The sequence below is a fragment of the Hemibagrus wyckioides genome, unplaced genomic scaffold (assembly GCF_019097595.1).
Source record: "Hemibagrus wyckioides isolate EC202008001 unplaced genomic scaffold, SWU_Hwy_1.0 Contig18, whole genome shotgun sequence".
Lineage (NCBI taxonomy): Eukaryota > Metazoa > Chordata > Actinopteri > Siluriformes > Bagridae > Hemibagrus > Hemibagrus wyckioides.
This window is the reverse complement of record NW_026690778.1, coordinates 269,234-341,322: the sequence shown is the minus strand read 5'-3', so window position 1 is coordinate 341,322 and position 72,089 is coordinate 269,234. Positions and strand designations below refer to the sequence as shown.

The 72,089-nt window shown below is 39.9% G+C and overlaps 1 protein-coding gene, 1 non-coding gene and 1 pseudogene across 2 annotated transcripts; all 3 read right to left on the bottom strand.

The window, feature by feature from the left end:
• Positions 1-32,599: 32,599 nt before the first annotated feature.
• On the bottom strand, positions 32,600-33,498 carry LOC131349946 (polyadenylate-binding protein 1A-like). The gene is made up of 3 exons (XM_058385357.1): positions 33,219-33,498; positions 32,805-32,998; positions 32,600-32,695 (listed from the first exon to the last, which is right to left on the bottom strand). Exons 1-3 carry the CDS (start codon positions 33,382-33,384, stop codon positions 32,600-32,602), a joined length of 456 nt encoding a protein of 151 aa, XP_058241340.1. The 5' UTR covers positions 33,385-33,498.
• Positions 33,499-36,989: 3,491 nt separating this feature from the next.
• On the bottom strand, positions 36,990-40,451 carry LOC131349956 (origin recognition complex subunit 4-like; annotated as a pseudogene).
• Positions 40,452-43,630: 3,179 nt separating this feature from the next.
• On the bottom strand, positions 43,631-43,703 carry trnaf-gaa (transfer RNA phenylalanine (anticodon GAA)). The gene has a single exon. It is a non-coding gene; the product is annotated as a tRNA-Phe (tRNA).
• Positions 43,704-72,089: the final 28,386 nt, after the last annotated feature.

The window sequence follows — 72,089 nt, the reverse complement described above, 5'->3', positions numbered from 1 at the left end:
TTTATAATATATATAATAATTATAATAATATTAATCCTCAATATTCTTGAATGGAGGCTTGTGCTCTAGTCATCTCTTAATTTTGCAAATTTCTCAAAATTTGCATTAGTCCACCCTCACAGGTTTTTTTTTAACATTTCACATGCTGAAAGTCTGAATTTGTCAAATGTCAGATTCATTCAATCACCGCAAAACAAAAGACTTGAAGAAACCAACTCGGGTAAAACAACAAATTCTGTGACCACATTAATAATCTGGGATTTTTCTTCAACTGCATTTTTTCCTATTTAAAATATAGAAAGTAAACAGTAGTTAATTTAAGATTCTGTACTCTTTCTAGGTGTCTATTTAAAGGTCAGATTTTCCTCATGTCTGATCTTTTTTACTGAAGCATGTGTTCAAGTGACACACTGATGCATTTGATCTAAAATGACTTGTAAGGTTTTGCATAAACTTGTGGTGTCCATGCAGCTCACATGCACACACTCATTTAAAGCAAAAAAGGCAACATGCTAAATGCTAGAAACTCAGAAAGCATAAATTTCAAAGATTTGACTTCAAGTTGTTGTCAAATAATATAATCTGTAAAACAAATTAATGTATTAAATAAAAAAAATGGCATTTGGACCCCACTATATATATTATGGCCTTAGCAAGGCTATAAAGTGTCCACCTTTTATATATTTCTTTTCTGTTTTGTACATCCCTTATTTTGAAGGCTAGTGTATTAATTTAAGTGTGTTCATTTTTGACAGAAATGGCCTCAATGTGTCTTGCTTCTTGTCATAGATAAATGTGAACTGTCTGAAAATGGAAAAATCGTGTTGGCAGTAGGACTAAAAGGCAACTGTAAGCAAACATTTTGATCAGTGGAGTTGAAATAAAGCTTATCTAACAGTTAGAACAGCTGTCCTGTGTTGTAATTATTTTATTGTTCATATTCTTATTATTAACATGAGTTAATCATAGTGGACTTTATACTGGACAATGGCAGCACACAGAGCGCTTACTCTAAATAAATTATGTTTATTATTATTTTTGTATGATATGGTGATGGAGTTCTAATTGAAACACTACAAATTAAAATATTTATGCTGTATTATTGGAGTACATGCCCACAAAATAAACAGCACACAGGTGATATTTCAGGAGTTTGGTGTCTGTAAACAGCTGTCTGTAGTTTTAACTCAGATCAGATCAAATCACTTTATTGTCACATCACCATCCACACATGTAGAAGTGAGTGAAATTCTTGAGTACAGCTCCAGACATTGCAGTAGAATATGTAATGTACAAATTTAAATACTTCTATATATAGTCTGTAATCAGCCTGTACAGTCTAAATTGCAATCTAAACATATACTTGGATAAACAGTATGGTAATGACATATGATACATTATTATAGAGTATACACAGTAGACATGGCACAGTATATTACAGTGTGATCATGTATAACAGTGCAGTGTGTGTTACAGTGTGATCATGTATAACAGTGCAGTGTGTGTTACAGTGTGATCATGTATAACAGTGCAGTGTGTGTTACAGTGTGATCATGTATAACAGTGCAGTGTGTGTCACAGTGTGATCATGTATAACAGTGCAGTGTGTGTTACAGTGTGATCATGTATAACAGTGCAGTGTGTGTTACAGTGTGATCATGTATAACAGTGCAGTGTGTTACAGTGTGATCATGTATAACAGTGCAGTGTGTTACAGTGTGATCATGTATAACAGTGCAGTGTGTGTTACAGTGTGATCATGTATAACAGTGCAGTGTGTTACAGTGTGATCATGTATAACAGTGCAGTGTGTGTTACAGTGTGATCATGTATAACAGTGCAGTGTGTTACAGTGTGATCATGTATAACAGTGCAGTGTGTGTTACAGTGTGATCATGTATAACAGTGCAGTGTGTGTTACAGTGTGATCATGTATAACAGTGCAGTGTGTGTTACAGTGTGATCATGTATAACAGTGCAGTGTGTGTTACAGTGTGATCATGTATAACAGTGCAGTGTGTTACAGTGTGATCATGTATAACAGTGCAGTGTGTTACAGTGTGATCATGTATAACAGTGCAGTGTGTGTTACAGTGTGATCATGTATAACAGTGCAGTGTGTGTTACAGTGTGATCATGTATAACAGTGCAGTGTGTGTTACAGTGTGATCATGTATAACAGTGCAGTGTGTGTTACAGTGTGATCATGTATAACAGTGCAGTGTGTGTTACAGTGTGATCATGTATAACAGTGCAGTGTGTGTTACAGTGTGATCATGTATAACAGTGCAGTGTGTTACAGTGTGATCATGTATAACAGTGCAGTGTGTTACAGTGTGATCATGTATAACAGTGCAGTGTGTGTTACAGTGTGATCATGTATAACAGTGCAGTGTGTGTTACAGTGTGATCATGTATAACAGTGCAGTGTGTGTTACAGTGTGATCATGTATAACAGTGCAGTGTGTGTTACAGTGTGATCATGTATAACAGTGCAGTGTGTTACAGTGTGATCATGTATAACAGTGCAGTGTGTGTTACAGTGTGATCATGTATAACAGTGCAGTGTGTGTTACAGTGTGATCATGTATAACAGTGCAGTGTGTGTTACAGTGTGATCATGTATAACAGTGCAGTGTGTGTTACAGTGTGATCATGTATAACAGTGCAGTGTGTGTCACAGTGTGATCATGTATAACAGTGCAGTGTGTGTTACAGTGTGATCATGTATAACAGTGCAGTGTGTGTTACAGTGTGATCATGTATAACAGTGCAGTGTGTTACAGTGTGATCATGTATAACAGTGCAGTGTGTTACAGTGTGATCATGTATAACAGTGCAGTGTGTGTTACAGTGTGATCATGTATAACAGTGCAGTGTGTTACAGTGTGATCATGTATAACAGTGCAGTGTGTGTTACAGTGTGATCATGTATAACAGTGCAGTGTGTTACAGTGTGATCATGTATAACAGTGCAGTGTGTGTTACAGTGTGATCATGTATAACAGTGCAGTGTGTGTTACAGTGTGATCATGTATAACAGTGCAGTGTGTGTTACAGTGTGATCATGTATAACAGTGCAGTGTGTGTTACAGTGTGATCATGTATAACAGTGCAGTGTGTTACAGTGTGATCATGTATAACAGTGCAGTGTGTTACAGTGTGATCATGTATAACAGTGCAGTGTGTGTTACAGTGTGATCATGTATAACAGTGCAGTGTGTGTTACAGTGTGATCATGTATAACAGTGCAGTGTGTGTTACAGTGTGATCATGTATAACAGTGCAGTGTGTGTTACAGTGTGATCATGTATAACAGTGCAGTGTGTGTTACAGTGTGATCATGTATAACAGTGCAGTGTGTGTTACAGTGTGATCATGTATAACAGTGCAGTGTGTTACAGTGTGATCATGTATAACAGTGCAGTGTGTTACAGTGTGATCATGTATAACAGTGCAGTGTGTGTTACAGTGTGATCATGTATAACAGTGCAGTGTGTGTTACAGTGTGATCATGTATAACAGTGCAGTGTGTGTTACAGTGTGATCATGTATAACAGTGCAGTGTGTGTTACAGTGTGATCATGTATAACAGTGCAGTGTGTTACAGTGTGATCATGTATAACAGTGCAGTGTGTGTTACAGTGTGATCATGTATAACAGTGCAGTGTGTGTTACAGTGTGATCATGTATAACAGTGCAGTGTGTTACAGTGTGATCATGTATAACAGTGCAGTGTGTGTTACAGTGTGATCATGTATAACAGTGCAGTGTGTGTTAGTGTGATCATGTATAACAGTGCAGTGTGTGTTACAGTGTGATCATGTATAACAGTGCAGTGTGTGTTAGTGTGATCATGTATAACAGTGCAGTGTGTGTTACAGTGTGATCATGTATAACAGTGCAGTGTGTGTTACAGTGTGATCATGTATAACAGTGCAGTGTGTGTTACAGTGTGATCATGTATAACAGTGCAGTGTGTGTTAGTGTGATCATGTATAACCGTGCAGCGTGTGTTACAGTGTGATCATGTATAACAGTGCAGTGTGTGTTAGTGTGATCATGTATAACAGTGCAGTGTGTGTTAGTGTGATCATGTATAACAGTGCAGTGTGTGTTAGTGTGATCATGTATAACAGTGCAGTGTGTGTTAGTGTGATCATGTATAACAGTGCAGTGTGTTACAGTGTGATCATGTATAACAGTGCAGTGTGTGTTAGTGTGATCATGTATAACAGTGCAGCGTGTGTTACAGTGTGATCATGTATAACAGTGCAGCGTGTGTTACAGTGTGATCATGTATAACAGTGCAGTGTGTGTTACAGTGTGATCATGTATAACAGTGCAGCGTGTGTTACAGTGTGATCATGTATAACAGTGCAGTGTGTGTTACAGTGTGATCATGTATAACAGTGCAGTGTGTGTTAGTGTGATCATGTATAACAGTGCAGTGTGTGTTACAGTGTGATCATGTATAACAGTGCAGTGTGTGTTACAGTGTGATCATGTATAACAGTGCAGTGTGTTAGTGTGATCATGTATAACAGTGCAGTGTGTGTCACAGTGTGATCATGTATAACAGTGCAGTGTGTGTTACAGTGTGATCATGTATAACAGTGCAGTGTGTGTTACAGTGTGATCATGTATAACAGTGCAGTGTGTGTTACAGTGTGATCATGTATAACAGTGCAGTGTGTGTTACAGTGTGATCATGTATAACAGTGCAGTGTGTGTTACAGTGTGATCATGTATAACAGTGCAGTGTGTGTTACAGTGTGATCATGTATAACAGTGCAGTGTGTGTTACAGTGTGATCATGTATAACAGTGCAGTGTGTGTTACAGTGTGATCATGTATAACAGTGCAGTGTGTGTTACAGTGTGATCATGTATAACAGTGCAGTGTGTTAGTGTGATCATGTATAACAGTGCAGTGTGTGTCACAGTGTGATCATGTATAACAGTGCAGTGTGTGTTACAGTGTGATCATGTATAACAGTGCAGTGTGTGTTAGTGTGATCATGTATAACAGTGCAGTGTGTGTTACAGTGTGATCATGTATAACAGTGCAGTGTGTGTTACAGTGTGATCATGTATAACAGTGCAGTGTGTGTTACAGTGTGATCATGTATAACAGTGCAGTGTGTGTTACAGTGTGATCATGTATAACAGTGCAGTGTGTGTCACAGTGTGATCATGTATAACAGTGCAGTGTGTGTTACAGTGTGATCATGTATAACAGTGCAGTGTGTGTTACAGTGTGATCATGTATAACAGTGCAGTGTGTGTTACAGTGTGATCATGTATAACAGTGCAGTGTGTGTCACAGTGTGATCATGTATAACAGTGCAGTGTGTGTTACAGTGTGATCATGTATAACAGTGCAGTGTGTGTTACAGTGTGATCATGTATAACAGTGCAGTGTGTTACAGTGTGATCATGTATAACAGTGCAGTGTGTGTTACAGTGTGATCATGTATAACAGTGCAGTGTGTGTTACAGTGTGATCATGTATAACAGTGCAGTGTGTGTTACAGTGTGATCATGTATAACAGTGCAGTGTGTGTTACAGTGTGATCATGTATAACAGTGCAGTGTGTTACAGTGTGATCATGTATAACAGTGCAGTGTGTTACAGTGTGATCATGTATAACAGTGCAGTGTGTGTTACAGTGTGATCATGTATAACAGTGCAGTGTGTGTTAGTGTGATCATGTATAACAGTGCAGTGTGTGTTACAGTGTGATCATGTATAACAGTGCAGTGTGTGTTACAGTGTGATCATGTATAACAGTGCAGTGTGTGTTACAGTGTGATCATGTATAACAGTGCAGTGTGTGTTACAGTGTGATCATGTATAACAGTGCAGTGTGTGTTACAGTGTGATCATGTATAACAGTGCAGTGTGTGTTACAGTGTGATCATGTATAACAGTGCAGTGTGTGTTACAGTGTGATCATGTATAACAGTGCAGTGTGTTACAGTGTGATCATGTATAACAGTGCAGTGTGTTACAGTGTGATCATGTATAACAGTGCAGTGTGTGTTACAGTGTGATCATGTATAACAGTGCAGTGTGTGTTACAGTGTGATCATGTATAACAGTGCAGTGTGTTAGTGTGATCATGTATAACAGTGCAGTGTGTTACAGTGTGATCATGTATAACAGTGCAGTGTGTTAGTGTGATCATGTATAACAGTGCAGTGTGTTACAGTGTGATCATGTATAACAGTGCAGTGTGTGTTACAGTGTGATCATGTATAACAGTGCAGTGTGTTACAGTGTGATCATGTATAACAGTGCAGTGTGTGTTAGTGTGATCATGTATAACAGTGCAGTGTGTGTTACAGTGTGATCATGTATAACAGTGCAGTGTGTGTTACAGTGTGATCATGTATAACAGTGCAGTGTGTGTTACAGTGTGATCATGTATAACAGTGCAGTGTGTGTTACAGTGTGATCATGTATAACAGTGCAGTGTGTGTTACAGTGTGATCATGTATAACAGTGCAGTGTGTGTTACAGTGTGATCATGTATAACAGTGCAGTGTGTTACAGTGTGATCATGTATAACAGTGCAGTGTGTGTTAGTGTGATCATGTATAACAGTGCAGTGTGTGTTAGTGTGATCATGTATAACAGTGCAGTGTGTTACAGTGTGATCATGTATAACAGTGCAGTGTGTGTTACAGTGTGATCATGTATAACAGTGCAGTGTGTGTTAGTGTGATCATGTATAACAGTGCAGTGTGTGTTACAGTGTGATCATGTATAACAGTGCAGTGTGTGTTACAGTGTGATCATGTATAACAGTGCAGTGTGTGTTACAGTGTGATCATGTATAACAGTGCAGTGTGTGTTAGTGTGATCATGTATAACAGTGCAGTGTGTGTTACAGTGTGATCATGTATAACAGTGCAGTGTGTGTTACAGTGTGATCATGTATAACAGTGCAGTGTGTGTTACAGTGTGATCATGTATAACAGTGCAGTGTGTGTTAGTGTGATCATGTATAACAGTGCAGTGTGTGTTAGTGTGATCATGTATAACAGTGCAGTGTGTGTTACAGTGTGATCATGTATAACAGTGCAGTGTGTGTTAGTGTGATCATGTATAACAGTGCAGTGTGTGTTACAGTGTGATCATGTATAACAGTGCAGTGTGTGTTACAGTGTGATCATGTATAACAGTGCAGTGTGTGTTACAGTGTGATCATGTATAACAGTGCAGTGTGTGTTACAGTGTGATCATGTATAACAGTGCAGTGTGTGTCACAGTGTGATCATGTATAACAGTGCAGTGTGTGTTACAGTGTGATCATGTATAACAGTGCAGTGTGTGTTACAGTGTGATCATGTATAACAGTGCAGTGTGTGTTACAGTGTGATCATGTATAACAGTGCAGTGTGTGTTAGTGTGATCATGTATAACAGTGCAGTGTGTGTTACAGTGTGATCATGTATAACAGTGCAGTGTGTGTTACAGTGTGATCATGTATAACAGTGCAGTGTGTGTTACAGTGTGATCATGTATAACAGTGCAGTGTGTGTTACAGTGTGATCATGTATAACAGTGCAGTGTGTTACAGTGTGATCATGTATAACAGTGCAGTGTGTGTTACAGTGTGATCATGTATAACAGTGCAGTGTGTTACAGTGTGATCATGTATAACAGTGCAGTGTGTGTTAGTGTGATCATGTATAACAGTGCAGTGTGTGTTACAGTGTGATCATGTATAACAGTGCAGTGTGTGTTAGTGTGATCATGTATAACAGTGCAGTGTGTGTTAGTGTGATCATGTATAACAGTGCAGTGTGTGTTACAGTGTGATCATGTATAACAGTGCAGTGTGTGTTAGTGTGATCATGTATAACAGTGCAGTGTGTTTTACAGTGTGATCATGTATAACAGTGCAGTGTGTTAGTGTGATCATGTATAACAGTGCAGTGTGTGTTACAGTGTGATCATGTATAACAGTGCAGTGTGTGTTACAGTGTGATCATGTATAACAGTGCAGTGTGTGTTACAGTGTGATCATGTATAACAGTGCAGTGTGTTACAGTGTGATCATGTATAACAGTGCAGTGTGTTACAGTGTGATCATGTATAACAGTGCAGTGTGTTACAGTGTGATCATGTATAACAGTGCAGTGTGTGTTACAGTGTGATCATGTATAACAGTGCAGTGTGTGTTACAGTGTGATCATGTATAACAGTGCAGTGTGTGTTACAGTGTGATCATGTATAACAGTGCAGTGTGTTACAGTGTGATCATGTATAACAGTGCAGTGTGTGTTACAGTGTGATCATGTATAACAGTGCAGTGTGTTACAGTGTGATCATGTATAACAGTGCAGTGTGTGTTACAGTGTGATCATGTATAACAGTGCAGTGTGTGTTACAGTGTGATCATGTATAACAGTGCAGTGTGTGTTAGTGTGATCATGTATAACAGTGCAGTGTGTTACAGTGTGATCATGTATAACAGTGCAGTGTGTGTTACAATGTGATCATGTATAACAGTGCAGTGCGTGTTACAGTGTGATCATGTATAACAGTGCAGTGTGTGTTACAGTGTGATCATGTATAACAGTGCAGTGTGTGTTAGTGTGATCATGTATAACAGTGCAGTGTGTGTTACAGTGTGATCATGTATAACAGTGCAGTGTGTGTTAGTGTGATCATGTATAACAGTGCAGTGTGTGTTACAGTGTGATCATGTATAACAGTGCAGTGTGTGTTACAGTGTGATCATGTATAACAGTGCAGTGTGTGTTAGTGTGATCATGTATAACAGTGCAGTGTGTGTTACAGTGTGATCATGTATAACAGTGCAGTGTGTGTTACAGTGTGATCATGTATAACAGTGCAGTGTGTTACAGTGTGATCATGTATAACAGTGCAGTGTGTGTTACAGTGTGATCATGTATAACAGTGCAGTGTGTTACAGTGTGATCATGTATAACAGTGCAGTGTGTGTTACAGTGTGATCATGTATAACAGTGCAGTGTGTGTTACAGTGTGATCATGTATAACAGTGCAGTGTGTGTTACAGTGTGATCATGTATAACAGTGCAGTGTGTGTTACAGTGTGATCATGTATAACAGTGCAGTGTGTGTTACAGTGTGATCATGTATAACAGTGCAGTGTGTGTTAGTGTGATCATGTATAACAGTGCAGTGTGTGTTACAGTGTGATCATGTATAACAGTGCAGTGTGTGTTACAGTGTGATCATGTATAACAGTGCAGTGTGTGTCACAGTGTGATCATGTATAACAGTGCAGTGTGTGTTACAGTGTGATCATGTATAACAGTGCAGTGTGTTACAGTGTGATCATGTATAACAGTGCAGTGTGTGTTACAGTGTGATCATGTATAACAGTGCAGTGTGTGTTACAGTGTGATCATGTATAACAGTGCAGTGTGTGTCACAATGTGATCATGTATAACAGTGCAGTGTGTTACAGTGTGATCATGTATAACGGTGCAGTGTGTGTTACAGTGTGATCATGTATAACAGTGCACAGGTATAAATGTGATTCACAGGATGAATGTCATGCCATATGCACAGACAGTGTACAATGCACAGTGTGTTACAGTGTGATCATGTATAACAGTGCAGTGTGTGTTAGTGTGATCATGTATAACAGTGCAGTGTGTTACAGTGTGATCATGTATAACAGTGCAGTGTGTGTTAGTGTGATCATGTATAACAGTGCAGTGTGTTACAGTGTGATCATGTATAACAGTGCAGTGTGTGTTACAGTGTGATCATGTATAACAGTGCAGTGTGTGTTACAGTGTGATCATGTATAACAGTGCATTGTGTTACAGTGTGATCATGTATAACAGTGCAGTGTGTGTTACAGTGTGATCATGTATAACAGTGCAGTGTGTGTTACAGTGTGATCATGTATAACAGTGCAGTGTGTGTTAGTGTGATCATGTATAACAGTGCAGTGTGTGTTAGTGTGATCATGTATAACAGTGCAGTGTGTTACAGTGTGATCATGTATAACAGTGCAGTGTGTGTTACAGTGTGATCATGTATAACAGTGCAGTGTGTGTTAGTGTGATCATGTATAACAGTGCAGTGTGTGTTACAGTGTGATCATGTATAACAGTGCAGTGTGTGTTACAGTGTGATCATGTATAACAGTGCAGTGTGTGTTAGTGTGATCATGTATAACAGTGCAGTGTGTGTTAGTGTGATCATGTATAACAGTGCAGTGTGTTACAGTGTGATCATGTATAACAGTGCAGTGTGTGTTACAGTGTGATCATGTATAACAGTGCAGTGTGTGTTAGTGTGATCATGTATAACAGTGCAGTGTGTGTTACAGTGTGATCATGTATAACAGTGCAGTGTGTGTTAGTGTGATCATGTATAACAGTGCAGTGTGTGTTACAGTGTGATCATGTATAACAGTGCAGTGTGTGTTACAGTGTGATCATGTATAACAGTGCAGTGTGTGTTACAGTGTGATCATGTATAACAGTGCAGTGTGTGTTAGTGTGATCATGTATAACAGTGCAGTGTGTGTTACAGTGTGATCATGTATAACAGTGCAGTGTGTGTTACAGTGTGATCATGTATAACAGTGCAGTGTGTGTTACAGTGTGATCATGTATAACAGTGCAGTGTGTGTCACAGTGTGATCATGTATAACAGTGCAGTGTGTGTTAGTGTGATCATGTATAACAGTGCAGTGTGTTACAGTGTGATCATGTATAACAGTGCAGTGTGTGTTAGTGTGATCATGTATAACAGTGCAGTGTGTGTTACAGTGTGATCATGTATAACAGTGCAGTGTGTGTTACAGTGTGATCATGTATAACAGTGCAGTGTGTGTTACAGTGTGATCATGTATAACAGTGCAGTGTGTTACAGTGTGATCATGTATAACAGTGCAGTGTGTGTTAGTGTGATCATGTATAACAGTGCAGTGTGTGTCACAGTGTGATCATGTATAACAGTGCAGTGTGTTACAGTGTGATCATGTATAACAGTGCAGTGTGTGTTACAGTGTGATCATGTATAACAGTGCAGTGTGTGTTACAGTGTGATCATGTATAACAGTGCAGTGTGTGTTAGTGTGATCATGTATAACAGTGCAGTGTGTGTTACAGTGTGATCATGTATAACAGTGCAGTGTGTGTTACAGTGTGATCATGTATAACAGTGCAGTGTGTGTTACAGTGTGATCATGTATAACAGTGCAGTGTGTGTTACAGTGTGATCATGTATAACAGTGCAGTGTGTTACAGTGTGATCATGTATAACAGTGCAGTGTGTGTTACAGTGTGATCATGTATAACAGTGCAGTGTGTGTTACAGTGTGATCATGTATAACAGTGCAGTGTGTGTTACAGTGTGATCATGTATAACAGTGCAGTGTGTGTTACAGTGTGATCATGTATAACAGTGCAGTGTGTGTTACAGTGTGATCATGTATAACAGTGCAGTGTGTGTTACAGTGTGATCATGTATAACAGTGCAGTGTGTTACAGTGTGATCATGTATAACAGTGCAGTGTGTTACAGTGTGATCATGTATAACAGTGCAGTGTGTGTTACAGTGTGATCATGTATAACAGTGCAGTGTGTGTTACAGTGTGATCATGTATAACAGTGCAGTGTGTTACAGTGTGATCATGTATAACAGTGCAGTGTGTGTTAGTGTGATCATGTATAACAGTGCAGTGTGTGTTACAGTGTGATCATGTATAACAGTGCAGTGTGTTACAGTGTGATCATGTATAACAGTGCAGTGTGTGTTACAGTGTGATCATGTATAACAGTGCAGTGTGTGTTACAGTGTGATCATGTATAACAGTGCAGTGTGTGTTACAGTGTGATCATGTATAACAGTGCAGTGTGTGTTACAGTGTGATCATGTATAACAGTGCAGTGTGTTACAGTGTGATCATGTATAACAGTGCAGTGTGTGTTACAGTGTGATCATGTATAACAGTGCAGTGTGTTACAGTGTGATCATGTATAACAGTGCAGTGTGTGTTACAGTGTGATCATGTATAACAGTGCAGTGTGTGTTACAGTGTGATCATGTATAACAGTGCAGTGTGTGTTACAGTGTGATCATGTATAACAGTGCAGTGTGTGTTAGTGTGATCATGTATAACAGTGCAGTGTGTGTTACAGTGTGATCATGTATAACAGTGCAGTGTGTGTTACAGTGTGATCATGTATAACAGTGCAGTGTGTGTTACAGTGTGATCATGTATAACAGTGCAGTGTGTTACAGTGTGATCATGTATAACAGTGCAGTGTGTGTTAGTGTGATCATGTATAACAGTGCAGTGTGTTACAGTGTGATCATGTATAACAGTGCAGTGTGTGTTAGTGTGATCATGTATAACAGTGCAGTGTGTGTTACAGTGTGATCATGTATAACAGTGCAGTGTGTGTTAGTGTGATCATGTATAACAGTGCAGTGTGTGTTACAGTGTGATCATGTATAACAGTGCAGTGTGTTACAGTGTGATCATGTATAACAGTGCAGTGTGTGTTACAGTGTGATCATGTATAACAGTGCAGTGTGTGTTACAGTGTGATCATGTATAACAGTGCAGTGTGTGTTACAGTGTGATCATGTATAACAGTGCAGTGTGTGTTACAGTGTGATCATGTATAACAGTGCAGTGTGTTACAGTGTGATCATGTATAACAGTGCAGTGTGTGTTACAGTGTGATCATGTATAACAGTGCAGTGTGTTACAGTGTGATCATGTATAACAGTGCAGTGTGTTACAGTGTGATCATGTATAACAGTGCAGTGTGTTACAGTGTGATCATGTATAACAGTGCAGTGTGTTACAGTGTGATCATGTATAACAGTGCAGTGTGTGTTACAGTGTGATCATGTATAACAGTGCACAGGTATAAATGTGATTCACAGGATGAATGTCATGTCATATGCACAGACAGTGTACAATGCACAGTGTGTTCACAGCCTGTGCATATGATTGCAACAGAGCATAGAAATAGAAATCACATTCATTTAACTAAGTTTGTGTGTAATAATCGGGAGACTTCACTGGAAGCGGGGACCAAACCCAGATCTCTGTGATAGTCGCGAACTCCTGCACACAGTGTAACAGACCCACATGCTGAACAATTAAAGCGTTGCTTTATTAACATGAATCAAACGAAACCAACACAAGACACGGGACAAATAGAACATGATTAACAAAATACAAGGAGAACATGGAAACCTAGTTTTAGAATTTTTGTGTTCACTCTGAGAAAATTCCTGAGTCGCGCTAAATTCAGGGAAGAGATGCTAAAGAACTATGCAGAAACAGTGATTAAATAGCAGAACTCTTCGAAATTTAATGAGATGAACAGGGAGTATTTATACAGAAGAAAGGTATAATCTTCATTATTATCTATAGGTAAACAAAAGACGTCAGCAGAATCAGACGTGGTGGTTGACGTGTTCACTGGCAATTTTGCGAGTTTACTACGACAAGGCCTATCTAAGATACAGAAGACTGTCACTGAGTGTCTGTGTTCAGCACATGTTGTCCAAACAGAACAGAAAGAACTTCTAGGACAAAACAAAGAATATCACGGTAATAAGATGAGGTCATGAACAAATGGTGACACACCCTCAGCCAAGGGCCGCAGTCAGCCCAAGACAGAGCGTGCCGAGATACAGAATATATCAATGCCCTCTTAGGTCCAAACAGGACCTGTGCACGTTCCTAGGGAGCATCAAAACAGTCTTACTGCCAACTGGGCCATCCCACAGCCCCAACCTCACACTAATTACCCTTTAAGGCCACGCATGACAGAGGTTAGAGTGTGGTCCTGTCCAGCAGAAAGCAAGATGTACTTCATTGTACTGATTGGAACTGCTACATAAGTATCGTGTTAACTAGGGCATCTACAGATTTATTTGACTGCAAACAAACAGTAGCATTTACATTTACAAGATTTATCAGATGCTTTTATCCAGAGCAACTCACATTTACACAGCTGAGCAGTTAAGGGGTAAAGGGCTTTCAAGTGAGCAAAAGGGTGAAGCAAGTGAGCACAAGGCTGAAGGCAGGAAGTGATGAAGGAGTCTTCTTATAGGTTGCATGGAGTCAGCTGACCAGGCAGGGCGTGGCACCAAGTAGACTGGGGGAACCAATTAGGCTTCTTCCTAGACAGAAGACACAAACATCTCCACAAACAAAAGAAAACACAGACGTAATACCAAGAGTAGGGAGGAAACCAGAGTAAACCCACACTAGCACAGGGAGAACATGCAAACTCCACACAGAATGACCCCTGCCTGTTTAAACCCAGGATGTGAATCCAGGATCTTCTTGTTGTGAGGTAACAGTGCTAACCACTAGGCCACCGTACTGCCCCCAGCTTTCACCTTTGCTTTTTGCATTGGTAATTGAACCCTTAGCAATTGCCATTCATACTGAACAATTGGGAGAGCTGGTACAGTTCACAAAATCTCAGAATGATTTTGCTCGCTGGTCAGCTCTCCCCATTTCTCTGGCTGGTTGTTTAAACTCAGTAAAGATGAACATTTTGCCTAGATTTCTGTATTTATTTCAGTGTGTTCCAATTTTTATATCTAAAACTTTCTTTAAGACTTCAAACCAACACATCTCATCTTTTATTTGGAACAAATGACCAGCCAGAATCCCCAGGGAAATACTTTAAAAACCAAACTGCCCTTCAAAATTTCTTATTTTACAACTGGGCGACAAATATACAATCTACACTGTTCTGGTTTCAGAGTCATTTCGGACTCTGTGATTGGGTCCCAGATTGAGTCAGTATTGAAGAGGGTTCTTGCTCCCCAGTCTCACCATCCTGACCAGCTGCACTACTGTGTGGTCCTCTTACTGCCATCTCACGTTTTCCTAACAGTAATTCCATTGTCCAGCAATTATTTCTACAGTCGTCAATGATATCTACATTGATAATATTTTTCCTAGCTTTTCTAACACAAAAATTCCCCCTTCCATTCATGTTTTTAGATATTTTCAGTTCCAAAACTTTGTTAAAAACTCATTTCCCAACTTTTCGGATCTTCCACAAAAATCCCATCTAGATCAAATTCTTGAAGTACTTTCAGATAAAGGTTGTTTCCAACACATTAACATATATTTTGCACTTTTTTTTTTTAATATTTGGTATTATAAATCTCATTTATATAAAATTATACCTCATTTTTGAGTACTTTTTACAGCGGGTCAAATTGACCCAAAGATAACAGGAGGGTTAAATGATTGGAGTTTGCCATATACTTTGATTTAACTGTTTTTAGAGAAACAATAATCAGAAAGAAGACATTCTTAAAAAAGAGAGATTTGATTTGAAACCTGAACTGTTATCAGGACCATGCTGAACACCTTCTGACCAATCCAAATCAAGTATAAATTTTAATGTCAATACTGCACATAATTATCAAATAAAAGTCTATCCAGCTGTTATGCAAAAGTCTGTAATAATGTTTCTCTTAAGCGTTTTAATTAAAATCCATATTGTGGTGTAATTTATACACATTGATTTGTCCATCATGACTTTTGGACGCTTTATTATGTCCATTTTATGATGAAAAAGGAATATAAACTGATATCTACTGGTTTCCTGTCAGGGTTGTGGACTGTTTTCTGGCCACTAGAGGCCCCCACTGCCTTTTTGTTGGTGTCCAGTCTCTGTCATTATGTCTAATAGGTGTCCCCTGTGCTTTGTTTAGGTTTGTGTATTTAAGTCACAGGGACCTTCAAAGATGATGAAAATACTCAGATCTGTGCCTCAGCAGAATCTTGCCTCTTAGGTCTACAAGCTATGACGTGTTTTTGCTATGACTGTTAATGATGTTTTAGAAAAATCTCAAGTGTGATCAGTGGAAATCACATGTACCTAAGCTATATTTTTAGCACCACATGTTTAGCTTGGTTTATCACCAGTCTTCTATCATGTCTTCTTTTACATTTAGTTCAATCTACAAGCAACAACAACAACACTTTATTCACTTTCAGAATTTAAGATACTGGGAACAGGAAAGTCACTCACACAACACATCATATCACACCTCATATCAACCATATAGCTTGTAGGCAACCAGTTTAAAAAAATAGTAAACATTTTGCATTTAGTTCTATAAAAATTAAAATGGATCAGTTGGTCATAACCCTATTTGTCTTTATATACAATTGTCCTGATGTGAAGGAAAACTCACACGAACCAGTGAGTTAAATGCTTAGCTAGCCAGGCTGCAAATATAAACATGCAAAATAATAAGACACAGACTGCACAACATTTCAGTCACAACCTTACAAGGAGCATATTCTCAGCAGCTACTAATGAACTAATAGAGGTGTAGATGACATTTATAGGTACTGATATTCATACCTCTGGAGGAAACAAGGCACTGCTCATCATCTGGCCGGTTGTAACCCCTAATAACACAGTGGGATGTTTGTACATAGCAGGGACTGGGAGGAGGAATGAAGAGAAACGTGAAACAGTTACAAAACATATACTTATAAGTTACACTCATACAGTATGTGAAAAACTATACTTTTTGTTATGGTGTTTTTTGGAGAATTTATTTAATTTCAGAATAAGGGAGTAACCTATTAAAAAACAAGGAAACGAACGGTTTTGAATACTTTCTACAATATATCAATGTCCCATTTTATATACATATTACAGATGCAGCTCCACAATACATGTTTTTTCCCATTCAAGATTGGATGCTTCCCAGATGGGGAGAGTAAGCATGAGATTTGTGCGGAGTTCTTTTCACATTTCTCCTTTCTCTCTTCTGTCTTCACAGTAACCTTTGTACTCATTCACTCTAACACTAATTTAGGGACACAAATAGCAGAGACCATGGATATGACTAAGCAAGCCTATTATGTCAAACCATAATAAAACAACTCACCTTGAAGAAGCCTGTTTGAAGTTACATTACCCTCCATTAGAATTTAGCTTGCATTTAGAAGGATGTACTGTTATGGCTAGCTCAGCAGTGAGAGACCTGGGTGTAATATTAGACAGCAACTTGTCCTTTGAAAATCATATTTCCACTATTACTAAAACAGCCTTCCACCTTAGAAATATTGTCAAGCTTAGGAACATTTTATCTGTATCTGATGCAGAAAAGCTAGTTCATGCATTCATGACCTCCAGACTGGACTATTGTAATGCATTACTAGGTGGTTGTCCTGCATTTTCAATAAACAAGTTTGAAGAATGCAGCTGCCAGAGTTCTTACCAGATCAAGAAAATATGATCATAAAACCCCAATATTATTATCCCTGCACTGGCTACCTTTTAAGTCTAGAATTGATTACAAACTAGTACTACTTACATACAAGGCTCTAAATGGTTTAGCTCCCACGTATCTAACCAGTCTTCTGACATGCTACAATCCACCACGCTCTTCAAGATCACAAAACTCTGGACTTCTGGTAGTTCCCAGAATATTAAAGTCTACAAAAGAAGGTAGAGCGTTTTCATATTCAGCTCCCAAATTTTGGAGTAGTCTTCCTGACAGTGTTTGGGGCTCAGACACATTCTCCCAATTTAAAAGTAGATTAAAGACATATCTCTTTAGCCTGGCATACACATAACACACCCAATAACCTTGTACTCCAGTACATCTGATCAAATGCACATTATCATCTAGTCCTGCTAATATTACGAATGCTAATTCCTTTCCACCTGTTCCTTTTTTTTCCCATCCCGAGGCATCTGGAGATTGTGCCAGCTCCAGTAGACAGAGGCCAACCCTGCGAGGATCCTGAGGCATCCAGAGATGGACCAACCTCAGCTGGATTCTGCTTCGTGAGGATTTGGGTATATCAAAGCAACGCTGCCAGCCCTATGTGGACTTTGAGGACGACAACAACCTCCTAATTAATACACACACTAACATTCTACATCACACTGTAGACTGTACATAACTGCAGAAAGGACATTGTTCATATCACACTCTTCGGTGATTAGAATAATTTATAATCACACTCTCCGGTGTCACCCAAATGAGGATGGGTTCCCTTTAGAGTCTGGTTCCTCCCAAGGTTTCTTCCTCATACCATCTAAGGGAGTTTTTCCTTGCCACATGTCTCCACAGTCTTACTCACTAGGGATGATTTTGTCTAACATCTAGGACTTTTTACACTATGTTTTTTGTTTCTTATGTTCTGTAAATCTGCTTTGAGACAATGTTCATTGTTAAAAGTGCTATACAAAAAAATGAATTGAATTGAACTGAATAGAATATGAACGCAGCCAGTCCATGATTTGTACCACTCAAAGGACACATTCATGAAGATTATGAAGAAGGGAAGCATCTTCCCTTCTTGCTGGTCACCAGATTTCCATGTAAGCCAGTCCTTTGCATGCAATGTTTTGACTTTGGCTCGCAGACAGTGTGGTGTAAATATATAATGGCCTTTTTTCTTGTCAAATAAGGATGTGGAGACACACTGGTGGATCAGAGTAATATAATATCTGCATTGTATTATTTATTTATTTGATCTGTTTTGAAGTAGTATTATAACAAGCGATAAATTATAGAGCCATTATTTGAAATAATTATTCATCCCTTACTTGTGAATCAAGCACGTGACTTAAATACACAAACCTAAACAAAGCACAGGTGACACCTATTAGACATAATGACAGACTGGAAACCAACAAAAAGGCAGTGGGGGTCTCTAGTGGCCAGAAAACAGTCCACAACCCTGACAGGAAACCAGTAGATATCTTACCTGTATATTTCAGTCTAGTTGTGTTGATATTTATCATGATCAGAAAATGACAGATGATTTTCAAACTCTTTTGCTGTTTCATCATAAAATGGACATAATAAAGCGTCCAATAGTCATGATGTACAAACCCATGTGTATAAATCACACCAAAATATAGATTTTAATTAAAATGCTTAAGAGAAACATTACAGACTTTTGCATAACAGCTGGATAGACTTTTATTTGAGAATTATGTGCAGTATTGACATTAAAATTTATACTTTTTAAATGCAGTGATGTAAAGAAATACTGAATACATAGAACTACTGTAATGCTGAAACTTTCTGTAAGGAGAATGTTTAACATATACTGAAGGAGATTCCAATAACACTATGTAACTTTCATTCCTTTATTTCAGTCATTTTCTGTTTTTTTTTCTTTTGCTGAACCTGTTTATTGAACTTTTATAATAATAAAAGAATAATGATACAATAGAATAGAAACATGATAGATAGATAGATAGATAGATAGATAGATAGATAGATAGATAGATAGATAGATAGATAGATAGATAGATAGATTTTATTGATCCCATGAGTGATATACTGTATATATATATATAAACAGTAACAATCATTTTTGGAAAGTTCTAGCAACCACAGCTACCAGTGTTTTTCACCACAGATGGACCAGTTTGTTTTTAATAATGCATAATCTAAAATAAAAATAATGCATAATGTAAAACAAAATCTGTGTGAAAGAAAAAAAGAAGTGTTGTGGATAATTATTAAGAGTTGTAAGGAAATGCAAACTTGTTATCCAAACCCTGGTGTCTATCTGACCACAGCATCTCTCTGACAGCTTTTCCTCCATATTTAGAGCTGATGCTGCTTTGAACTCTGAAGTTTCTTCCTCATGGTGCGTTAGTTCCTAAGTCTCATCTATGAACTAATCACTTGATCACCTTTGTGAATTAACTTGAACATGTACAATTAAAATCATATCTTGTGCTTCACTTGTTATCAGTTTATTTGACATTACAACAACACCAGATCATTAGTTATACAGATTTAACAGGTTTAGACTGTTGGCTAGAAAGTATTTGCTTGTGAGAGAAAAACAGTGTAATTACTTCTGAACACCAAGGTTCCAGCTGAGGGAGAATTTCTACAGTGTAATTATATGAGAAATAAATGAGAAATGCTTATGACGTGTTAGAAAAAAAAAAGAAGACACTTGAGACACGAGTATTGAACAAATAAATAATTTATTAACTATTTAGAACTATTTACAAGCAATGATGAACTATAAACTTATTACAGATAATATGTTTTATACCACAACGAAATGCCCGAATCTAATTGAAATAAGGTGTGCATAATTTTAAAATATTTTAGTATGATTCCTTAATTAGCATTATTTTAGCAGCATTTATTATATGTTAAGATTAATATTAATTATTTCCATAATAAAAGTGCATTCACAGGGACGTGTATGCCAGACATAATCAGAGACTATGAATGAATTTAAAAACTGATTATCGTTTAATAAAGTGTTGTGACAATTTTTTATGAAATGCTTATTTAACATTAATGTTTAATAAATAAAACAAAAACAAATCGCTGTGGTATAAATATCTTAATAATCTCTAAACTTGCTGGTGGGGGTGTTTAGGGGGTTTAGAAGGGGAAGAGAGGGGGGTTTGGGGGGTGGGAGTACACTACATTTGTATAACTTAAAAAAATCTTAATCTTAAAAATGTAATATTTACATATTTACAGCAATGCATAATTTAACAACAAATTAACAACAGAACAATAAAAAACAACATTAATAATCTAGAAATTCTAAACATTTAACAAAATCAAAATACATATGAAAAATACAAAAACCAGCAGACATTTTATTTTAACTAGATGCCATGACTACTTCAATGATGCCACAGTTATATCATTAAAATGGTTTACATTTATAGATTATACTACGGATAAGACTAATTTTGAAATCTAGGGGTGAAATACTTACCACACATACTTACCACAGATACATACCTTACATCATGAATACGAGGTGATGAATATGAGGTGAAGACTGAGCTTTTTAAAGTTACATCTCACTCACATAAAACCTTACAAACCTACTGGGGACTAGGACATCCCTCCCGATGAAATCCACATCCCCATCAGGTTCCACACGCTGCCGTCTACTCAGAGGGGCTTCTTGATAGCCATCCTCTTCGTCCCGCCTCCTCCTTATGCCCCGGCGTCGGAAAGGAGTCATCATTGTGGCAGGAACATAGCCCCTATCATCCACAATGTTGTTGAGGCTGATTTCATAATAAGGCAGCAAATGATATCTTGTCAAGGGTAAGGTCCTGACAAGGGATGGGGTCCTGAGAGGGGATGGTCTCCTCACAGGGGATGGGGTCCTGACAGGGGATGGGGTCCTGACAGGGGATGGGGTCCTGACAGGGGATGGGCTCCTCACAGGGGGTGGGCTCCTCACAGGGGGTGGGATCCTCACAGGGGGTGGGATCCTCACAGGGGGTGGGATCCTCACAGGGGGTGGGATCCTCACAGGGGGTGGGGTCCTCACAGGGGGTGGGGTCCTGACAGGGGGTGGGGTCCTGACAGGGGATGGGCTCCTCACAGGGGGTGGGGTCCTGACACGGGATGGGCTCCTCACAGGGGGTGGGGTCCTGACAAGGGATGGATTTCTCACAGGGGATGGGGTCGTGAGATGGGATGGGCTCCTCACAGGGGGTGGGCTCCTGACAGGGGATGGGGTCCTGAGAGGGGATGGGCTCCTCACAGGGGATGGGCTCCTCACAGGGGGTGGGGTCCATATAGGAGAGAGGCCTCTCATCGGTGGGGATGGACTTCTATCAATGGACGGGTTCCTCGTCGAAACCTCATATTCACCACCATCTCCAGCTTCATTCTGCTGAGCAGGCCGGCTGTCATCGTCCTCGTAATCGCTGAGCTCTCTGTTGTAGTTGAGCTCATCTTGCGGAAACACAAACGTCTCCCTCCGACTCCCTGTGTCAAAGAAGATGAACAGACAATGCAACACATCTATTAACATCTCATAAAAGAAAGCAGAAACCCTCATTTTAATAGCACTGTGTATGTTTTATAAAGCAGCAAAGCCTCACTATGAAAACAAGAAGTATTTACACAAGTTATATTACTGTAATCTTCCTGTAAAAGTGCATTAAAAACTCAGTATTTACATTTAAGCTGCATTTATAGGTGTTATACAGGGCTCTTCCAGTATCACGGCTTCACTGTTAGTCACACTGGGCATTTATTTCAATGCTTAAAAATATCGTGTCTCCTCTCAAAAATTCGCCCTTTATCATAAATTACACTACTCCTAACTATTTTATTCACGACAGCTAGAAACAAAGCCTTGCTGAACAGAACTGAAACAAACAGCTTGATATTTTTGCCTAAGCTGCACTCTACATTGCCACACTAGCTCCATTTATTTGTACCGATTGGTTTTGTTCAGCTAGCTGCCTTTCCTCACAGCCCCTTTCTCTCTCCGCTTTAACAACTCGACAAACACGGACAATGAAAAATCCTTAAAATAATATGTTACTTCATGTTATTATAAGCATTTTAACTCATTCTATTCACTCCATCAAAAAAAACAAACTATGAACACTGAAAAACAATTACTTAGCTACATGCTAACTAGCCGTCTAGCTAATCTTTGCTAACTCTCCTCGGCTTGACTTAGTAAACTTTAGCAAACGTTAAGTAAACATTGGGACTTTTATGAAAAGCTGATGTTAACATATCTGAAAACATGAACACTGTTTTCTTCTTCCCTGCTCGTTTCACTGGAGTCTGCCGCTTTGTCCGCTAGCTTTAGCATACTGATCGTGTCCGTAAAACGATTAGCCAAATAAAGATTAGCCGAACAGAATTTCTCAAACCATCTAATCATATAAAACGATATTCCTGATTGCGGTTTTTTGTAATAAGGCGGTGTTTAAAAGACTTTATACTTAAGTGAAAAAGAGGAAACTCAGTAACTCACCGTTCCAGGGGTCGTACAGTCCGCTCCATCCGGGCTCGGGATCCACATCCTGGTGCTGAGGCTCGGCTCCTCCCCCGAAGTTCATCATCGCTGCGCTGTAGAGTCGGTGTAGGAGTCAAATCCAGTAGTGGAGTAAAGAGAAATCCGAAAGGTGTGAAGCAAAAATGCCAAAAGATAATCCAAATCTTGCGACCTTCAGAACCGCAACACTTTAGGATTTAAAAGTAAACACTCCACAGAAACTAGATCACGTGACGCTGCAGCGTGACAAGCGCATGCGCAGACCTCCGTGATTCCCCTCACTCATACTGACGAATAGATATATAAATAAAAAAGGTCTGTTTCTAAATGTCTGAGCTTTTTTTCTTGTTTTTATTTTTACACATGCACACATATTGTATGAGTTTTGAATAGTAAAGTATATATATATATATATATATATATATATACATAAACTGATATATGCCATAACATTATGACCACTTGCCTAATATTGTGTTGGTCTCCCTTTTGCTGCCAAATCTGCCCTGCAGCCCTGCTCCATAGAGGTGTGGTCTCCTCTAGATACCTATATGTATGTAATTAATATATATATATATATATATATATATATATATATATATATATATATATATATATATATGACAGATGAAGTGAATAATTATCTGAACTGATTATCTTGTCATCATGGCACCTCTTTGTGGGTGGGATATATATTAGACAGTAAGTGAACATTTTGTACTCAAAGTTGATGTGTTAGATGCAGAAAAATGGGCGAGTGTAGACATTTGGGCAACTTGACAAGGGCCAAATTGTGACGGCTAAACAACTGGATCAGAGAATCTCCAAAACCGCAGCTCTTGTGGGGGTGTTCCAGGTCTGCAGTGGTCAGTATCTAAAGTGGTCCAAGGAAGGAACAGTGGGGAACAGACAGGGTCATGGGCAGCCAAGGCTCATTGATTCACATGAGGAGCGAAGGCTGGCCCATCTGATCCGATCCCAAAGACAAGCTACTGTTGCTCACCTTGCTGAAGTTAATGCTGGTTCTGATAGAAAGGTGTCAGTGGATGACGGGTCAGGGCTGTTTCAGCAGGTGGTCACAATGAACCAAAATTTGCTCCTTCCTGATTTTTTTTTTCCACATTTGTCACACTTAAATGATTCAGCTCATCAAGCCAATTATTTTTTATACAAGGATAACCCAAGTAAATACAAAATGCAGTTTTTAAATTATATCATGTCTTAAGGGAAAAAAGCTGTCCAAACCTGCCTGGTTTGCCTATGTAAAAAAGTAATTTCCCCCACACTAATAACTGGCTATGCCACCTTCAGCAGCAACAACTGCAATCGAGCATAAATGATAACTGGCAAGGAGTCTTTCACATCACTGTAGAGAAAATTTGGTCAACTCTTCTTTGGAGAATTGTTTTAAAGAAAACCAATCAGACCCTACTGTATGTCTACATGCAGCCATAAGCCAAGGATGCCATACTGCTCTCTGCATCACACACTCATGCAGAAACACTCTCATTACTCTGTACTTAAATACACAAACCTAAACAAAGCACAGGTGACACCTATTAGACATAATGACAGAGACTGGAAACCAACAAAAAGGCAGTGGGGGCCTCTAGTGGCCAGAAAAAGTCACAACCCTGACAGGAAACCAGTAGATATCTTACCTGTATATTTCAGTCTAGTTGTGTTGATATTTATCATGATCAGAAAATGACAGATGATTTTCAAAGTCTTTTGCTGTTTCATTATAAAATGGACATAATAAAGCCTCCAAAAGTCATGATGGACAAATCAATATGTATAAATTACACCAAAATATGGATTTTAATTAAAAAGCTTAAGAGAAACATTATTACAGACTTTTGCATAACAGCTGGATAGACTTTTATTTGATAATTATGTGCAGTATTGACATTAAAATTTATACTTGATTTGGATTGGTCAGAAGGTGTTCAGCATGGCCCTGATAGCAGTTCAGGTTTCAAATCAAATCTCTCTTTTTTAAGAATGTCTTCTTTCTGATTATTGTTTCTCTAAAAACTCCAATCATTTAACCCTCCTGTTATCTTCGGGTCAATTTGACCCGCTGTAAAAAGTACTCAAGTACTTTTTTTTTTTAAGTGCAAAATATATGTTAATGTGTTGGAAACAAACTTTATCTAAAGGTACTTCAAGAATTTGATCTAGATGGGATTTTTTGTGGAAGATTCGAAAAGTTGGGAAATTAGTTTTGAGATAGCAATTTGGTTTTAAAAGTATTTCCCCGCGGATTCTGGCTGGTCATTTGTTCCAAATAAAAGATGAGATGTGTTGTTTTAAAGTCTTAAAGAAAGTATTAGATATAAAAATTGGAACACACTGAAATAAATACAGAAATCTAGGCAAAATGTTCATCTTTACTGAGTTTAAACGACCAGCCAGAGAAATGGGGAGAGCTGACCAGCGAGCAAAATCATTCTGAGATTTTGTGAACTGTACCAGCTCTCCCAATTGTTCAGTATGAATGGCAATTGCTAAGGGTTCAATTACCAATGCAAAAAGCAAAGGTGAAAGTGGGCAGCCCTGTCTTGTGCCGCGTTTCAAGGGGAAATAAGAGGAAGATACTCCATTTGTCCAAACTGAGGAGACTGGGAAGGAATATAAAATTTTAATCCAGGAAATGAATGTGTTGCCAAAACCAAATTTCTGTAGCACATAAAAAAATGTAATCCCAATCCACATGATCTACATGATCATGTTTGTGTCAGTTTCTTCCTCCTCCCTGCTCCCCAAAACATGCAATCAGGTGAACTGGCTACATGCAATCATGTTCACTTCAAGAGAGAGAAAAGAGAGGTTTAAAATCATTTCTATAATCTACTATTTAAAACAGTCCAGGCTGGTGGAGGTGGTGCAACGGTGTGGGAAATGTTTTTATGGCACATTGGGCCTGCTGGGCTGCTTAAATGCCACAGCCTCAGAAAGTTAAAGTTGTCTCAAACTGGTTTCATGAGCATGGCAATGAGTTCAGGGTTCTTTATTGGTCTTTAGTCACCAGATCTGAATCCAGTAGAATGTGGACTTGGATGTAGTAGAACAGGAGATTCACAGCATGCACCTGAAGGACCTGCAGGAATTACATGATGCAGTCACATCAACATGGAACAGAATCTACCATGGAAGGCTGTTTCGAGAGCAAAGAGAAACCCTACCCATTTGTAGTATAGGGTACTACACACAACGAGTGTATTTTGACAGTTGATGTTCTTTGTGTATTTACAGTAGCACTGGGAGATCTACAGGCTGCACCTGCATAATGGCACCGTGTCTCAACAGCAGACACATGTGCCAAACGTGACCCTGGGTGATGATGTCACTTTGGGCGGGTCTCAGCCTGGGAGCCTTGCAGTGTCCAATCAGCATCAGCAGATACAGTGGTAAAGTCTGAGGAATATGTAGGATGTGGTCAGAACGTATTTTTAAAAAAAAAGTATAGTTAAAAAAAAAAGTTTAAAAAACTATAATTTAAAGTAGACTTTAAAAATTATAGTCAATGTGAAAATCTTTACTAAAAGAGGAATTCATCCAAAATGTACTCAAGTCTCAAATTAAAGTAAAAAAAAAAACACTAAAAAAAGGTTTTAAAATTACACTGGGGGCAGTACGGTGGCCTAGTGGTTAGCACTGTTTTCTCACTACAAGAAGATCCAGGGGTCATTCTGTGTGGAGTTTGCATGTTCTCCCTGTGCTTGTGTGGGTTTACTCTGGTTTCCTCCCAATAATGTCCTGTTTGGTATTACTTCTGTGTTTTCTTTTGTTTGGGAAGTTGTTTGTGTCTTCTGTCTAGGAAGAAGCCTAATTGGTTCCCCCAGTGTCCATGCAACCTATAAGAAGTCTCCTTCATCACTTCCTGTCTTCAGCCTTGTGCTCACTTGCTGTGTTTGCTCTGTCCTGTGCTGCCTTTCTGTATTTGCCCTGCCTTGTCTAATAGCTATCTAGGTATATGCTAAGACAGCGTGTGTTTGTTTGAATGTTTGAGGGTAAGGAACCGACTGTTTGCTAATGTGATTAGCTCAACTCTTTATAGTACAGCCTGCTGCCTGTTTTCAGGCCTTGACTCTGGATTTCCCTGTTGTAAAATTGTTCTTAATACTGTACATAGTTCTACAAGGGATTTTGGGGATGTAGGAAGACTTATGCCATTTTCTTTATTGGATCCTTCATTGATTGTTTTGGATAGGGAGTTAGGGAAGGAACTTGTCTTTTATATTTATTTTTGTTTTGTGAAGCAGGGTATTTAGATCCTGGACGGTTGTGGGTTTTTGTTTGTTATTTTGGCCTTGCCGGCTTCCGAAGCTACACTCCCCCGTAGTACTCTAAACCCCTAGGTTTTCATTAAAATGCCACTTTAATGTCTTTTTTCCACACTGTCCTGTGTCATCGACTCTTTCTTGTTTCGCCTTTTCCCTAGACGGGGTGTAACATGAAATTGGGGGCTCATCCGGGATCTGAGCCTGGGACCTCTCGCAATGAAGCGAGAATCATACTCCTAGACCAATGACAGTCTAATCACATGTACAATAGGCTGACTGGTAATTCTAAATAGGAGTAATTAGGTAATTCTTAAATCCTCATACAGTAGGTGTGAGTGTGTGTGGTTGTCTGTCTATATGTGGCCCTGCGATGGACTGGTGACCTGTCCAGGGTCTACCCCTGCCTTTCAATGTGTGCTAAGATAGGCTCCAGCAGATCCCCGTGACCCCAATTAAGAATAAAGCAGGTTTAGAAAATGGATGGATGGATGTTTACGATAGGTCTTAGTGACATGAGTTTTGAATATTGTGACACGAGATTATTGTGAGGAGAGAAGAGGGAGGTTTCAGATATTTTCATTTACATTTCTGGCATTTGGCAGATGCCCTTATCCAGAGCAACATTTTATCTCATTTTAGACAACTGAGAAATTGAGGGTTAAGGGCCTTGCTCAGGGGTTCATGAGTAGCAGCTTCATGGACCTGGGATTTGAACAACTCTTCTTTTCAGTGATTTTTATCTCACTAGATGGACACACGCATGGCACTGTGCTGGACGACACCCAGGATGAGTAGGCGGAGGCAGCGGAGATGGCCATCAAGCAGCTAAATGAAAAACTGTTAAACAACTGCAAAGTGTAAGCCATGTGTAAAATTGTATGTTTTTACCAGCCAGGGTTAAAGTGTCAGGTTTTTTTGTGCTTTAACTAATTGCATTTGATGTTTATTGAACTCCATATACTGTTGAAACAGAGGGTTCTGTTTGATTTTATGAGAGCGTTTCAGTCAAATTCCTGGTGTAATTTTGCTGGCAAAGATGTCATTCTAACAGCAGGGTTTAGATAAAGACTCTAAGAGCAACGTTTGTTGTGTTACGGCACCATAGAGCACTTCAAATCCTTTAAGCATCGTGAGGCAGAGGTGCACAAGAAGCTGGATGTGGGATAAGGGCAGACAAGTGTAGAGAGGCAGACTGGGCTCAGTCAGAAGACTGAGCAGGTAAACACATGTGTACACACACACACAAAAGGAATGCTAACTCTGCCTCTTCTGCTCCAGGGTCTGAATCTCTACGTTAAGAACGTGGATGAGAACCTGGGTTATGAGGGTCCGCGCTTGTTCTTTGTGCAGTTTGGAATAATCAAAAACATAAAGGTGATGATAGAGAACGGCCGCTCTGGGGGGTTCGGCTCCGTGAATGAGGTCATGGTTTCCTTGCTTGTCAGAGAATGCAGAGGATGCAGTTTTATATTCCTCAGAAACTCTGCCAGCCCATGTTGCCTCCCTGCCTAATGAAGAACTTCGTTCCTGAGGTAGGCATTACACTTCTGCCCCAAATTTCCACAAGAGGCTATTGCTAGATAGACAGCAACACCACCTGTGATCAGGGAGAACAGATGAAATAACAGACACAGATGTGATACAGACACCAAGCCAGAAGTTGGAGCCCCATCCGGATCTGATGTGGAAGTGCAACATCCAGCTGTGGACAGACGTCATTTTCTCCTGCACTTCTCTTTTAGGAAACCCTGAAGATGATATTTTGCAATCATGCAAAAACATCAGCAAGATTAAGAAAAAAAACAATAAAAACGATCAGGAAAAAGGAATGAATAAGCCCCACACCCTCCAATAATAATTTCATATTATGATTGGCATTTTAATTAAAACCTTAATTAGAACCTTTTGTGTACATTTATTTATTTATGACTTAAGAGTGTTTGAATCTTATAATCTAATAAATCTAACATTCTAAAAAGTTAGATTAGAAAAAAATCTAAATAAAAATATTTAAGGTATTAATTATACCTTAAATATAGAATAGTAATAATAGGAATTAATGGGGGTTTATATTCATGAAAGAAAGTCTGTGAGGAAAATTTTCAAAAAGACAACAACAAATTAACACCACAGAGTGAAAACTTCTTTCTATTAAGAGGATCAAGATGTAAATGTAAGTTACATAAAGAACAAAGCTCCTGCTGTTGCAGGGATTCTAGCATTAACTGCTCTGCTTCATCCAGACACAATCTCACTGGCAATGTTTTACTTACCTGCTGCTCAGGATTGCTAAGGCTTCAGGAAATATTCTTCAAATGATGTCTTTAAAAATCTGAGAATAATTTCTCTAATTGACCAGTAGCATGCTAGTTTTGTCAGAAATCTAAAACAATCTTAATAACAAAAACTCGATCATCTTCAGCTTTAAATCTTAGCATAAACTCATTTGCTGAATAAATGAAATAAACAATTTGAAATGAAATATTGGTCATTATTGTTACTTTATTAAATAACACGTCTACTGAGGTCAGGCTTGTCCAAAATCTGACCCTATGGTCAAATGCATCCTGTTTACAGATGTCAACTTACATGTCACTTAAATATTCAGTTCTTTCAGGCCTTCACAAAGTTTTTTTGTGATTGTTGTGGCCAAAAATGTCAAATGTCAAAATTTGTGATGTTTTTCTTCTTTTTTGCAGAAAAAAGTTTAATTGAATTGAATTTTAAACTCCTACCAATGAAGACACAAAAATATGTAATTTCTTTCTATGGAATCTGCACCCATGTTTCGACATGAAAGCTTTGTCTGAACGTGTGGAAAACTGTGTCTATCTATCTAATTGTGATGAACTCCTAGAGGCAGAAGGTGTAGAATCCATAAGTGGTAGTTTATTAAATCCACATCAGTAGGCAAAAATCTGAGTCAAAATAAACAGGCAGAGTAATCAAAAAATTTAGCAAAGACAGTCAGTGCAGAAACGGTACAAGGACACAAAACCACAGAGCAGAATCGAGAACAAACTCAGCAAGGGTCATACTTGTGAATTAATAGTTATTATAATAACATTATAATAGTTATAGTAATAGATAATTAATAGACTCGGTATGTCATGACTGTAAATAATACTTTGTGTAGAGCTTCTGAAAATGCTGGCTTAAGAAGTGCTAATGGTAGGAGATATTAGTCAAATCTGTGGTGTGGGGACATTTCGGATTTGTTGTTGACTATGATGCCGATAAAACAAAAACTTAAAGTCTTTCAGTTAACAACAAATTCATTACTTAATTTTGGATTTCCTCCGTAGGTGCAGAGAGTGTCTTCCTGATGAGTGGTTCTGTGGAGACTGTGATGTCCTGCATCACAAAAAACAGCCTCTCCACAATAGGAATAGTGAGATTGATGGGTTTTTCAAAGCCATTTCTCCATCCACTCACAGCATCAGAAGTGAGGATGGCTATAGTACCCATGAACAAGGTATGATCTTATGAAACCCTGAGTGTTGCAGTTCATTTATACCTGCAGTTACAATAAATTTAGGCGATTTGTTGTCTTTGTTCTTGACAGCTTGCCTTTTGCCAACCGTGAAAGTGTCAGACTGCTCCTGTGGAGGCACTAACTTCATTATGTCACCATCTATACTCACTAGTATCTGTCTGTCTGTCCGCCTTTGTAATGATCCATTTAAATATGAATCAATATCAGAAATTTTAATTAAAGATCCTCACCAACTTCACACCAGTTTCTCTTGCCCGCAGTAAGGTGTCCATTTTATCCACCTACAAACGTACACACACACACACACACACACACACACACACACACACACATGAGGACTGAGGGAGTAGTGGGTGGGGCTTTGTTTTCCAAATGACCAAAGCTAACATGTCAAAGATATTTACGAATCTGATATGAAACACTTGCCATGTTGCTTGAATGTATATTTCTTGACTGTGTGTGTGTGTGTGTGTGTGTGTGTGTGTGTACACTTACCTTGGCTTGCAAGTGCTCGGGATCACTAATCATGTTCATGATCTTGAAATTGTTTTCTCCTTGCACAAGCATCAGAGTGATTTGTTTTGCATCATCTGCTACCAGTGGAAGCAAGTAATCATCTGCAAAGAGAGAGAGAAAGTGTGTGAGGTGTGTGAAAGAGCGAGAGAGAACAGAAACAGAGGCATCCGATCAGGTAGCATGGGTGGTGGGGCTCAGACTCTCTATGAACTGATATCAAGTACTAAAAACAAATGCAGTTGAAAGCAGGAGTTTGTAGATGTTTTCAGTGGACATGTGATGATAAAAGTGGAATAAAATGCTAAGCTGGAGAGCAGGAGTGTATACGAGCCGGATGTGTGTGTGTGCGTGTGTGTGAAATTCACAGGCCATCGTGATCTGGTCATCTAAATCTGCTAACTCTAACATATAGATCGTCAGCCTCTTCTGGGGTGGTGGAAATTTAGGTACATCCTGGGAACACAGGATATTATTATTATTATTATTATTATTAATAATAATAATAATAATAATAATAATAATATTACTACACAATATAAGAATCACACAATTAGATTAGTACCATAATCATTCATACACTATCTTTAGCATGTAATATTAAGCATGCAGAATATTGTTATTGTTGTGTGTGTGTGCTTTTTGTTGTGTTTTGGACCTGAAGTGGAGCCGGAACTCTGATTTCTGAGACAGCTTCCAGAGTTTCCTCTGGGGCAGCTGTCTCAGTAGCTTCCACTGGTGCAGTTGCTTCTACTGCTTCCACCCTGTCATCTGAGGCCACTGTCTTCACTGCTTCCACAGATCCCTCTGAGGCAGCTGTCTCAACAGATTCCTCAGAGTTCTCTGGGCCAGCAGTTTCAACAGCTTCCACATTGTTTACTGGGGCAGGGGATCCAGCGGCTTGGACCATCTGTGAGGCAGCAGTGTAGACAATCTGGCTGATGTCCTCTGAGGCAGATGCCTTGGTGCTTTGGACAGTGTCCTTTGTGCAAGGTGTCTTAAGGGTGCTCCTTTCGAACCAGGGAGGCAGCACTGGTTGGCGCAGTTTTGGTGGTACGTTGTACAGTAATGGTGGGGCTCTACGCAGGCACTTTCTGTGGATGGTGTGGTCAATCTTCTTGATAAATTTGCGTGCCTCGACCTTGGGCTCCTCAGCCTTGTGTGCCTCCACCTTGGGCTCCTCGGCCCTGCGTGCCTCCACCTTGGGCTCCTCGGCCCTGCACACCTCCACCTTGGGCTCCTCCCAAGACCTGAAGTACTCGATGGTGCTGTAACACAACAGAGAAGCTGCACTTAGAATCTAAACCCTGCTGTTAAAAGTTATGTCCTCGACAGCAAAATTACCACCAGATGTTGACTGAAATACCCTCATAAGACCAAACATATCTCTGTTTCGACAATATAAAGAGTTCAATGCAATTAGTTTAAAAAGGAATGTAAAAAATCCTGACATTTGAACCCTGGCTGGTAAAAAGACACTAATTTACACGTGACTTACACTTGGCGGTCGTTCAGGAGTTTTCCGTTCAGCCGTTCCGCCGCCTCCGCTGACTCGTACTGAACGTACCCATAACCTTTTGATTCCACAACCTGCAGGAGAAACACAGCGTGTCAACACACAACAACACACTAATCATGAAACACAGATATTCAGCTATTCAGATATATATATTCATATATAACAGCTCAAAGCTCGAACCTTGCATGACACGATCCTCCCGAACACAGAGAAAGTGTCAAACAGGGAGGTGCAGTCAATGGACCAATCAAGGTTCCTGATGAATATGTTCCCTCCCTTGATGGGCTTGGCGGTGGGTTCCCAGTTTGACCACATGACACGCATGGGTCTCCCCAGGAGGAGTTCAAAATTGAACATGTCAATGGCTCTCTCAGCTGAGGGAACAGAAATAAACCATTCATTTTTAATTAAAGTCTATTATAGTCTATATATAACTCATCCAAATATCTTTTCATATCTTTTTAGTACCATTTAAAACATGACCATATCCATATAGTAAAACTATAAAATACTACAGAAGTTACACATGTAGCCTTAAATCTGCTGCAAAAACAGGTAAGAAACAGTGTAGAAAAAAGAAAAGGTTTGTTTTACCGTCATCTCGATAGCGAAAGTTGACGTACGCGTATCCGAGAGGAGAGCCGGTCTTCCTGTCCCTGCAAATGTGGACAGATTGGACGTGTCCTGCAGGTCTAAATCTATTAGAAAGTATCACCTCTGATACTTCAGGGTGAAGATCTTTCACAAACAGTGCAGCCATTGTATAAAACAGTTAAAAGTGGTGGAATACTGCTAAATGCTGTAAAAATACTGCTAAATGGTGTAAAATCGCTGCTACACAAGGGGCACTGTTTCTCTGTCGATAGCTAAAGGTGGTCTGAGGATGGTTGCTATGTACGTCGTCAGGTGATGTTCAGAACAGAATTCAGAATTCTACATGATGCCAGTTGGTCACATGGCCTCATGTAAGCAGTTAACATTAAACAGTTAAGTTCCAAACCCCAATAATGAATCCAATTCAAAATGGCTTTTAATATTAATATAGAAACACTGTATAGGCCTGGACAGGAAAGAGGCTGAGCTGCAATTAATCCCCAAAAAAAATTCACTGACTACATTTTCAATGCATAGATATTAACCTAACGTAAACACTACTCTTTCAAGCTGCATTTAAACTGCATTTTGGAAGGTCAAACTCCAGGACACCATTGAAGGTCACTATATGGAGAAAAATCTGAAATGTTTTCTTAAAAAAACATCATTTCTTTAATGAAGAAAGAAAGACATGAACATCTTGGATGACCAGGGGGTGAGGAAATTATCAGTAGATTTTTGTTCTGGAAGTGAACTTCTCCTTTAAAGGATCTGCTGCTAACATCTTGGTGCCAGATACCACAGCACACCTTCAGGGATCTAGTAGAGTCCATGCCTTGACGGGTCAGGGCTGTTTTGGCAGCAAAAGGATGACCAAAACAATATTAGGCAGGTGGTCATGATGTTATGGCTAATTGGTGTAGAATTTTTTACTAATTAATGAACATCTTTTGTTGTTGAGTTGCATCCAATATCGTGGAACATCACCGAAGCAAATTATCCACATTATTCCAGTTATAAAGGATCATGATCTCACCAAACTCTTGATTTTTTGCTCTTAAAGTTTTAGACCAAAATCTAAAACATATCCTGTTACTGAAAATAACACAAACAAACCTTATTAGAAAAACACTAAACTGGAGACTCCTTCCAAATATATTACACATTTCCTCATGAAAAGCTTCAACATATCACCAGCCACACCCTTTTTATTAACGAATGAATCTGACCAATCAGAATCAAGCATTTACAACATTACTATAGGATACTGTAGCTCTGGAACAAAGCTGCACTTTTTATCTGTCACACACAGTTTACACAGATAGACTGTATTATTTGTAATGATGCTATAATTATCACATCAGCCAAATCAGGGTTCTCATACCCACCACATAAAGATCTTTTTCTCTGTCTCTCTCTCAGTATGTTTTAAGTACGTCAGGAGGAACAGTTTCAAATGATCAATTTTATATTTGGTCAGGCAAAAATGGCGATATACCTGTGTTTGCACAAAACACAGACTGATGCAAAGAGAATTTTCCTCAGACTTGTTAAATCAAGAATTTTAATTGATTTTAATTTCTACAGAAAGATGAATGATGTGAAGATGTTTGAGACAGTGTGGTGTCATGCTAATGCTCTGTGCTCTGTAGCAGAAGAGAAACCCTGCTTTGCACCAGAGCTAAACTAAATCCACCATTCACTGATGTGTCTTAACTTAATTTATTGAAATATTTTAAAATGTATTTATTGAATTACTGAGTCACCCTGATTTTACCACATATTATGTGACTTATGTGTAAATAAAAGGATTGTAAAAGTCAAAGTCTCTCTCTTTCTCTCTCTCTGTCTCTCATGGATAAGGACACCAGAAGAAGAAGAAACAGCAGCAACAAATAAATGACATTGTCCCCTATTCAGGGCTGACCACAGTTTAAAAACCCGTACTATGACGTCCTTCAGTTTTCGTGACACGGGTAAAGAAAATAATTGCTCAGTTCGATTCTGTGTATAATGACCCACAGGCATCGGGCAGTGATTATATATTTATACAAAAGCTGTACTTTTGTAATAAAAAGCATTTTTATTATTATATGTATGTTATATTTCTATAATGTATATTTTTAGCCTTTATATATTTTTATTTTACTCCTGCTTGGTCAAATCGTGGTCGTCATGGTTATGTTCAGAGTTGTCCACTAGAGGGCAGCAGAGATTTTGTCCCCCCCACCATATATACACAGGTGTATCTGAATAAATTAGAATATCATCGAAAAGTTGCTTTATTTCAGTAATTCAATTCAACAAGTGAAACTCTATAGTATATAGATTCATTACACACAGACTGATATATTTTTTATATATTTTAAGTGTTTAATTTTTTTTAATTTTGATGATTATGGCATGCATCTAATGAAAACCCAAAATTCAGAAAACTAGAATATTACACCAATAAAAAGCTAATTAAAAAAATGATTTTCAACACAGAAATGTTGGACTACTGAAAAGTATGAACATGTACAGCACTCAATACTTGGTCGGAGTTCCCTTTGCATGAATTACTGCAGCAATGCGGCGTGGCATGGAGACGGTCAGTCTGTGGCACTGCTGAGGTGTTATGGAAGCCCAGGTTACTCTGATAGCGTCCTTCAGCTCTTCTGCGTTGTTGGGTCTGGTGTCTCGCATCTTCCTCTTCACAGTATCCCACTGATTCTCTATGGGATTTCTATGGGATTTCACAGGGTTTGCTGGCCAATCAAGCACATGGACACCATGGTCCTTAAACCAGATATTAGTACTTTTGGCAGTGTGGGCAGGTGCCAAGTCCTGCTGGAAAATGAAATCAGCATCTCCATAAAGCTGGTCAGCAGAATGAAGCATGAAGTGCTCTAAAACCTCCTGGTAGATGACTGTGGACCTGATAAAACACAGTGGACCAACACCAGCAGATGATACGGCTCCCCAAACCACTCCCCAAACTTTACACTGGACCTCAAGCAACTTTGGATTTTTTGCCTCTCCTCTCTTCCTTCAAACTCTGGGATCTTGATTTCCAAATGAAATGGAAAATTTATTTTCATCTGAAAAGAGGACTTTGGCCCACAGAGCAACAGTCCAGTCCTTTTTGTCCTTAGCCCAGGTAAGACACCTCTGATATCGTCTCTGGTTCAGGACTGGCTTGACACAAGGAATGCGACTGACTCCAGCTGCAGTCCACTCCTTGTGAATCTCCCCCAGATTCTTGAAGGGGCTTCGTTTCACAATCCTCTCAAGGCTGCGGTTATCCCTGTTGTTTCTGCACCTTTTCTATCACACTTTCTTTCCATTCAAATTTCATTAACGTGCTTGGACACAGCACTCTGTGAACATCCAGCTTCTTCAGCAATGACCTTTTGTGTCTTACCCTCCATGTGCAGGGTCTCAATGACCGTCTTCTGGATGTCTGTCAAGTCAGCAGTCTTCCCCATGACTGTGTAGCCTACTGGACCAGACTGAGAGACATTTAAAGGCTCAGGAAACCTTTGCAGGTATTTTAAGTTAATTAGCTGATTAGAGTGCGACACCATGAGTCTCCAATATTGAACTTTTTCACAATATTTAAATTTTCTGAGATACTGAAGTTTGGGTTTTCATTAGCTGTAAGCCATAATCGTCCAAATTAAAAGAAATAAACACTTGAGATATATCAGTCTGTGTGTAATGGCTCTATATAATACAGCAGTTTCACTTGTTAAATTGAATTACTGAAATAAATCAACTTTGCACCTGTATATATATATATATATATTAAGCCTTTAGATATTTTTATTTTACTCTAATTGGTCATGCTTGGTCAAATCATGGTTGTCATGGTTAGAATTGGATCATTATAATTACTCCCTCATCATCATCATCATCATCAGTGGTGAGGAAGACGAGGAGAGAGAACACGTGCTATGTACAATCGAGGAAAACACGTGAGCTTCCTCCAGCAGTGTGTATGTTCACATGTGAGCAGTGTAACACTTCAGTTCAGGTTCGTGATGCGGTGTGTCGTACCGAGACGCAGAGGTTCCACTCTTGAGAGAACTTGCTGTCGGGGAAGTCATCCTGCAGCGTGAGCTCGGACCGAAAGGCGTCTCGATACTGACGGAAAGTCAGAGAACTCAACAGGTGAATCTGTCTGTGGGAAAAACGAGACTTCACACACTTTTCCAAGAGCTCAAGAACGTCCTGGAATAAACAAACAGGAAAAAAATACAGAGATTTTATAAACATGCGGCGTTTTTTGGTGACAGGTATATTAAGTGTGTGTGTGTGTGTGTGTGTGTGTGTGTGTGTGTGTGTGTACATACTAGCCTGTAGGTGAGTCCCACCACAGCTACAGGAGCCTGAGCAGACTGAGAAACATCCAGCAGGTTGTACAGCAGCGTCTGGTTCTTATGATGAGCAAACAGACCAAACTCTTCCAGGATGAAGAACACTGGCTGACTGCTGCTTTTATCACCTGCAGACAGACAGACAGGGAGGAAGACAGACAGGTAGACAGGCAGATAGACGGGCAGTCAGATAGGCAGGCATGTGGGCAGGCAGGTAGGCAGAGAGGTAGGCAGGCAGACAAACAGAGAAACAGAGAGATAGGTAGGCATACAGACAGCCAGGTAGTCAGACAGACAGGCAGACAGGTAGGCCGACAGGCAGGCAGGAAGGAAGACAGACAGACAGGTAGGCAAACAGGAAGACAGGCAGGCAAGAAGGCAGACAGGAGGGAAGATAGACAGACAGGTGGGCAGACAGACAGGCAGGCAGGCAGGAAGACAGACAGAAAAACAGTTAGACAGGCAGGTGCACAGACAGGCAGACAGGAAGACAGACAGACAAACAGGTAGGCAGGCAGGAAGACAGACAGAAAGGAAGACAGCCAAGAAGGAAGACAGCCAGACAGACAGACAGGTAGGCAGGCAGGCAGACAGACAGGTGCACAGACAGGCAGGCAGGCAAGAAGTCAGACAAACAGGTAGGTAGGTAGGCAGGCAGACAGACAGGTGCACAGACAGGCAGGCAGGGAAGAAGACAGACAGGCAGGTAGGCAGGCAGGAAGACAGGCAGGCAAGAAGGCAGACAGGCAGGAAGAAAGAAAGGAAGGAAGACAGGCAGGAAGACAGGCAAACAGGTAATGGCAGACAGACAGACAGGCAGGAAGATAGACAGACAGGTGGGCAGACAGACAGAAAGACAGACAGGTAGGCAGACAGACAGGAAGACAGGCAGGCAGACAGACAGGAAGGCAGGCAGGAAGACAGACAGAAAGACAGACAGGCAGGTGCACAGACAGGCAGACAGGAAGACAGACAGACAAACAGGTAGGCAGGCAGGAAGACAGACAGGAAGAAAGACAGGTAGGTAGGTAGGTAGGCAGACAGACAGACAGACAGGTGCACAGACAGACAGGCAGGCAAGAAGACAGACAGACAGGTAGGTAGGCAGGCAGGCTGACAGACAGACAGACTGGGTTATCAGTTACAGTAATATCACCCCCAAGTTTCTCTCACATTCACTTCTTTTGAATCATGTGATGTTGCCGCTCCTGTAACGTCCCAGCTGTATACACGACTCGAGAATTCCAGGAATACTGGAACACACTCACCAACACTTTGTCTCCTACGACGTTCTCCAGTTGAAGCTGGCGTGTGATCTCTCTCAGAGCGATCCGGTCGTCCATCTGCAGCAGACCTGCACGAGACACGCGGCCATGAACGGAGCCGTGACTTAAACCAGCAGCCTCTTTTAAACACACGCTCTTTTACACAACACTCACTGCTCAGGTGAACCTGCAGGACATTCATCTTCACCTCCTGCAAGTCCAGCAGCTCTCTCAGAGCACAACGTAGCAGCTACACACACACACACACACACACACACATACACACACACACAACAGCTTAGTGTAAAGTACATGTGTGTATCCTAACCTAATAGAAGTAGCACACAGACAGCTTCGTACCATGGTTTTAACAGATCCACATGGACCGATGATATGCAAAGAGTTACTCTCACTCGTGAACCGCTGTCCTCCTTAACAGCTCCAACAGGTGCCTAAAACACACACACACAGAATACATCATACACACACACACACACAGAATACATCATACACACACACACACACACACACACAGAATACATCATACACCTTTACAAAATATAGGTCTTAGCAGACACCTCATATAAAGAGTGCATTCTGTTCTAAAAACCCACTTGTACTTCGATTCCAAGCCCATGGGTTTACCCTCAGCACTCTCTGGACCTTCAGACATCAGAAGAACAATTTTAAAACAAAGATTAGCATGCAGAGTGCAGACGACAGCGGATAGTACTTTAAAATCGATGTTTTTACAGCATACTCCAGCACTTCCTCTACAAACATTTACACACATATCTGGGTGATTCTCACGAAATCTTGGTTTTAAAAATTTCAAACATGAAAATTTTAAAAATGCTTAAATTAACTTTTTTTTTTAGACATTAGCAACAAAGTCTGGAGTGTTTGTGAACATTAATTTAAAAACTTTTACTTACCATTTAACACCTTTTTGAACATAATTTCCAAAAGTCCTAAAAAATCTCATTACTGCAACACTGTGAAAACATTAACACTGATAGAAAAGCAAATACATTTTCACAGTTTTAAAAATGGATTATTAATAGTCATGCACAGTTACTTCAAGTTCTGAAATAATATTTATTTTTAATTTAACAGTTTTTTAAATTTTGACTGATTTCTCTCATTACCGCAACACCGTCCACAATTTACAAACATTTATTCTTTATATTTTGAAGAAACCTGACATTTTTTCAGAATGACGTGACAAACCTGAGAGAACATCATTTTAAGATTCTGCACATGCATTTAAAATCAAAGTACTATATCTCTATTAATTAAATTAACATCTAATAATCATGAGTTTCAGTAATGATATATAGGTTTCGGTAATGAGGTTAATTATTTGGGTAATGATAATAAGTATACTAGTCTGAGATTTATACTGAGCCTTGTATACTTTTTCTTATACCTTGTATAAGAAAAACATTAAAACAGGAATAAACAGGACAACATTTCAACGTTTACCTAAAAAACATGAAGCATTTTACCATGGCACTAAAAAATAACTGACCACTGTCTTTTTTTCTTTTCATGTTGCTTCTTAGTCAGCTCTTCAGTTTTCTTTATTTTTCCAGTTTGTTTTCGTTTTTGATTCCTGGAAGCGGAAAGAAAGCATTACATTAAATTAGTCTCATAACATGGGGAAAAACATTTTATGTATACATCATCATATAGTATAGACTTGATGCTTACTCTGTGTGTGTGTGTGTGTGTGTGTGTGTGTGTGTGTGTGAGAGTGTGTGTGTGTGTGTGTGTGTGTTCTATACTGGGCCTGAAGTTGTGGGGTGGGGTAGAGCTTAATTTTAGTCTTTGAAATGAATTGAAAAGTAAAGTAAAAAAGAAAATAAAAAAAAACAAACAAATTACTAACAGAAGAACAAATAACTGTTTATTTATTATGTAATTAAATTACTAAATTATAACAAAATTGTGCAGCAAATTTATTAGGCTGCTGTCACTTTAAGAATCACACGACCTCCATGCCTTAGTGTGGCGGGAATTTCCCCCAGTATGAACAGTCCACTCAGTCCAGCACCAAAGTCCTGTTATAGTAGTGGCTAAAGGGTTGTGTGTGTGTGTGTGTGTGTGTGTGTGTGTACTCTCATGTACATTTCCTAACACTGTAGGGTGTTTATTGCTAATTACACCTGCTGTAACATCTCCAAACCTAACCTCTCTCTCTCTCTCTCTCCTAACCTCCCTCTTCTGTACTCCTCCAGCAGTTCTGGGTTTCTGTAGAATTTTTCCCTGAAATTTGTCACCCTAACCTTTGCTAAAGCTTTTTTTCACACTTGCTGATTGTCTACAATGAAACAAATCATAAAGCAAAATATCAACATTTAGGAAATTTGAAATTAATATTAAATTCATAAGAGATATTTAAAGTTCTCTTTACCACAACTGCCCTTAAATGGTTGCGGGGTTGCAGAGGATGAGGTGCCTCAAGATGTTTTGCTAACAATAGAGAAGCCATGATGGTTTTACTCATTATATATATATATATATATATATATATATATATATATATATATATATATATATATAGAGAGAGAGAGAGAGAGAGAGAGAGAGAGAGATAGAGATATATATATATACACTATATTGCCAAAAGTATTCGCTCACCCATCCAAATAATCAGAATCAGGTGTTCCAGTCACTTCCATGGCCACAGGTGTATAAAATCAAGCACCTAGGCATGCAGACTGTTTTTACAAACATTTGTGAAAGAATGGGTCGTTCTCAGGAGCTCAGTGAATTCCAGCGTGGAACTGTGATAGGATGCCACCTGTGCAACAAATCCAGTCGTGAAATTTCCTCGCTCCTAAATATTCCACAGTCAACTGTCAGCTGTATTATAAGAACGTGGAAGTGTTTGGGAACGACAGCAACTCAGCCACGAAGTGGTAGGCCACGTAAACTGACGGAGCGGGGTCAGCGGATGCTGAGGCACATAGTGCGAAGAGGTCGCCAACATTCTGCAGTCAATCGCTACAGACCTCCAAACTTCATGTGGCCTTCAGATTAGCTCAAGAACAGTGCACAGAGAGCTTCATGGAATGGGTTTCCATGGCCGAGCAGCTGCATCCAAGCCATACATCACTAAGTGCAATGAAAAGCGTCGGATGCAGTGGTGTAAAGCACGCCGCCACTGGACTCTAGCGCAGTGGAGACGCTTTCTCTGGAGTGACGAATCGCGCTTCTCCATCTGGCAATCTGATGGACGAGTCTGGGTTTGGCGGTTGCCAGGAGAACGGTACTTGTCTGACTGCATTGTGCCAAGTGTAAAGTTTGGTGGAGGGGGGATTATGGTGTGGGGTTGTTTCTCAGGAGCTGGGCTTGGCCCCTTAGTTCCAGTGAAAGGAACTCTGAATGCTTCAGCATACCAAGACATTTTGGACAATTCCATGCTCCCAACTTTGTGGGAACAGTTTGGAGCTGGCCCCTTCCTCTTCCAACATGACTGTGCACCAGTGCATAAAGCAAGGTCCATAAAGACATGGATGACAGAGTCTGGTGTGGATGAACTTGACTGGCCTGCACAGAGTCCTGACCTCAACCCGATAGAACACCTTTGGGATGAATTAGAGCGGAGACTGAGAGCCAGGCCTTCTCGTCCAACATCAGTGTGTGATCTCACAAATGCGCTTCTGGAAGAATGGTCAAAAATTCCCATAAACACACTCCTAAACCTTGTGGACAGCCTTCCCAGAAGAGCTGAAGCTGTTATAGCTGCAAAGGGTGGACCGACGTCATATTGAACCCTATGGATTAGGAATGGGATGTCACTTAAGTTCATATGCGAGTCAAGGCAGGTGAGCGAATACTTTTGGCAATATAGTGTATATATATATATATATAGAGAGAGAGAGAGAGAGAGAGAGAGAGAATTAATTTTTTTAAATTCACGATTGGCATGGATATGGAACAGGATAATACATGAGACCATTCAGCAACGAATCTTTATAATCTTTATAATTGTGCTACCACCGTTTTGTCACAGCGGCGAGAGACTGCTGGTTTTGTTCCGGAAATTATTCATTTACTAATTAAGCACTGAGCGGGAACATGCACTAGGAGAATATTAAGAACAAAAGGCCACCCTGGCAGCGGTGGGATTTGAACCCACACCTCCAAAGAGTTGAAATGTGGATTGGCTGTCCATATCCTCCACCTCCTGTTGAAGTGGCTTGTTCATATGAACTTACAGCATGTGTGTCCAACCAGCATGGGAATGCAGCCCAAGGTTGTGAAACACTTATGCCAAGTTCACACTGCACGATTTTCAAAGTAGTCGGATCACTGTTGTTTTCACGCTGCACGACTGTCTGGGGGAGCATTCAGTTGCCGCTGTGTGGCGCATAGCAGTAAAGAGGAAGCACACGGACGACAAGGGTGGGACTGGAACCTATGCGTGCAGACCACAAAGGATTAGCAGTCCATCGCCTTAACCTCTCAGCCACCTCGTTAGGCGGCAGCACTTCCAAGGAGCCTTGTCAAAAGCAGGGGTTTTCTAATGGCATACAGGCTAGGAGGCTACCTTTCAATGATTTGTAGGCAGGTATTGAGGCATGCTGTCACGTAAACTGAAGGGTGCAGGCTAAGCATTCAACGAGAACCAACAAGAGTTCTGTAGCATCCTAGTTTTTTTGCTCTCGTCTCGGACCAGGGGGCTTTCACACCTTTATCCTGCACTATTTCCACGTTTTGCTGTTTTCAAGTCTGAGGCTTAAGTTGCAGAACTGCGCTGGTTGACTACACTGCCTCCAGCTGCCGAAACCCGGGATTGAACCAGGGACCTTTAGATCTTCAGTCTAACGCTCTCCCAACTGAGCTATTTCGGCACCTCTGCCAGGGCTCTCCCGTACGTGTGAGTGATCAGGTTTTTGTCGGCACGACTGCGCACCACGTCCAGACCGGTGAGGCAAACTTCTTTAGAAAGCGGTAGAGCTTTTTCCTTAAGGGCATAGACAGAAGGCATGGGAGCCTTACACCACTCAAATCCCACGCTACCTGAGGGCGCCGGTGGGGTTACGCGTGCGTGGTAAGAAGATGACCAAGTCATTCGGCCAGACAAGGAGGAAGCCTGGCACGGGCACTACAAATGGTCTGCCGTGCGACTAACACGCCTTCCGCTTCACCAGCTCTACAGGAGACATCTAACCATTCCCAAGGAAGGAGGGAGCTCGGCCTTGGCTCGCGGCAGGTCACTGACCTTGAATGGTCTCGGCTTAAGGCCCCGTGGTCAACCGCCACCCCTGTAGCCATGGGCGGAAGGAACGCTTCTGCTTAAAGAAGAATAAGAAATGTGTTTGAATCCACATTTTCTAAAGGTGACTATATTATTATTACTATTATTTTTAAAATTATTTTTAACCAGTCTGCTCTGATAAAAATATTCAGCCTGATCTACCTAATAAAAATAATTATGTAGTTCAAGTAAGACTAGTCTTTGTATTTATTACTTAATTTTCTATATGTAAGAAATACTTCTTGCTCTGTCAATGATATCTACATTGATAATATTTTTCCTAGCTTTTCTAACACAAAAATTCCCCCTTCCATTCATGTTTTTAGATATTTTCAATTCCAAAACTTTGTTAAAAACTCATTTCCCAACTTTTCGAATCTTCCACAAAAATCCCATCTAGATCAAATTCTTGAAGTACCTTTAGATAAAGGTTGTTTCCAACACATTAACATATATTTTGCACTTTTTTTTAAATATTTGGTATTATAAATCTCATTTATATAAAATTATACCTCATTTTTGAGTACTTTTTACAGCTGGTCAAATTGACCCAAAGATAACAGGAGGGTTAAATGATTGGAGTTTGCCAAATACTTTGATTTAACTGTTTTTAGAGAAACAATAATCAGAAAGAGGACATTCTTAAAAAAGAGAGATTTGATTTGAAACCTGAACTGTTATCAGGACCATGCTGAACACCTTCTGACCAATCCAAATCAAGTATAAATTTTAATGTCAATACTGCACATAATTATCAAATAAAAGTCTATCCAGATGTTATGCAAAAGTCTGTAATAATGTTTCTCTTAAGTGTTTTAATTAAAATCCATATTTTGGTGTAATTTATACACATTGATTTGTCCATTATGACTTTTGGACGCTTTATTATGTCCATTTTATGATGAAAAAGGAATATAAACTTCTATCTACTGGTTTCCTGTCAGGGTTGTGGACTGTTTTCTGGCCACTAGAGGCCCCCACTGCCTTTTTGTTGGTGTCCAGTCTCTGTCATTATGTCTAATAGGTGTCCCCTGTGCTTTGTTTAGGTTTGTGTATTTAAGTCACAGGGACCTTCAAAGATGATGAAAATACTCAGATCTGTGTCTCAGCAGAATCTTGCCTCTTAGGTCTACAAGCTATGACGTGTTTTTGCTATGACTGTTAATGATGTTTTAGAAAAATCTCAAGTGAGATCAGTGGAAATCACATGTACCTAAGCTATATTTTTAGCACCACATGTTTAGCTTGGTTTATCACCAGTCTTCTATCATGTCTTCTTTTACATTTAGTTCAATCTACAAGCAACAACAACACTTTATTCACCTTCAGAGTTTAAGATACTGGGAACAGGAAAGTCACTCACACAATACATCATTTCACACCTCATATCAACCATATAGCTTGTAGGCAACCAGTTTAAAAAAATAGTAAACATTTTGCATTTAGTTCTATAAAAATTAAAATGGATCAGTTGGTCATAACCCTATTTGTCTTTATATACAATTGTCCTGATGTGAAGGAAAACTCACACGAACCAGTGAGTTAAATGCTTAGCTAGCCAGGCTGCAAATATAAACATGCAAAATAATAAGACACAGACCGCACAACATTTCAGTCACAACCTTACAAGGAGCATATTCTCAGCAGTTACTAATGAACTAATAGAGGTGTAGATGACATTTATAGGTACTGATATTCATACCTCTGGAGGAAACAAGGCACTGCTCATCATCTGGCCGGTTGTAACCCCTAATAACACAGTGGGATGTTTGTACATAGCAGGGACTGGGAGGAGGAATGAAGAGAAATGTGAAACAGTTACAAAACATATACTTATAAGTTACACTCATACAGTATGTGAAAAACTATACTTTTTGTTATGGTGTTTTTTGGAGAATTTATTTAATTTCAGAATAAGGGTGTAACCTATCAAAAAACAAGGAAACGAACGGTTTTGAATACTTTCTGTAATATATCAATGTCCCATTTTATATACATATTACAGATGCAGCTCCACAATACATGTTTTTTCCCCATTCAAGATTGGATGCTTCCCAGATGGGGAGAGTAAGCATGAGATTTGTGTGGAGTTCTTTTCACATTTCTCCTTTCTCTCTTCTGTCTTCACAGTAACCTTTGTACTCATTCACTCTAACACTAATTTAGGGACACAAATAGCAGAGACCATGGATATGACTAAGCAAGCCTATTATGTCAAACCATAATAAAACAACTCACCTTGAAGAAGCCTGTTTGAAGTTACATTACCCTCCATTAGAATTTAGCTTGCATTTAGAAGGATGTACTGTTATGGCTAGCTCAGCAGTGAAAGACCTGGGTGTAATATTAGACAGTTAGACAGCAACTTGTCCTTTGAAAATCATATTTCCACTATTACTAAAACAGCCTTCCACCTTAGAAATATTGCCAAGCTTAGGAACATTTTATCTGTATCTGATGCAGAAAAGCTAGTTCATGCATTCATGACCTCCAGACTGGACTATTGTAATGCATTACTAGGTGGTTGTCCTGCATCTTCAATAAACAAGTTTGAAGAATGCAGCTGCCAGAGTTCTTACCAGATCAAGAAAATATGATCATAAAACCCCAATATTATTATCCCTGCACTGGCTACCTGTTAAGTCTAGAATTGATTACAAACTAGCACTACTTACATACAAGGCTCTAAATGGTTTAGCTCCCACGTATCTAACCAGTCTTCTGACATGCTACAATCCACCACGCTCTTCAAGATCACAAAACTCTGGACTTCTGGTAGTTCCCAGAATATTAAAGTCTACAAAAGAAGGTAGAGCGTTTTCGTATTCAGCTCCCAAATTTTGGAGTAGTCTTCCTGACAGTGTTTGGGGCTCAGACACATTCTCCCAATTTAAAAGTAGATTAAAGACATATCTCTTTAGCCTGGCATACACATAACACACCCAATAACCTTGTACTCCAGTACATCTGATCAAATGCACATTATCATCTAGTCCTGCTAATATTACAAATGCTAATTCCTTTCCACCTGTTCCTTTTTTTACCCATCCCGAGGCATCTGGAGATTGTGCCAGCTCCAGTAGACAGAGGCCAACCCTGCGAGGATCCTGAACCTCAGCTGGATTCTGCTTCGTGAGGATTTGGGTATATCAAAGCAACGCTGCCAGCCCTATGTGGACTTTGAGGACGACAACAACCTCCTAATTAATACACACTAACATTCTACATCACACTGTAGACTGTACATAACTGCAGAAAGGACATTGTTCATATCACACTCTTCGGTGATTAGAATAATTTATAATCACACTCTCCGGTGTCACCCAAATGAAGATGGGTTCCCTTTAGAGTCTGGTTCCTCCCAAGGTTTCTTCCTCATACCATCTAAGGGAGTTTTTCCTTGCCACATGTCTCCACAGGCTTACTCACTAGGGATGATTTTGTCTAACATCTAGGACTTTTTACACTATGTTTTTTGTTTCTCATGTTCTGTAAATCTGCTTTGAGACAATGTTCATTGTTAAAAGTGCTATACAAAAAAAAATTTAATTGAATTGAACTGAATAGAATATGAACGCAGCCAGTCCATGATTTGTACCACTCAAAGGACACATTCATGAAGATTATGAAGAAGGGAAGCATCTTCCCTTCTAGCTGGTCACCAGATTTCCATGTAAGCCAGTCCTTTGCATGCAATGTTTTGACTTTGGCTCCCAGACAGTGTGGTGTAAATATATAATGGCCTTTTTTCTTGTCAAATAAGGATGTGGAGACACACTGGTGGATCAGAGAAATATAATATCTGCATTGTATTATTTATTTATTTATTTGATCTGTTTTGAAGCAGTATTATAACAAATGATAAATTATAGAGCCATTATTTGAAATAATTATTCATCCCTTACTTGTGAATCAAGCACGTGACTTAAATACACAAACCTAAACAAAGCACAAGTGACACCTATTAGACATAATGACAGAGACTGGAAACCAACAAAAAGGCAGTGGGGGTCTCTAGTGGCCAGAAAACAGTCCACAACCCTGACAGGAAACCAGTAGATACACTATATTGCCAAAAGTATTCGCTCACCTGCCTTGACTCGCATATGAACTTAAGTGACATCCCATTCCTAATCCATAGGGTTCAATATGACGTCGGTCCACCCTTTGCAGCTATAACAGCTTCAGCTCTTCTGGGAAGGCTGTCCACAAGGTTTAGGAGTGTGTTTATGGGAATTTTTGACCATTCTTCCAGAAGCGCATTTGTGAGGTCACACACTGATGTTGGACGAGAAGGCCTGGCTCTCAGTCTCTGCTCTAATTCATCCCAAAGGTGTTCTATCGGGTTGAGGTCAGGACTCTGTGCAGGCCAGTCAAGTTCATCCACACCAGACTCTGTCATCCATGTCTTTATGGACCTTGCTTTATGCACTGGTGCACAGTCATGTTGGAAGAGGAAGGGGCCAGCTCCAAACTGTTCCCACAAAGTTGGGAGCATGGAATTGTCCAAAATGTCTTGGTATGCTGAAGCATTCAGAGTTCCTTTCACTGGAACTAAGGGGCCAAGCCCAGCTCCTGAAAAACAACCCCACACCATAATCCACCCTCCACCAAACTTTACACTTGGCACAATGCAGACAGACAAGTACCATTCTCCTGGCAACTGCCAAACCCAGACTCGTCCATCAGATTTCCAGATGGAGAAGCACGATTCGTCACTCCAGAGAACGTGTCTCCACTGCTCTAGAGTCCAGTGGCGGCGTGCTTTACACCACTGCATCCGACGCTTTGCATTGCACTTGGTGATGTATGGCTTGGATGCAGCTGCTCGGCCATGGAAACCCATTCCATGAAGCTCTCTGCGCACTGTTCTTGAGCTAATCTGAAGGCCACATGAAGTTTGAAGGTCTGTAGCGATTGACTGCAGAAAGTTGGCAACCTCTTCGCACTATGTGCCTCAGCATCCGCTGACCCCGCTCCGTCAGTTTACGTGGCCTACCACTTCGTGGCTGAGTTGCTGTCGTTCCCAAACACTTCCACGTTCTTATAATACAGCTGACAGTTGACTGTGGAATATTTAGGAGCGAGGAAATTTCACGACTGGATTTGTTGCACAGGTGGCATCCTATCACAGTTCCACGCTGGAATTCACTGAGCTCCTGAGAACGACCCATTCTTTCACAAATGTTTGTAAAAACAGTCTGCATGCCTAGGTGCTTGACTTTATACACCTGTGGCCATGGAAGTGACTGGAACACCTGATTCTGATTATTTGGATGGGTGAGCGAATACTTTTGGCAATATAGTGTATATATACATACAGTATCTCACAGTACACCCCTCACATTGTTGTAAATATTTTATTATATCTTTTCATGTGACAACACTGAAGTAATGCCACTCTGCTACAGTGTAAAGTAGTGAGTGTACAGCCTGTATAACAGTGTAAATTTGCTGTCCCCTCAAAATAACTCAACACACAGCCATTAATGTCTAAACTGCTGGCAACAAAAGTGAGTACACCCCTAAGTGGTGTAAGAAAAATAAAACGATGAGGGCATTGAAGATCTTAACGTAGAATTTTATTGCAGCGTCGCAGTGACAAAATACATAAGGTACTTTGGGTTCATCGGAGTCAAAAAGAACGCAGGACAAATCCTGCTATAACCTTTTATACAGTGTTTCCCGTGTGTAATTTAAATGAGTTTCACTTTAAATGTAAATTAGTGTAAGAACTGAGTATTCCCCAAATGGCTGGATGATACTGTCGTCTAGCCGGATGTCCTTAAATGGTCATCAAGGTCACGTATACCTTGGCTAGGTATTGTTCTAAGTGTCCCAAATGTCCCAAATGGTCGGGTGATACTAAATGGTAATCACAGTCACGTATACCCTTTGTTCAGGGACTGTTCTTGATATCTTGCTGCCGCTCCCAGACTAATAATTGATTGGATTAAGTGTTCTAAATGTTTGGTAACGCTGCTTTAAGATAATGTAAAGATACCAAATAGATAAACTGATTTGAATCAAAGATATTTCTATATGATATGTAAGCCTTTTTGGGAATGAGCTCTTTCAGATGTGTACTGTGGAGTGGAATCTGGGTTGAGGCAGTCTGTAGTTTCTTACAGTCCCCCCTTTGATGCTTTTGGCCCTGAAGCATCACAACACTTCCTTTACACAGATTACACCTCCCATTTCGGGCAGGTGCCCAGTGGCGGTGAAGCCCTGCAGTGGGTTATCCTCCTTCGGCCCTCAGAGAATCTTACCCGTCATCGAAACTTCACCTCATGCACACTGGTTATGGCTCCATTCCACTAGGCAAACTTATCATAATGTTTCTTTTAAGAACCAAACATTTAGAACACTTAATCCAATCAATTATTAGTCTGGGAGCGGCAGCAAGACATCAAGAACCGTCCCTGAACAAAGGGTATACGTGACCGTGATTACCATTTAGTATCGCCCGACCATTTGGGACATTTGGGACACTTAGAACAATACCTAGCCAAGGTATACGTGACCGTGATTTAATATAACATTTACATCTTAGAATAAAAAAAAACACAAAAAGAACAGGAGCAAGGCTCCATAGTCCTTATGGATGGCCATACAGCAGATGATATGTTTAAAAAACAAATGATTATAAAATAATAATAATAATAATAATAATAATACAGTGGAACCTCGACATAAAAATCCCGTCTTCAAATTTTCTCCTTAAGAATTGAAATTTTGGAAGAAATTAGCATCGGCATATGAAGCATTTTCAACATACGAACGAACCGAACGCCGGCTAAGTTGTAGATTTTTGGGAGGCTGGAACGGATTATCTACATTTACATTATTTCTGAATTAAATTTGTATGCCGAGGTTCCACTGTTGTAGTAATAATAATAAAAATGAATGAAAAAACATTAACTTAAACAAAACTGGCAAGTCCCTTAAAGGTTAAAGGTTGTCCCACTTTAGACCTGGGTGTCTGACCCATGGTGGGATTGACCACTCGTCACAGAATGGACTGTGCAAAAGAATCTGTTTCTTTTTAAACAATTTGGTGCCTTTCGTGGTTGAAAGGAGGTTCATCAAAACTACCTACCTTCCTTCTTACCCACCTAACTGCATACTGACCACCACATTCTGCCACACCCACCTGCACCACCAGGCCTCATACACCCACCTGCCCCAGTCAGCCCAGCCCACGCAGCTACCCCAATAGGCTTCCCCTCCCGCCCACCCCGTCAGCCTGTAACACGCAGCCCTGCCCTACCCCACCCGCTCCGAAACACAGCCCACTCCATCGCCCGCCTCCTGGCCACTGTACGACACCACCGCCCACCCTCTCCAGACCGATCAAGCGTGCCCGCCCTCCGGTGGGCCCCGCCTGTCACGCACACTACGTTCCCTGCCCCTCCACCTACCTAAACATGTCCCCCCCCCCCCCGCCTACCCAGTCCCGCCCAGTCTACTGCACCCTCTCACCCCGCTGAATCCACCGACCTGAACACACACCTAACTAGGAACTAGAGCTGCACGATTACTCCTTAACAAACGGCCATCACGATTCCACACCATCTTAATCCTACTTTACTACAGTTCAGCTAAATCTATTTTCATGGAAATGAGAGAAGTGTAACGAGGAGAGAGGAGCGTTCCCAAGTATCGTCTATTTTTTCGGTTTTAAACTAGATTACGCTGCATTACAAGCAATGTTTAGTCACGGTTTCTACACTAAAGGGTAACACCACCAACCTGTTTAATCACCTGAAACATTACAGACCACACTAACGTTAATAAAAGCGACGTTATTCAGCGCAGGGGAGCGTCAATAAATGACTAACTGAATGACACTAAACCGATGCTGTTACAAACACCTTCACACTGTCTTTCACATGTGAGTAAAAATTATGATTTAAAATCTATTTTGATTAAAATAATGTCTAATTTAATTTACTAAAAGGCTTAAAAATAAGATAAAATAATACAATAAACATAAAATGATTAAAACTAATAAGATAAAAATAAGATTATTATTTTATTATTCTTATTACAGATTATTAAGATGATTTTACTTTTTATAAGTAATAAATTCTATTTAAATAATTAAAATAAATTCATTAATATTAATTATTTGTGTTTTTTTAATAAATTCTATTCATTACTACAAAAGTGAAATAAGAAGCGCCTCTTCATATTACATTTTGAGGGCTTCTTCTATTTTATATGAATATCTTTATGACAAAATTGAGATTTTTATTTATTTCTCATGAAAAACCTGGTAGTCATTTGTTTATATTTGTTTAAATTTAATTAAAGCCAAGAGCATTTTTTCTGTTTTGTTTACGTTTGGTAATTTAAGGTGCAGGGTTTCTAAACCACTAAAAGTTCAAAGAAATAGAAAAGCGTGATTTATATTCTAAAAAAACGTTTTATTTATTCATAAAAATATTTTTAAAATTACGATGTATTTCTCATTTGGTCCAGAATCGTGCAGCTCTACTTCACACCTAAACACCTGAAACTCAACCTACTGACCTGAACAACTGTCCACCAACCTGCTCACTGACAGACCACCTACACACACCTACTGACCTGAACAACTGTCCACCAACCTGCTAACTGACAGACCACCTACACACACATACTGACCTGCACAACTGTCCACCGACCTGCTCACTGACAGACCACCTACACACACATACTGACCTGCACAACTGTCCACCGACCTGCTCACTGACAGACCACCTACACACACATACTGACCTACACAACTGTCCACCTACCTGCTCACTGACAGACCACCTACACACACATACTGACCTGCACAACTGTCCACCTACCTTCTCACTGACAGACCACCTACACACACCTACTGACCTGAACAACTGTCCACCTACCTGCTCACTGACAGACCACCTACACACACCTACTAACCTGAACAACTGTCCACCTACCTGCTCACTGACAGACCACCTACACACACCTACTGACCTACACAACTGTCCACCTACCTACTCACTGACAGACCACCTACACACACCTACTAACCTGAACAACTGTCCACCTACCTGCTCACTGACAGACCACCTACACACACATACTGACCTGCACAACTGTCCACCTACCTGCTCACTAACAGACCACTTACACACACATACTGACCTGCACAACTGTCCACCTACCTGCTCACTAACAGACCACTTACACACACATACTAACCTACACACCTGCTCATCTACACACAAATACCCCACCTACACAAATATCTACCAATCTACACCCCACCTACACAAATATCTACCAATCTACACCCCACCTACTCATGCCTACACAGTTGTGTATGCACGCACCCACCTACACACCCCACCTACACAAATATCTACCTATCTACACCCCACTTACACAAATATCTACCTATCTACACCCCAACTACACAAATATCTACCTATCTACACCCCAACTACACAAATATCTACCAATCTACACCCCACCTACACAAATATCTACCCATCTACACCCCAACTACACAAATATCTACCTATCTACACACCACATATACATGAATATCTATCTACCTACACCCAAACTACACAAATATCTACCTATCTACACCCCACCTTCACAAATATCTACCTATCTACACCCAACCTACACAAATCTCTACCCATCTACACCCAACCTACACAAATCTCTACCCATCTACACCCCACCTACACAAATCTCTACCCATCTACACCCCACCTACACAAATCTCTACCCATCTACACCCCACCTACACAAATCTCTACCCATCTACACCCCACCTACACAAATCTCTACCCATCTACACCCCACCTACACAAATCTCTACCCATCTACACCCCACCTACACAAATCTCTACCCATCTACACCCCACCTACACAAATCTCTACCCATCTACACCCCACCTACACAAATCTCTACCCATCTACACCCCACCTACACAAATCTCTACCCATCTACACCCCACCTACACAAATCTCTACCCATCTACACCCAACCTACACAAATCTCTACCCATCTACACCCAACCTACACAAATCTCTACCCATCTACACCCAACCTACACAAATCTCTACCCATCTACACCCAACCTACACAAATCTCTACCCATCTACACCCCACCTACACAAATCTCTACCTATCTACACCCAACCTACACAAATCTCTACCTATCTACACCCCACCTGTACAAATATCTCCCTAGCAGGGATAACTAGCATGCACAGGTCTGGTGAGCGGTGAGCAGAGGCCGCCGGGCTAGGTAGGCAGGCGGGGCGGGCCGGACGGGCCAGGCAGGGCCAGGGCAGACTACGTGGACAGGCAGAGCAGGGCAGGTCGGGGGGGGTTAGCCATATGGGGCAAGCTGTGTGAGCTGGGCTGAGTGGGGCAGGCTGGGTGATGCAGGCCGGGTGATGCAGGTAAGGTGAGGCAGAATAAGTGATGTGAAGTACGCTAGCTGAGGCGTGATAGGATAGGAACGGTAGGAATAAACTTACATATTAGAATTGTTTTGATTATTCTCAACAATTTTGATCTGAACTTCAGTTCTCAGTTCAAAGAACTCAATATCCAATGTCAGGTGATGTACACGTGATGTCAGGTGTAATAATAATAATGTAAATATTATAGACATCACTTTTCATAATACATAATGTTTAGTCTGTGTACTTGCCAGTGATGTTTTATAGTAAAAAAAAAAAAACCTTAACATTTATGACTGCATTAATAACTATAGCACTGATAACAAAAATATTATCAAATAAAATCTAAATGTAAAGGTGATGAGGAGAGTTTACAAACTATACTGAAACTCTAATATCACAAAATCTCCTCAGATAAAATCTAAATGAACAGTCTGTACAGGTGATGAGGAGAGTAATGGGCTTTGGTTTTGCCTGAGTGATGAACTTCATCCATCTACATCTGGAGAGCAGACCATCACGCTCACCAGGACAGAACCACAGGCCAATGGTGATTCAACATCTGGAGGACAGACCATCAGGTTCCCCAGGACAGAACCACAGGCCACTGGACATTGATGAATCATCATCTGGAGGGCTGACCATCAGGTTCCCCAGAACAGAACCACTGGCCACTGGTGAATCATCATTCATTCGTTTATCTGCCTTACGGACTCCAGTGTAGACCGACACACACACATACAGTAATTCAGTTAGTAATCCATCCTGTCTCAATGTTGCTCTGAATATGAACATCTGGAGTAAATATAAGAGTCTGAATAGAAAATGATACGAATCCTTCACTAGCTACTCAGCAGTGTAGATACCTTGCTAAGTGATTTAGAAATGTTAACAATAGTCTGTGAGGATTGTAATGTACTGTGAACTGAAGGGTCGAACTCCAGATGTTGCTCAGATTTAAAGCTGGACTCTTTCTGTTCATCAGAAGGGCTACAATGTTCTGTATTGTCTGGCAGCAGCTGGCGAAGTTTCATCAACCACTTGGGTTCTTCTGCTTTCTGCCTTCGCAGCACCTTCTCAGAGAGCTAACAAGACACAAGATTTCCCCTGGAGTCAAAGTGAGCGAGAAGAAGAGGAAGATATGTTGTGATCATGGCTGGAAGGAGCTAAAAGGACAGTGAGGTTGTGGAGCTCAGGATGTTCAGTGTGTTTTAGCTTCACTGCATGAATAACGTTCATCTTCTTCTTCTACAGTATGAGGCACAAAAAACTCAACGTGTTTTCTCATCACCTTCGTTGCAATAATCTTCACTGAAATTCTACAAATCTGCACAACAGCAGAATTTTATAGAACAGGACTCTCCAACCTGTTTTCCTTTAAGACCTACTTTGACTAAATGGATAATGTTTTCATTTAGATCATTAAATTAGAATTTTAAACACTTGTCAGTTTGAAGACACAAAAAAAATCTCTCTTAACTCAGTCTGAAAGTGTGAACCGTCTCCAAAGTAGAAACATGTCCTAACACGCCCTCAGTCACATGTCCTAACACGCCCTCAGTCACATGTCCTAACACGCCCTCAGTCACATGTCCTAACACGCCCTCAGTCACATGTCCTAACACGCCCTCAGTCACATGTCCTAACACGCCCTCAGTCACATGACGTCAGTCACACGCCGTCAGTCACATGAAGATTTAATTAATCCGTTTCTTAAATGTGTGTCTATTGTAGTATCGTGTCAAACTTCCTGTTATTATGCTAAAGAGTATTTTAATGAACTGGACAAGTGTATCATTGTACAATCATTAGCATCATAGCATAACATTATTGTTGCTCAAACAGTAGAGTAGTGCGCTAACAGCACTAAGCTCATGTGTTCAGTTTCATCATGATGAAATGTAGAGCTTTAAAGTAATGTCATTCACTTTGTGTTTACTCTGATCTCTGTATTAACCCAGACTCTTAATCAGAGTCCTGTATCATCATGTCCACAGGTTCAGGTCAGCCAGATACAGGGTCAAATACAGGTTCAGGTCAGTCGGATACAGGGTCAGATACAGGCTCAGGTCAGTCAGATACAGGGTCAGATACAGGCTCAGGTCAGACAGATACAGGGTCAGATACAGGCTCAGATCAGTCAGATACAGGGTCAGATACAGGTTCAGGTCAGTCAGATACAGGCTCAGGTCAGTCAGATACAGGGTCAGATACAGGCTCAGGTCAGTCCGATACAGGGTCAGATACAGGCTCAGATCAGTCAGATACAGGCTCAGGTCAGTCAGATACAGGGTCAGATACAGGTTCAGGTCAGTCAGATACAGGGTCAGATACAGGCTCAGTTCAGTCAGATACAGGCTCGGGTCAGTCAAATACAGGGTCAGATACAGGGTCAGGTCAGTCAGATACAGGGTCAGGTCAGTCAGATACAGGGTCAGGGGCTGCAGGATCAGAGACGGACACATGCACTAATCAGGACATGGCCATTCCAGAAACCAGGAAAGATAAAAGCTTTAATCTGAATGTTCAGGGCTGCCATTACAGCAGTGTTCTTGTTATACAAGATCTACATGTTTGATATATAAAATACAGTTGTTGGTTTGTTTTTTTGCATAATGTTTTTAAAGTATTTGACTCTGCACTTCTGTTTCTGCCCATTGCAGTAGTTTTATCATTTATAATAAGTTTTTTTTAAGTTTTTGTAATTCTGTGTCAAGGGCTGTTACTGCTAGTTCTGTCCTATGTTGAAAAAAAGAAAGAAATAAAATAAAGTTTTATTAAAGCGGTGAGTGTGATCATGTATAACAGTGCAGTGTGTGTTACAGTGTGATCATGTATAACAGTGCAGTGTGTGTTACAGTGTGATCATGTATAACAGTGCAGTGTTACAGTGTGATCATGTATAACAGTGCAGTGTGTTACAGTGTGATCATGTATAACAGTGCAGTGTTACAGTGTGATCATGTATAACAGTGCAGTGTGTGTTACAGTGTGATCATGTATAACAGTGCAATGTGTGTTAGTGTGATCATGTATAACAGTGCAGTGTGTGTTACAGTGTGATCATGTATAACTGCAGTGTGTGTCACAGTGTGATCATGTATAACAGTGCAGTGTGTGTCACAGTGTGATCATGTATAACAGTGCAGTGTGTGTCACAGTGTGATCATGTATAACAGTGCAGTGTGTGTCACAGTGTGATCATGTATAACAGTGCAGTGTGTGTTAGTGTGATCATGTATAACAGTGCAGTGTGTGTTAGTGTGATCATGTATAACAGTGCAGTGTGTGTTACAGTGTGATCATGTATAACAGTGCAGTGTGTGTTACAGTGTGATCATGTATAACAGTGCAGTGTGTGTTACAGTGTGATCATGTATAACAGTGCAGTGTGTGTTAGTGTGATCATGTATAACAGTTCAGTGTGTTACAGTGTGATCATGTATAACAGTGCAGTGTGTGTTACAGTGTGATCATGTATAACAGTGCAGTGTGTGTTAGTTTGATCATGTATAACAGTGCAGTGTGTGTTACAGTGTGATCATGTATAACAGTGCAGTGTGTGTTACAGTGTGATCATGTATAACAGTGCAGTGTGTGTTACAGTGTGATCATGTACAACAGTGCAGTGTGTGTTACAGTGTGATCATGTATAACAGTGCAGTGTGTGTTAGTTTGATCATGTATAACAGTGCAGTGTGTGTTAGTGTGATCATGTATAACAGTGCAGTGTGTGTTACAGTGTGATCATGTATAACAGTGCAGTGTGTGTTACAGTGTGATCATGTATAACAGTGCAGTGTGTGTTAGTTTGATCATGTATAACAGTGCAGTGTGTGTTAGTGTGATCATGTATAACAGTGCAGTGTGTGTTACAGTGTGATCATGTATAACAGTGCAGTGTGTGTTACAGTGTGATCATGTATAACAGTGCAGTGTGTGTTACAGTGTGATCATGTATAACAGTGCAGTGTGTGTTACAGTGTGATCATGTATAACAGTGCAGTGTGTGTTACAGTGTGATCATGTATAACAGTGCAGTGTGTGTTACAGTGTGATCATGTATAACAGTGCAGTGTGTGTTACAGTGTGATCATGTATAACAGTGCAGTGTGTGTTACAGTGTGATCATGTATAACAGTGCAGTGTGTGTTACAGTGTGATCATGTATAACAGTGCAGTGTGTGTTACAGTGTGATCATGTATAACAGTGCAGTGTGTGTTAGTGTGATCATGTATAACAGTGCAGTGTGTGTTACAGTGTGATCATGTATAACAGTGCAGTGTGTGTTAGTGTGATCATGTATAACAGTGCAGTGTGTGTTAGTGTGATCATGTATAACAGTGCAGTGTGTGTTACAGTGTGATCATGTATAACAGTGCAGTGTGTGTTAGTGTGATCATGTATAACAGTGCAGTGTGTGTTACAGTGTGATCATGTATAACAGTGCAGTGTGTGTTACAGTGTGATCATGTATAACAGTGCAGTGTGTGTTACAGTGTGATCATGTATAACAGTGCAGTGTGTGTTACAGTGTGATCATGTATAACAGTGCAGTGTGTGTTACAGTGTGATCATGTATAACAGTGCAGTGTGTGTTACAGTGTGATCATGTATAACAGTGCAGTGTGTGTTACAGTGTGATCATGTATAACAGTGCAGTGTGTGTTACAGTGTGATCATGTATAACAGTGCAGTGTGTTACAGTGTGATCATGTATAACAGTGCAGTGTGTGTTAGTGTGATCATGTATAACAGTGCAGTGTGTGTTACAGTGTGATCATGTATAACAGTGCAGTGTGTGTTACAGTGTGATCATGTATAACAGTGCAGTGTGTTAGTGTGATCATGTATAACAGTGCAGTGTGTGTTACAGTGTGATCATGTATAACAGTGCAGTGTGTGTCACAGTGTGATCATGTATAACAGTGCAGTGTGTGTTAGTGTGATCATGTATAACAGTGCAGTGTGTGTCACAGTGTGATCATGTATAACAGTGCAGTGTGTGTCACAGTGTGATCATGTATAACAGTGCAGTGTGTGTCACAGTGTGATCATGTATAACAGTGCAGTGTGTGTCACAGTGTGATCATGTATAACAGTGCAGTGTGTGTCACAGTGTGATCATGTATAACAGTGCAGTGTGTGTCACAGTGTGATCATGTATAACAGTGCAGTGTGTGTTAGTGTGATCATGTATAACAGTGCAGTGTGTGTCACAGTGTGATCATGTATAACAGTGCAGTGTGTGTCACAGTGTGATCATGTATAACAGTGCAGTGTGTGTCACAGTGTGATCATGTATAACAGTGCAGTGTGTGTCACAGTGTGATCATGTATAACAGTGCAGTGTGTGTCACAGTGTGATCATGTATAACAGTGCAGTGTGTGTTACAGTGTGATCATGTATAACAGTGCAGTGTGTGTTACAGTGTGATCATGTATAACAGTGCAGTGTGTGTTACAGTGTGATCATGTATAACAGTGCAGTGTGTGTTAGTTTGATCATGTATAACAGTGCAGTGTGTGTTAGTGTGATCATGTATAACAGTGCAGTGTGTGTTACAGTGTGATCATGTATAACAGTGCAGTGTGTGTTAGTGTGATCATGTATAACAGTGCAGTGTGTGTTACAGTGTGATCATGTATAACAGTGCAGTGTGTGTTACAGTGTGATCATGTATAACAGTGCAGTGTGTGTTACAGTGTGATCATGTATAACAGTGCAGTGTGTGTTAGTGTGATCATGTATAACAGTGCAGTGTGTGTTACAGTGTGATCATGTATAACAGTGCAGTGTGTGTTACAGTGTGATCATGTATAACAGTGCAGTGTGTGTTAGTGTGATCATGTATAACAGTGCAGTGTGTGTTACAGTGTGATCATGTATAACAGTGCAGTGTGTTACAGTGTGATCATGTATAACAGTGCAGTGTGTGTTACAGTGTGATCATGTATAACAGTGCAGTGTGTGTTAGTGTGATCATGTATAACAGTGCAGTGTGTGTTAGTGTGATCATGTATAACAGTGCAGTGTGTGTTACAGTGTGATCATGTATAACAGTGCAGTGTGTGTTACAGTGTGATCATGTATAACAGTGCAGTGTGTTACAGTGTGATCATGTATAACAGTGCAGTGTGTGTTACAGTGTGATCATGTATAACAGTGCAGTGTGTGTTAGTGTGATCATGTATAACAGTGCAGTGTGTGTTAGTGTGATCATGTATAACAGTGCAGTGTGTGTTACAGTGTGATCATGTATAACAGTGCAGTGTGTGTTACAGTGTGATCATGTATAACAGTGCAGTGTGTGTTACAGTGTGATCATGTATAACAGTGCACAGGTATAAATGTGATTCACAGGATGAATGTCATGTCATATGCACAGACAGTGTACAATGCACAGTGTGTTCACAGCCTGTGCATATGATTGCAACAGAGCATAGAAATAGAAATCACATTCATTTAACTAACATTGTGTGTGTAATAATCGGGAGACTTCGCTGGAAGCAGGGACCAAACCCAGATCTCTGTGGTCGTCTCCAAAGTAGAAACATGCCCTAACACGCCCTCAGTCACATGTCCTAACACGCCCTCAGTCACATGACGTCAGTCACACGCCCTCAGTCACATGTCCTAACACGCCCTCAGTCACATGACGTCAGTCACACGCCGTCAGTCACATGACCTCAGTCACAGCTGGTAAATAACACCTGAATAGCAGTGAATAAACCCCTAACTAGACACTAATAATCAATTAAGTAATTATTAACTAATAATCGCTGCTATTAAAACTGATCAGAACTAAAGGTTGTGAAGTCTAAATGTACAAACTACAACAACATGACAGAAGTACACCCAATCAATACAGGAGCTTTCTGAACTAATAGATTTGATCAGATCATTAATCTCCAGCTTTTTTGGACAAACTCTTGCTAAAGGTCATGCATGTGCACACCGGACACGGCACGTGCTTTTGCAGCTCACGGTCTCGTGCTCGTGCCGCTGTCCGGTCAGTAACCCCTCTGTCAGAAATACACCGTCTTTCTCATGGCATATGCAGGACTAAAACCCTACATGGGGAGCAGAAGCACGGTCTTGGTGCCGGACGAGAATCAGGGATCGATCCACTAACATTAGTGTCTGTCACAGTATCTTTAGGAAGCAGAAATCTGTACATTTCTAGTGCACAAGGCGCAGTCTCTGCTACTAGCTCGTGTGTAGCTAGCCTGAACTAGCTAATGTTAGCTAAATTAGTATTAGGGAGAAACTACGTGTTAAAAGGACGATAATAAAAAAGGAGAACTAGAACAAAAACCTTAACGTGTTTTCTCATCACCTTTGTTGCCATCATCTTCACTGAACTGCTACAAATCTACACAACAACAGCAGAACTTTATAGAACAGGACTCTCCAACCTGTTTTCCTTTAAGAGCTACTTTGACTAAATGGATAATGTTTTCATTTAGATCATTAAATTAGAGTTTTAAACACTTGTCAGTTTGAAGACACAAAAAATCTCTCTTACCTCAGTCTGAAAGTGTGAACCGTCTCCAAAGTAGAAATGATCAACCCTTCAGCAGTCCCACGTCACTGTTCTGATTCTGTAACGTCAGAACATTTCCATGGTAACCAGGGGCGTGGCTAGGGCTAATCCTTATCAATAGGTCTCGAGACCGGAAAGACTTTAATCCAGCCCTGAATGTTTTATATAGCGTCAAATCCGCACCATAAATATCGTACTCGTAAAAATAAATAAAACACGTGAATCACAAGGATGCTAGTTTGTTCTTTCCAGCATGCTAGTGTTTGTTATTCCAAAAATCACGCGTAGAATTTTATGCAGATTAGGGGGCGGGATAAAAGTCCCCATTGGTCCACTGCTCAACCTACTGCCCTATCACAGCCTATCAGTAAAGGGACGTCACTGACGCGCTACTCTGCTGGTTAGTGTTTGAACCTGTCTTAATCAAGTGAGAAGATTTAATTAATCCGTTTCTTAAATGTGTGTCTATTGTAGTATCGTGTCAAACTTCCTGTTATTATGCTAAAGAGTATTTTAATGAACTGGACAAGTGTATCATTGTACAATCATTAGCATCATAGCATAACATTATTGTTGCTCAAACAGTAGAGTAGTGCGCTAACAGCACTAAGCTCATGTGTTCAGTTTCATCATGATGAAATGTAGAGCTTTAAAGTAATGTCATTCACTTTGTGTTTACTCTGATCTCTGTATTAACCCAGAGTCTTAATCAGAGTCCTGTATCACCATGTCCACAGGTTCAGGTCAGCCAGATACAGGGTCAGATACAGGCTCAGGTCAGTCAGATACAGGGTCAGATACAGGCTCAGGTCAGTCAGATACAGGGTCAGATACAGGCTCAGATCAGTCAGATACAGGCTCAGGTCAGTCAGATACAGCGTCAGATACAGGCTCAGGTCAGTCAGATACAGGGTCAGATATAGGCTCAGGTCAATCAGATACAGGGTCAGATACAGGCTCAGGTCAGTCAGATACAGGCTCAGGTCAATCAGATACAGGCTCAGGTCAGTCAGATACAGGCTCAGATCAGTCAGATACAGGGTCAGGGGCTGCAGGATCAGAGACGGACACATGCACTAATCAGGACATGGCCATTCCAGAAACCAGGAAAGATAAAAGCTTTAGTCTGAATGTTCAGGGCTGCCATTACAGCAGTGTTCTTGCTTATACAAGATCTACATGTTTGATATATAAAATACAGTTGTTGGTTTGTTTTTTTTGCATAATGTTTTTAAAGTATTTGACTCTGCACTTCTGTTTCTGCCCATTGCAGTAGTTTTATCATTTATAATAAGTTTTTTTAAGTTTTTGTAATTCTGTGTCAAGGGCTGTTACTGCTAGTTCTGTCCTATGTTGAAAAAAAGAAAGAAATAAAATAAAGTTTTATTAAAGCGGTGAGTGTTACTGTTTCATATTAAGGCCAGAGAGAGAGAGAGAGAGAGAGAGAGAGAGCTGTTTATTCATATTAACAATGGCTTCTTGTCAGAGTCAAGCTCAAAACAACTCTTTAAATTAGAAATGATTTCTAGACTCTTTATTTATGTCTGTGTGTTAGAGACAGATCAACATCATTATGGAGTTGCATGCCACCATAAAAGCTGCAGAAGGATTTAGGGTTAAATGCATTGCAAAATGATGCTATAAACGTAATTAAAACACATTTTTTCCACAATTTGCTGCACATAGTTTAAAACTAATAAATACAGATCTCTTCCAAAGTCTCAGGATGGGGAGTTTGGGTCAGTGTGTGTCCTAAACTGTGCCTGTGGTCACAGCATCCACTCAGTCTCTGTAAGCACAACCCCAGCACTCTGCTCCTCTAGAAAGCACCATGTCCTCCACACCTACACAAAACAACTGGGGTCATTTAACAACCATTTTAGACATATTATACCTGATTCCTTGGACAATAAGGGCATCTAACTAACGTATACATTGATATGGATTACATGTAGCTGTGTGGAATCGCCCATCTTCTCACTTGCTTAAGACTAGCGATGTGTCGTTCATTTTGAACGAATCTTTCCCATGACTCGAGAACATCGAGTCGTCTCGGGGAGTGATTTGTTCATTTTGTGTTCACCGCGCATGCGCAACATCGCATAAGATCAGTAAACAGAAAAGATTAGTTCACCTTTCGAGTCTTCGGGTTCGAGTCTTTCGTTTTTGTACCGTGACATGACCGCTTTATTGGATACAGAAATGAGTTCATTCTCAACCGTCCTTACAGTTTTTTTACTTTTACTTTCATGTGATGCATTATAGCTTTTTATTTCCTACAGACTATAAATGTGTGAATATCTGTCATTATGGTTCTTTTCCATAACACTAAATGTTTTATTAAAGAGTTGGTTAATGCTTTAAACTTCATTAGGGAAAATCATTCTTTCTTTCTTTCTTTCTTTCTTTCTTTCTTTCTTTCTTTCTTTCTTTCTTTCTTTCTTTCTTTCTTTCTTTCTCTTATTTATCTACTTACTTTTTATTTTATTTTATTTATCAACTTACTGTTTATTTATTCTATGTATTATTTATCTGAATAAACATCAGCTAACCCTGCAGTGTAGAAAATAGAAATGTATAAATTCATGCATAAATCTGAGTGTTGTTTTTAATCCATATGCAGTTATTTAATAATATAGATTGCCTGTGTAACCTACACCTTTGTAACATAGCATATTATAACAATGTACAGACTCTTGAATTGTTGTTTATTGTTTATTTTTATTCATAAAGATTTATAGCAAAGGAAATAACTATCCCAAAATGAATTTAAATAAAATCAGTGAAAACTCAAGCAAACTATAACGCCACAGAGCCTAATAGTCATTACCATTTAACTTTTCGCAATATAAAGCCTAAAACAATATTGAACAACAAATTGGGCTTTTAAATTATTTAGAGATTGTCTGTGTAACATACACACTCTTGAATTATTACAAAACTGGAAGCTTGGAAAACTGGAAATTGAAGCTTTTCTGCTGCTGTCCCAGGTGGTAAATTCATGTCACAGCCAATTTAAATTTATTAAAACGTTTGTCAGGAACGGGGTTCGAATCCCACTCAGTGCAAATGAATGAAATTTTTTAACTGAGTGAAAATTGCTGCAATGCTACAAAAAAATGCTGCATACGGCTTTGTGAACTATAAGCACAAAGACAGCATGCAGTTCATGAAAGAGTTTATGTAAACACACATTTATGAATAATATATAATGAATTCTGTAAATAGAGACACAACAACAAAGAAATCAGTGTTTATCAATCAATTTATTTATTTGACATTTTTAACACTAAAGAGCAATCGAAACAAAAGTCACAAAAAATGTGAAAAAACACACACCAGAGACTGCACACACATATATACATATTATTGCAAACTTTAAACACTAATTAATTTAATACACATTAAAATAAAGACAAAATATATATAAAATATATCTAAAAATAAATACAAATTCTATCTGAAAATATATAGAAAAGTCTGTGTACACTACCAGTCAAAAGTTTGGACACACCTTTTAATTCAATGTTTTTTGTTTAGGGATTTATTTTCTACATCCTAGAACAATACTGGAGATTTCAAAACTATGAAATAACACACATGGACTTAAGTAATCCATATGTAACGACAACAAAAAACAGTCAGTTGTTATTTTAAGACACGAAGGTCAGGTGTTCTGGAATAGTTCTTGCAAGAACAGTATTGTCAAGTGCATTTGCAAATCCCGTCAAGCACCATGATGAAACTGGCTCACATGAAGACCATCCCAGTAAAGCAAGACCAAAACTTACCTCTGCTGCAGAGGAGAAGTTCATTTAGAGTTACCAGCCTCAGAAATCACCAATTAACAGCACCTCAGATTAGAGCCGTTATGAAGGCTTTACAGAGCTTCAGTAGCAGACATGTCTCAATAGCAACTGTTCAAAGGACATTATTGTGGATTTCGGCCACCTTCAGCATTGTTTTACAATGTAGAAAGAAATAAACATCAGGAAAGACCATGGAATTAGAAGGAGTGTCCAAACTTTTGACTGGTAGTGTATATGTGGCCTGTTCGGACCCTGCTTTAGTTCCATCTTACAAAACCTACACGGGCGTCCGACATGGTCAAAAGTCAAAGAAGCTTTATTACCATATATAGCTGATGCAGTACACGGTGAAATGAAACAACGTTCCTCCTGAACCAGAGGTCCTATACTACAAGTATACAACTATACTACAAGGTGCATTCTTTAGAAACTAAACATACAACATAAGTGCACAGGATGACAAGACAAGACAGTGCAGACAAACAAGACACATAACGCTGACGCAAAAGAATAGTGTTTGACCGTGAGTGCAAAGAGATACAAATATTAAAGTGACGTGTACATGTGAACAAGAAATATGTGTGTGTGTGTGTGTGTGTGTGTGTGTTGTTCAACAGTCTGGTTGTGTGGGTCTGAATGCTTCAGTACCTCTTTCCGGATGGCAGAAGGGTGAAGAGTGTGTGTGAGGGGTGTGTGGGGTCGTCCACAATGCTGTTTGCTTTACGGATGCAGCATGTGGAGTACATGTCCATAATAGAGGGAAGAGAGACGCTGATGATCTTCTCAGATGATGGTGAGCTTCAGGCCTCTTACGTTTCTGCAATCTTTTCTCCTCCACCTGTTGCTTGGTAGATGCAAGTTCTCTCTGAAAGAACTCAGGTGGTATGGAGAGGGCAGCAGAAGGCACTGCAAGATACGAAATCTTGTCAGGCATTTGTGTATAAGAATATAAAAGGTTTTAAATACTCCATTCTTACATTACCTTTTACTTTTAACTTTAGTGATTAATGCACAACAGATGAGATGAGATGAGATGAGATGAGATGAGATGAGATGAGATGAGATGAGATGAGATGAGATTATTTGTGTGTATTATGATGACAGGCTTTTCCCTTCAGGGGTCGCCACAGCCAATCATCTCTCTCCACCTATCCCTATCTTCTGCATCCCCAACACTTGCACCCACTAGCTTCATATCCTCATTTATTACATCCATATACCTCCTCTTTGGCCTTCCTCTTTTCCTCCTGCCTGGCAGCTCCATGTCCAACATTCTCCTACCAATATACTCACTCTCCCTCCTCTGAACATGTCCAAACCATCTTAATCTGTCCTCACTAACTTTGTCCCCCAAACGTCCAACATGAGCTGTCCCTCTGATGTACTCATTCCTAATCCTGTCCAACCTGGTCACTCCCAAAGAGAACCTCAACATCTTCAGCTCTGCTACCTCCAGCTCTGACTCCTGTCTCTTCCTCAGTGATACTGTCTCTAAACCGTACAGCATGGCCGGTCTCACCACTATCTTGTACACCTTCCCCTTGATTCTCGCTGATATTTTTCTATCACACAGAATTCCCGACACCTTTCTCCACCCATTCCAACCTGCCTGCACTCGCTTCTTTACCTCTTTCCCACACTCTCCATTACTCTGGACTGTTGACCCCAAGTACCTAAACTCCTGTACCTTCTTCACCTCTTCACCCTGTAATCTTACTGTTCCACTTCCCTCCCTTTCATTCACACACATGTACTCAGTCTTACTACGACCAAGTTTCATTCCTCTTCTCTCCAGCGCAAACCTCCACCTCTCCAGGTTTTCCTCCACCTGCTCCCTGCTCTCACTAGAGATCACAATGTCATCTGCAAACATCATTGTCCAAGGAGACTCCCGTCTGACCTCCTCTGATAACTGGTCCATCACCATAGCAAACAGGAAGGGGCTCAGAGCCGATCCCTGATGCAGTCCCACCTCCACTTTGAAATCCTCTGTCTGCCCTACAGCACACCTCACCACTGTCCTGCTCCTCTCATACATGTCCTGCACCACTCTGACATACTTCTCTGCTACTCCTGGCTTCCTCATACAGTACCACAGCTCTTCTCTTGGCACCCTGTCCTACGCTTCCTCCAAGTCTACAAACACACAGTGCAACTCTCTCTGACCATCCCTATACTTCTCCATCAACATTCTCAGAGCAAAAATTGCATCTGTTGTGCTCTTTCTGGGCATGAAGCCATACTGCTGCTCACAAATTTCCACTACCTTCCTTAACCTAGCTTCCACTACTCTTTCCCATAGCTTCATTGTATGGCTCATCAACTTTATCCCCCTATAGTTGCTGCAACTCTGCACGTCACCCTTATTCTTAAAGATCGGCACTAATACACTAATAACTTTCTGAGGCTGTGGCATTTAAGCAGCCCAGCAGGCCCAATGTGCCATAAAAACATTTCCCACACCGTTGCACCACCTCCACCAGCCTGGACTGTTTTAAATAGTAGATTATAGAAATGATTTTAAACCTCTCTTTTCTCTCTCTTGAAGTGAACATGATTGCATGTAGCCAGTTCACCTGATTGCATGTTTTGGGGAGCAGGGAGGAGGAAGAAACTGACACAAACATGATCATGTAGATCATGTAGATTGGGATTACATTTTTTTATGTGCTACAGAAATTTGGTTTTGGCAACACATTCATTTCCTGGATTAAAATTTTATATTCCTTCCCAGTCTCCTCAGTTTGGACAAATGGGGTATCTTCCTCTTATTTCCCCTTGAAACGTGGCACAAGACAGGGCTGCCCACTTTCACCTTTGCTTTTTGCATTGGTAATTGAACCCTTAGCAATTGCCATTCATACTGAACAATTGGGAGAGCTGGTACAGTTCACAAAATCTCAGAATGATTTTGCTCGCTGGTCAGCTCTCCCCATTTCTCTGGCTGGTCGTTTAAACTCAGTAAAGATGAACATTTTGCCTAGATTTCTGTATTTATTTTAGTGTGTTCCAATTTTTCTCATCTCATCTTTTATTTGGAACAAATGACCAGCCAGAATCTGCGGGGAAATACTTTTAAAACCAAATTGCCATCTCATGTTTTCCTAACAGTAATTCCATTGTCCGGCAATTATTTGTACAGTTGTTAATTATATCTACATTGATAATATTTTTCCTAGCTTTTCTAACACAAAAATTCCCCTTTCCGTTCATGTTTTTAGATATTTTCAGTTCCAAAACTTTGTTAAAAACTAATTTCCCAACTTTTCGAATCTTCTGCAAAAAATCCCATCTAGATCAAATTCTTGAAGTACCTTTAGATAAAGTTTGTTTCCAACACATTAACATATATTTTGCACTTTAAAAAAAAAAGTACTTGAGTACTTTTTACAGCGGATCAAATTGACCCGAAGATAACAGGAGGGTTAAATGATTGGAGTTTTTAGAGAAACAATAATCAGAAAGAAGACATTCTTAAAAAAGAGAGATTTGATTTGAAACCTGAGCTGCTATCAGGGCCATGCTGAACACCTTCTGACCAATCCAAATCAAGTATAAATTTTAATGTCAATACTGCACATAATTATCAAATAAAAGTCTATCCAGCTGTTATGCAAAAGTCTGTAATAATGTTTCTCTTAAGCGTTTTAATTAAAATCTATATTTTGGTGTAATTTATACACATTGATTTGTCCATCATGACTTTTGGACGCTTTATTATGTCCATTTTATAATGAAACAGCAAAAGACTTTGAAAATCATCTGTCATTTTCTGATCATGTTAAATATCAACACAACTAGACTGAAATATACAGGAAAAATATCTACTAGTTTCCTGTCAGGGTTGTGACTTTTTCTGGCCACTAGAGACCCCCACTGCCTTTTTGTTGGTTTTCAGTCTCTGTCATTATGTCTAATAGGTGTCACCTGTGCTTTGTTTAGGTTTGTGTATTTAAGTACAGAGTAATGAGAGTGTTTCTGCATGAGTGTGTGATGCAGAGAGCAGTGTGGTGTCCTTGGCTTATGGCTGCATGTAGCCATACAGTAGGGTCTGATTGGTTTTCTTTAAAACAATTCTCCAAAGAAGAGTTGACCAAATTTTCTCTACAGTGATGTGAAAGACTCCTTGCCAGTTATCATTTATGCTCGATTGCAGTTGTTGCTGCTGAAGGTGGCATAGCCAGTTATTAGTGTGGGGGAAATTACTTTTTTACATAGGCAAACCAGGCAGGTTTGGACAGCTTTTTTCCCTTAATAAATGATACAAAATGCAGTTTTTAAATTATATTTACTTGGGTTATCCTTGTATAAAAAATAATTTGCTTGATGAGCTGAATCATTTAAGTGTGACAAATGTGGAAAAAAAAATCAGGAAGGAGCAAATTTTGGTTCATTGTGACCACCTGCTGAAACAGCCCTGACCCGTCATCCACTGACACCTTTCTATCAGAACCAGCATTAACTTCAGCAAGGTGAGCAACAGTAGCTCGTCTTTGGGATCAGGTCAGATGGGCCAGCCTTCGCTCCTCATGTGCATCAATGAGCCTTGGCTGCCCATGACCCTGTCAGTTCCCCACTGTTCCTTCCTTGGACCACTTTAGATACTGACCACTGCAGACCTGGAACACCCCCACAAGAGCTTCGGTTTTGGAGATTCTCTGACCCAGTCGTTTAGCCGTCACAGTTTGGCCCTTGTCAAGTCGCCCAAATGCGTACACTCGCCCATTTTTCTGCATCTAACACATCAACTTTGAGGACAAAATGTTCACTTACTGTCTAATATATATCCCACCCACAAAGAGGTGCCATGATGACAAGATAATCAGTTCAGATAATTATTCACTTCATCTGTCATATATATATGTATATATATATATATATATATTAATTACATACATATAGGGATCTAGTGGAGACCACACCTCTATGGAGCAGGGCTGCAGGGCAGATTTGGCAGCAAAAGGGGGACCAACACAATATTAGGCAAGTGGTCATAATGTTATGGCATATATCAGTTTATGTATGTATATATATATATATATATATATATATATATATATATATATATATATATATATATATATATACTTTACTATTCAAAACTCAATGTGTGCATGTGTAAAAATAAAAACAAGAAAAAAAAGCTCAGACATTTAGAAACACCTTTTTTATTTATATATCTATTCGTCAGTATGAGTGAGGGGAATCACGGAGGTCTGCGCATGCGCTTGTCACGCTGCAGCGTCACGTGATCTAGTTTCTGTGGAGTGTTTACTTTTAAATCCTAAAGTGTTGCGGTTCTGAAGGTCGCAAGACTTGGATTATTTTTTGGCATTTTTGCTTCACACCTTTCGGATTTCTCTTTACTCCACTACTGGATTTGACTCCTACACCGACTCTACAGCGCAGCGATGATGAACTTCGGGGGAGGAGCCGAGCCTCAGCACCAGGATGTGGATCCCGAGCCCGGATGGAGCGGACTGTACGACCCCTGGAACGGTGAGTTACTGAGTTTCCTCTTTTTCACTTAAGTATAAAGTCTTTTAAACACCGCCTTATTACAAAAAACCGCAATCAGGAATATCGTTTTATATGATTAGATGGTTTGAGAAATTCTGTTCGGCTAATCTTTATTTGGCTAATCGTTTTACGGACATGATCAGTATGCTAAAGCTAGCGGACAAAGCGGCAGACTCCAGTGAAACGAGCAGGGAAGAAGAAAACAGTGTTCATGTTTTCAGATATGTTAACATCAGCTTTTCATAAAAGTCCCAATGTTTATTTAACGTTTGCTAAAGTTTACTAAGTCAAGCCGAGGAGAGTTAGCAAAGATTAGCTAGACGGCTAGTTAGCATGTAGCTAAGTAATTGTTTTTCAGTGTTCATAGTTTGTTTTTTCTGATGGAGTGAATAGAATGAGTTAAAATGCTTATAATAACATGAAGTAACTTATTATTTTAAGGATTTTTCATTGTCCGTGTTTGTCGAGTTGTTAAAGCGGAGAGAGAAAGGGGCTGTGAGGAAAGGCAGCTAGCTGAACAAAACCAATCGGTACAAATAAATGGAGCTAGTGTGGCAATGTAGAGTGCAGCTTAGGTAAAAATATCAAGCTGTTTGTTTCAGTTCTGTTCAGCAAGGCTTTGTTTCTAGCTGTCGTGAATAAAATAGTTAGGAGTAGTG

Coding starts and splice junctions, on each gene's coding strand:
- LOC131349946 (XM_058385357.1), bottom strand. CDS start 33,384: ATGGCTGCACTGTTTGTGAAAGATCTTCACCCTGAAGTATCAGAGGTG. Junction 32,999..33,218: donor CTTTCGCTATCGAGATGACG/GTAAAACAAACC, acceptor CTGTTCCCTCAG/CTGAGAGAGCCATTGACATG. Junction 32,696..32,804: donor GGAGGATCGTGTCATGCAAG/GTTCGAGCTTTG, acceptor TTTCTCCTGCAG/GTTGTGGAATCAAAAGGTTA.